A 69306-nucleotide genomic window follows, 5' to 3' on the forward strand; every position below is an offset into this window, starting at 1 on the left:
ATATTTATTATTACCAGCCTATTTATAGGTCTGTTAATAATAACTGTGTTATTAAATAGGATATAACTGCACCACGTATTCAGGTTAAATAACAATTACGTGAGCCACGTGTGTTACGAAAGCAGGTGTGCGGGTTAAGCACAGCAGATTGGCTCCTAAAAGCACCACAACAAACCATGAATATTAAATTTGGGCATGCGCGCTAAGACGCGGATGCGTTGACCCTGCCTACAACTCCGCTCCACGGCGGGCTGTCCGCACTCACCTGCCCCTGCTTCCACCAAGCAGCCGCACCTTTTTTTTCTTTCTTTCTTTCTGAAGGAATCCCATAATCTTTTTGCAAAGCCCCCCGACCCCCCCGGTCCCCCACACCGACTTCCTCCCATCCGCTTCCTCTCTCTCACACAGATCCTCATATAGCTCCATACACTCTAAAGGAGGCGGGGTACAGCCTCGCCTTGACATTGAGGGGAACACATCCAGGCACCAAAACAAACTGTAAACGCGGCGACCAGCTGCTCAGAGGAAAAAAGGAACTCAAGAATGTGTGTGTATATATATATATATATAAATATATATATATATATATATATATATATATATATATATATATATATATATATATATATATATATATGTTCTGATCCACACACACATACATGTATTGGGCATGTATGCACCGTGCCGCAGTCAATAACAACAACTTACCTTTTTGCTTTAAAAGCGACAGGATCCACACACAGTCCGGCTCCTGCCCAACAGTCCGCTTTGCTCTCTCCCTTACAATAACTCCCTCTCTCTGTCACACACACACGCCGTTTGCCACTTTGAAAACACCAGCTCTCCCGATTAGTGCAGGTATATGCGAGAGTGAGAACACAGTGCCTTGTTTTGAGCGCGCTCCTCATGTCATGTTTGCTCCAATTCCTCCCTCCCTCCAACTCTCTCTCTCTCTCTCTCTTTCGCTCTCTCGCTCTCCCTCCGTGTGTGTCTCTAAATGTATGTTAGTAGGTCAGTTGTTGCATAACAGGACGCTTTGGGTGCCTAGTCACGTTTTTTGTTTCTCTCTCGGATGTGGCCCCCTCCCTGTCTCTTTCTTCTTGCCCTCAAATCCTGTTTGGGGTGGGTGGGTGGGGGAGTGGGGGGGGGGTTAGGGGGAGGAGACAGGTCCAGTAGGGGAGGGACTATGCTCAAAGGCAATTTCAGCTAGATGAGGGCATATGATACCCATAATGAGATTACTAGATATTGAAAAAGCACACACACAGACAGGCTGGTCCGGGGAAATCAGAGTCGCATCCTCTGTGCAGATACCAAACTTGACATGCCTGCCACGCAGCTTTGACATTTCAGCTGAGCCCGACAACACTGACAACACCAAAGCTTCAGCAGCTGGGCAGTTTGGCTTTAATGTAATTTGCACTGTTGCCCCATTTTAACCATACGCCACAACCTTCTATGTAACCTGATGTGCACCTCCTGAGAAACGTAACTACATGTGTACCGCATAACACAGGTGTGGGCAACTCTAGGCCTCGAGGGCCAGTGTCCTGCAGGTTTTAGATAGCACCCAGGGCCAACACATCTGAATCAAATGATGAGTTCCTTACCAGGCCACTGGAGAACTTCAATACATGCTGAAGAGGTCATTTAGCCATTTAAATCAGCTGTGTCGGATCAAGGACACATCTAAACCTGAAGGACACCGACCCTTGAGGCCTGGAATTTCCCACCCCTGGCATAACGCAACAACTTGAATAGTGTGGGAGGTTGGATAAAAGGAGTTTCCAGTTACTATGTAAGTTAGGACGACTGGAAATAAAGGGAAAGCACCCATCCTACATGGGATCTGCAAAAGTACCCTACATGGCTTCTTACTGAGCACCGGGAAGCACAAGAACTGTGAGAAGTACAGTTTTTGGATATTCTTGAACATTTTAATTTTTCCTCTTTGTATTATTTTATATTAACTTTTCACTCCATTTCCAAGTAGGATGCGTTAGAGCAGGGATGTCAAACTCATTTTATATTGAAGACTACATAAATTTGATCTTAAGTGAATCCTCCGATCCTGTCTGCATAAAGACATTTACCTACGCATGTAATCCCAAAGCTAGAAGTGCAGTTCCAACAGTGTGTCCTAGATTTCCCACATGATATAGAAATAGTGCTGTAGTGAGTGAAAAAAATCTGAAAATCTAAATTATAAGAAATTGATGTGTAAAATTATAGAAAAAAAATTGTGGTAGCTCACATTTTTTGTTTGTGTACCCAGTGTAGAAAAACTGAAATTTCTTCAATCACTGGTGAAAAAACAGGAACTTCTCTGGTATTTAATGTTTAGTTATTACTTAATTACTGTGGTGGGGCATGAATAGCCCAAAAAAGCTGTCAAATTTACATTTAAAATACATTTAAAAGTACATAAAGTTATGTCTTCTCTCACATTTTCCAACGCCATCCAGTGGGCTGAGTTTTTGGCGGGCTCATTTTGACCCCCAGGCCTTTTGTTTGATACCAGTGTTTTAGAGGCTACGAATACATGATATAAGTCAGCTTTAGAAATATCTAATTATTTAATCTTGTGTAAATCTTGGCAGTTCTTGCTGACATTAACATAAAAAACAGATATGTGAGAGGTAAAGCAGCATGACATTAAAAAAATCTCTTAAAAAAAGTACCAGTTTCTCCCACAGGAACTTACTTAAGTACTTTGAGGTCATGCTCGTGTATTTCTACCTCGGTGCACATTTGAATATAGCGTTTTAAATGTAATCCAACACAAAATAAGTCAAAGTTGACTTTCAGTAAAAAAGGCAGAGGTATTTCCAGTCTGCTGGTGCAAACTCAAACTGGAAATATGATTTAATTGAGGAAAAAACAATGATAAAAATAATGTCTTTCATTTTTCAAGTTCAGGCAACACGTGACGTGTGCGCTATTGGCACGTGCTGCCTCTTTGGCCTCCAGCTACCTCACCGATTGGGCAGTTTTGACTTCTTTTGTTGTCACTCAGGGAAGAACTTTTGGGCAAACCTGTGCGTGACCTTTAGAGGAAACCACGGACAGTTTAGTGCAAGTGGACGAACGCAAGTGAAAATCTTTAGTTTTGTTATGTTGGAGGTGTTTCCTGGCAGTCACGGTTCTTGCATTCGCAGAACTGTATGTTTCCAAACGACTGTGCTCAATAATCCAGTCAAACCAGCTCACCTGGACTCATTGTAAGCATGTTGTGTAATTCTGATTAGTCCTCACCGCAAGCAGGAACGTGTGTCATGCTCAGAGGTGTAAAGTCTGGAGGAGGCTCAAACAAAGAGGAGAACAGTTAAGCTATTTGGTTCATCTTACTTCTCCACTTTAAACAACGCCCATTTGGTTTGGCTTATGAGTGGGCTGAATGGATACCTGTCAGTGTGGCATGCAGGTGGACTGGATCAGAGACAGACTCACACCAGGAAGTGTGACTAACGTGCTGGACGGGACTAATCAGCAATGTAACTGAGTTGTGATTTACAAAGACAATATATCAAACACTGCAACACCTTAAAACAAACAAACAAACCACCAGCTAGAACTACAAATACACTCACTAGCCTCTTTATTAGGTACACCTGTTCATCCGATTGTTATGCTACAAAAAATTAAGGCCATTCTGAAAACACCTAACTATTACATCCCAGTACTAGCAAGGTGTACCTGAAAAAGTAGTATTAGTTGAAAGTTGAAACCCACCCAAAACAAAACGCAGGAACAGAAGCACATTTCCCATTGTGGTGCATCACCCCTACTTTTAGGAAACACAGCAGCTGCATGTTTCTCTACATCGTTCTGCAGATGTTTTCACTGGGTGACAGGTGAGGAGTGCAGATGGGCCGCACTCTTTTTCTGCAGAAATATATTACCAGCGTCCATCTTTGTTTTGTCCATTTAAAAAAAACAAAACAAAACATGTTACAAATTGAAAATAAGCATGTATGTGGTAATCTGGGCGTTAAAGCGTGGTGATGTACCCTTTGAATGCAGTTTGGATCATCACCGGAGCGCCTCTGTGTGAGATAGCCCTGCTGCAGACACAGTGATGCTTCAGGCTCTCGGTAAAATGTGCATTATCCACAGAGTGATTTAAATTGGCAAAAGATTGCCTGAACGGCTGCCTTGAAGGCTGACTTCTGCTGCGGATGTGTTCATTATCTCCTTTTATCTTCAAGACTGCGCTCTTCTTTTTTATGTCAGTGTCAAAAAAAGAAAAAGAAAGAAAAAGAATGGTGTGTGTGAGTGTTCACAATGAGAAATTGATCCTCTTTCACTAAAACATGAGGAAATTCCAGCGTATTACTTTAAGAATTGCAAGTTAAATTTTACGTGTCAGTAATCGCTCTACAATTAGGTCATCTCTTTTTTCCTCCCCCGGCTTGAAGCATGTGTACGACTTTTCACCTTTTAAATGAGGAATTCCTTTTTCCCCTCTGAGCTCTAGTTTGATAAAAACACACAACCTAAATTGCTGCAACTTTTTGCATTAGATGCTGAGATCCTTTTTCTTTTACCCACATGTTTTCAGATTTGTGAAGCTGCCACACCGCCTTGTCTTTGTTCCAACGCATCATCAGAGGGTAACCCCCTAATGAGAAGCATCATTTTCAACATGTATGAATCACCATTCTTTCGCTTTATCTCCTTCTTCAGCCGGAGGAGACAAACATCACGACGCGAGCAGAAGCACCGGCCGTGAACTTGGGTCCCCCTCCCCCATTCAAACCACACACAGACTCACTCTCTCTCTCTCTCTCTGTCTGCGCATCACTCCCTCTTTTCCCCCCTTGCACCCCATCCTTATCCCCACCCCAACCCGACCCCTTCTAGCTATGTCTGCAAGCGTTCCCATGGCAACTGTCGCACTGTCTGCCTAGCAACAGGCTTTATCCTTTCACTAGGAAAAAAGAGGGGAGCAGAAAGAGGGGGTTGTGTGTGTGGGGAGGGGAGGGGGATGTATGGGTGCATGGATGTGGGTGAGGATGATCGTGGAACGGCAGCATGTTGCAGTGGATCCATTAAAGCAGACTCCCTTTCTCCCCTCACCACACCTGCAGCGACTGCCTACCTTGTTCCCTTTCAGTTTCACCGCAGGCTTTCTTCACTTCACTCTCAGCCTGTTTTACTAATCAAATCTATTCTAATCCAGTGTTTGTATTTCGACATTTCAGAGGCTTATAGACAGCTCATCTTATTGCAGGGCGGATCTTTGTGTGTGTGTGTGTGTGTGTGTGTGTGTGTCTCTCAGCTGCTTTCTAGTGTATTTAAAAGCTTTCATAAGTCTTTGTTTTGCAATAAGAAAAAACAGTTACGCTGATTTGATGTCATTTGATTTCATGTCACTTTTCATGTAATTTGGTTACATAATTACAATGTAAAACATCCAGTTATTGGAATCCAGTTAAATGAAATGTACTTTATTGGTGTTCATTCAGTTTACACCTTAATGATCAAATATTCAACCAAATAAACATTTGATGTTTATATACTTTAGCTGCATTTTACTCGAAATTGTTGCCTCATGATTGTGAGTGCAAATAATCACAATGACACACGGCAAGCTGAATAAGCTTTTACAGTTTACTACTCATAACAAAATAATAATAAGACACTAATTGAAGCCTCAGTTTTCTGCACGTTTCTTCTGATACATTAGTTGGCTTTAACTCTTGTGCATCACCATGTGAACTAGCTTCCAACATGTACAGGAACAATGAAAACTGCAGCCATCCACAGTAGGATTAACAAGATTTGGGTTGACGGTGAGGGCACACAGTGAAGAGATTGTCTTTGCTGCCCTCTGCTGACGCCAACGCGGCATGATTCGTTGATTCGATGATTTTTCCAGACGGAGCACAAGGTGACACAGTCTGGGGTAGCTACTGAGCGACAGGCATTTTTGTTGACTGCTAGCAAATGTATGATAACACACATATACTTCTACATAATGCTTGTGTGGGCTGGTGATTTATTATTTATTATTATAACCATCAGTGAGGTCGTGTTTCTCCTTGTGGCTCAAGGAAGCAGAGCAGGTCATTTACAGCGTGTGAATCTTAGACAGGAAGTACTGACAGAAAAAAGTGCTCATAAAAATGTGTGTGAATAGGTGAATGAAGCATGTAGAGTACAAAAGCCCTTTATGAGAAGTAGTCCATTTACCATTTACATGCATTTGAGCAGGAAAGCTAAGATGTTCTTAACTGCTGTTTCATAGTATTACATGAAGTGGATGAAGGAAATGAACGGCAGTGAATTCCTTCCTTGTTGACAACTGTGCAAAAGGTTGTCATGGTCTTCTGGTGGCCTTTGGGGTGCACATGACCTCACTATATTAATGTTAACCCTTCTTCATAACATGAATTCTCTCCTGTCACTTGTAATTCCAGCTGTTATCTTTGAGCGCTTGTGTTTTCCAAGGTCTGTAACAGAACTGTTGAGTAACAGCGGGCTCGCCCACCGTCTCTGTCTGCCTGGCTGTCAGCCCATCTTGCCGCCTGCAGGGACTGTGGGAGAGAAACTCCTCTTCTCTTCAGTCGACCCTTCTCTCATTCCCGTTCACATTCTTCCTTTTTTTTCTGCAATTCACTGTCTGGGAAAGAATTTCCAGCCCCAAAAGAGGCCGTTTTAAGTTTTTTAAGTTTGATAACCATTTATAAAAGCAATGAGCAATGATTGACTCGCCACCAATATGCTGGATCCATCAAACGTTTCTTTTATTTTTGAATATGAAAACGCACAGAGAGACATTATTATTTCATCATTACCTCGGCACAGAAAACAGGGAGGTAACACAAATATGTTGAAACCCAGGCATGGACAAAGATCAGTAGTGGGTGTGAAACACTAAAACAGAGCAGAAGTTACAGTGTGGTTCCTAAAAGACACACAACAACACCAGAGTAACAAGTAACACCCCGCCCTCCCCGAGACCCGTGGAGGTTTTGATGGCTATTAACCTCACCTCTGTGTGTGTTTACTGTCTGTCTCTGACTGTGTTTGCGGGTTTTTTGCAGACCCATCTCAGCGGTGGGAAACTGTTTGTGCAGTAAGTCATACCGCTCTAATTACCGGACTGCAACTTCCCGCATCTCAGTGTGGCAACGACCTGCTGGCCGACTTCCAGCCGCATTTTAATCTGGCATCGCCGAGTGGTGTGAAGTTTGTGCTGTGATGATGTGATGTAAACAGCGTTTGCTGCATGTTTTTAGTTGTCACAGTGTATGTAATAAAGAAGCTATTATCCACTTAACACCAATACAGTTAAGACTCCCTGTCTGGGGGAACATAGATTGCTCAGACTGAGTGTTTGTTATAGACAGCAGGTTTATGAGATGAGCTTTAAAGACATTTATTATAATACAATACAATACTTGAGATAAAAACAACACATGATGAGCTAGACTTGAAAGTCCTTTTTGGCTTTCTTAAAGTAAACTTTGCCCTTAAAAGTCTAGACGCTGGCAAATGCTGACTGGCTCACAGCATCTGTCCTCAGTTGGTTTTGGCCATGAGCTGCTCTGTGAAAAGCTTTTTCAGCTGAGCCACCTCCTCGCTGAGGGAGTTTAGCTGACACTTCAGGTAAGTGTTCTCATGCTGGTACTGGACCTCAGGTTGCACTTGAGCAGGAGGGGGCTGGAGGCTGTTGTTGGATGTCGAAGCACTGTATTGAGGGGAGTGTCGCCCCCTCCTGCTTTCCTCCCCCTCAATGTGCTGGATCCAGGAGCTGGCACATGCTGGGCCTGCCCCTGCCTCGCTGCCTCCGCTCAGTCCTTTCTCTCTTGGAGCTTCCCGGCCCGCAGTAGATAGCGTGGGGCTGCGTCTGGCGACGCCACCGTCTCCCTGGGCATCGGTTCCGTCGTTGCTTCCGGGGATCTTGAAACGCAATTTGTGAGGAAGGTTTTTCATCGCCTCTGCGTGATCCATCTTCCCCCCAGTTAGTCCTGCAGCGTGGTGGGGATCTGTAGGCGAATGGTGGAGGTCATACCCCAGCTCCTCACCCCGGTGTGGGGATAATTTCCCATGGTCGCTAAGGCGGTCTTCAAAGAAAATCGGACTGCCCACACTGGACCCACCTGGCGTAGAGAAGCCCGAGTCTTCTGACATGTTCCCAGCATCCCGGGAGCCCCTGCTGCTCATCTGGCCTGCTTGGTTATTGGGATGTGGTACTGAGGAGCCTTGGAGGCCTCTGTCCCCCCTTTGGAGGTAATATTGAGGAGTCAAGGGTTGAGGGGTGTGCTGGGGAGCTGTAGTGAGGGGCAGTATTGGGGCATTGGAGGGGTCTTTAACCAGGCCAAAGCGGAACTTGAGCGCCAACAGCTCTGCTCGGAGTCGCGCGTTTTCCTCCAGCAGAGCCAGCACACGGCTCTCCAGGACCATGTCGTTCACGCGCCGCTTCTCTCGTGAGCGCTTAGCCGCCTCGTTGTTCTTCCTCCTCTTGTCCCAGTAGCTGTCGTCCTTCTTCTCGTGAGGTATGAACTCGCGTTTGCGCCGGGCACTGGAGGAAGGGCTCTCTTTACGTTTGACGGCTGAGGTGCGGCCCAGCAGCGAGCGTGCCAGCAGGCTGCTGGAAGTCAGGATGGACACAGCTTCATCTGTGAAAGACAAAGCTCCTCCCGCTCCCCCTCCAGCAGAAGCCACTGCTGTGGGTGATTCCACGGCACGGAGCACTCCGACGTCTTCTTGGCCCCTCATCTCCTGGGAGTCCTCCTCAAACATCTGGGTAGTTGGATGATTAAATCCCGGCTGGCGATGAACGTCAAGTGCCACTGTGTGGTGCTGAGGGCTCACTGAACTTTGTTGGACGTCTGACGGGAATGTAGCAACAGCGCCTCCTGGTGATCAATTTGATAGAGAGGACAAGGGAAGAGGGATTTAGTGGTTACGCAAGAGCTATTACAACACAATATTATGTAACTCCATTACGGCTCTCCAATAAAACTGGAGCAACTTCCATATAACCTTGCAAGCCCTCACTCACTCAGTGTGAGACAGGAGAGTGCTGGAAACTCCAAACTGTCAGTCACACCACACATTTTTTGGCAGTACTCCGAGTATAAGGCAGTAAATAAGAAGTACATGTAAAAATGTACATGTAAAAATACATCTAGATAACAAGGTGACCCAATCACAGTCTAACCTACATTTACATTTAGTACTTCAAGTTTGTCCTTCTTCAGCAAATTCTGTCGGAAACCCTAATCAACGGATTCACGACCGGTTTCCGGTGTGTCCGTCTCCACTCGCTCCATCAGCTGACCCACATGTCTGACACCGACATGCTGATCCCTGACCGGCTGCTTTTCTTTTTTTTAAATCATCTGCCATGACCCTACTCCTCTTCTTCTTTTTTCTTCATCATGAGCGCAGTTTGAGGCAGCCGTAGGTGCTTTTGAAAAAGTCAAAAGTACGACGATTTTTATGAAATACATAAAACATAAAGTAAACATTTTATGGGAGTAAAAATCACAGTCCCGCAGAAAAGGACACTCAGGTGTTTAAACACAAAACGACAGTTTTAATTTATTGGTGTTATAGTAGGCTGATCAGATCACTGTAAGGAAACTCTGTTTACAAAATGATAATAATTGTACCTCAGTGGAATGAGGAGTTTCCTCCGCGGGTGCGCATGGCCGCTCTCGGCGTTTCCAAACGTGTTTTTGGTCCTGTTCAGGAAGAACGCGCTTTTCCTTCCTCCGTGGTGTCCACAAACCGCGGCTTCACTCGCCTCTGTTATCCAATATTATCATCGGTGTAGCGCACCTCCACTCTGCTCCACTTGGAATGCCGCAGCTCCTATTTGTAACGTCGAGTTCAGCTCAGGACGGTCCCTATCCTCACTTGAACCAGATGGGCCCCTGTTTGTGTGTGTGTTCTTGAGTGAGACCGCCCTCCTCCCCCTTCACCCCTCCCACCATCCAAAGGAGCGCTCTCATCGACCGTTCGCATAACACGGCGGTTCAGACACCATCATCATCACCACCATCATCATCTGACCTCTCTCGCCCCGCCTTCTCTGAGAGGATAATCTTCCCATAACAATTAGGTAATATTGCGCCTTTCCCTCTCTCTCTCGTTCTGCCTTTCTCTGGAGCATAATGAGCCACCGGCTGTGAGTCAGTCTTACAAGAAAAGCATATATATCATATATATATGATATATCAATCACAGGCTATGGAGCATTTTTTTTAGAAGTGTGATTACAGTCTTTATATAACACCCTGCTGGAGCACTCTTGAACCCCGGGTCCTCTTTAGTAGCTCTAATACTGCATGTAACGTTCTTGATCAGCTTCGAGAGTTTTATTAATTGTCAGGAGAACTGCAGATTCTCCCGTGCTCCAGCTTAGCACATAGCACAATATAGAAATATCTTTCCTTATGTAACTATACTTTAATACACTTGATTGTAATGAGGTGGCTCCACTGTCATGGAGGTTTCTTCCTGGTAAAAGGGACTTTTTCCTTCCCACTGTCACCAAGTGCTTGCCTGTGGGGAGTGAGGGTGTCATGTGATTGTTGGGGCTTTCTATATATTATTGTAGGGTCTTTACCTTACAATATAAAGTGCCTTGAGGCGACTTTTGTTGTGATTTGACGCTTTATAAATAAAGCTGAATTGAATAGAGCAACAAATAAATAATCTGCAATACTAGATAATGGCAAAAACATAATGTATAATAATAAAAACCAAACAGGTTTTGCAACAATGGGGAAGTAAAAAGAACCTGGTATTATGTTCTTAAATAACTCTAAGCTGTCCTAACCCTTCCTGGTGTTTCACTGTGTTTCAGCATCAGTAACTGCAAATTATTTTGGCAAGGCTACACCCTACAAGCTTAATATCAGGACGTGTCATGCAGGAGGAGTGCAGTGTTGAAGTTCAATTACATGACCTGCAGCCTTTTAGTTTATCTTTGTATGTTTCGAATGCAGTTTTTAATGCAGTTGGCACAAAGTCATTGGCAGTTATCACAGTGTAGGGATTCTGTATGCAGAGAACATGGAGGTGAACTGTGCACACCTTCTACATAGTTAGCGTTTCTGGGGAAGTAAGCAGGAGTTTAACAGCATAATTTTGCATTGCATGTAACTTCTTTTTGCATCGCAGTTGTTTGCAACATTTATATGAACCCTTGAGTTTTGTGAACATTTTTGTTATTTCCTCTTTTTTTTCTTTGCAAACCCACTGCTGAATGTTTGATAGTCATTATTACAAAATCATCCATTTTCCTTTTAAAGAAAAAGCAGAAGTCATCCATAACTTTTTTTTTTGTCTTTGCGACAAATAAGCAAATGCTACAAGTTTCGAATGTCGTACGAGTAACCCGTGAACAAATTCACACAACGTCTTTTTGTCTTTGTTCCCCATTATGTGTCAAAGGCATGTGTACAGGTTTAGCAGGTTCCTCTAGTAATGTATGTCACAAGCAGATTTCAGTATAGTTAGAGCAACATTGCACAATACTACCGGGAACTTTAGTTAGAATGTAGTCCGAGTTTCTTTCTAAGAAATGATTGGGAAACTACAGGATCTGTAAATAATGTTTTCAAAATAATTTATAGAATAAAACATTTGGTGTGTACGGCCAAAATGTCATCGTCTGGTATACAAAATGATATTTAGTGCCTCATTTTGAAATAAAGAACATTTTTAGAACTGGGAAGTTTAAATGTTGTCTGTTGGTTTTAACAATGCTTTAACTGTTGCTGAAGTTGAGGGTGTTAGATCTTAGAGTAGCATCTTGGACACTGTACATCATATTACATATTGTTAACCCAGAGTGTGATTAGTCCATTTGAAGTGCCTTTGATTCAGACTGTACGTTTGTTGATACAGGTACTTATTCCTGTATGTTTGTGGCAGGGAACATGTGGCTTTGTGTGCTGAGTGTGACAGCTGGGGCACAAAACCTCAGCTGACCCCAGTTTTCACAGTGAACACGACAATGAACTGCATGCACACCATCATATCATAAATGTAAACCCTCTGTGCAAACATGCTCATTTTGACAGTGCGATACACTTTGAGCCGCTTGCTCTTTACTGTTTGACCACCTTCGGTTCCCGATAGAGGCCAGCTACAGCATAGATGCTCAAAACAAGACTTTGTTCATGTGGACTTTTCCACCTACAGTAAAAGCTGCATTTTAGAAAATGCACTTTTTAAATTTTCTACGTTTTGCAGCAATACTTAGCAAATTAAATAGGTATTCGTGATGCTAATAATAGTTCTGTTTTAGAATACATTTGTGAGGATTCAGTGAAAAGATTTTTATCATAGGAAGTGCACATATTGCAGCTATTCTGCTTTCCCGCTGAGAGATACAAGCTTATCTCCAAAAAGGCTATATTTAATTGAAGGTGATATAGCAAACTTTGTTCTGTGTGAACTGAATGCCAAGAATGCATTTCACAAAATTTGGGACAAAGGCAATAAACAACCAGAAAAGGCCACATCTGAGGGAGACAAAGTCCAAAGAGGTTGCTGTCTTCTCTTGGGCTAAACGTAAGATGGAGTGAGATAAAATGCAAAACAAAAAGAACAAAGACATGGTTACCATGTCCTAAAGAGTAGAGGAACTGTTCAGCTTGTTATCAGCACACAGTTCAAAAGTCAGCATGAGGGTTAGTGGGGGGGGCGTTAAGTGATATATTCAGGGTTTGTACATATGTGTTTTTCGTGGAAAGAGCAAGGAAATGCTAAGCCTCCCTTTGTGCACATGATAAAACCATGGCTAACTTGAAAAAGTGTTCAGGTGCTAATCTGGCCTCCATGCATTGCAGTGAAAATGGTTGGTGCATTCAACTTTTGGAAGTGGGTTTGCATGCAGGTGTTTAGCTTAGCACAGAGCTAAAAAGACAGGAAGGAGGAGAGCAGGCCTTTAAAAGTGACGGGCCCTTGAAAGCGGTCAAGTGAACTGAATAACCTTAAAAGTTACAGTGTCTAAAATCTCACCTGTAGACGTCAATAATTTGCATTCAGTTAAGTTTTGTTTTCTTACCCCTCTAAATGTATAATCGTAGCTACAGTGGCTCCCGTAGGACAAACAACTCTGACCGCTGTTCCCCAGTAGTGAGTGTTGGCTGTAGATCTGCTGTTTATCTCAGCTGCCAATATGTGTCCATGTCTATTTACTCTACAGGAGGCTGTAAAACTTTGTGAATGGAGTCTTATGTGAGTCAATAAATCAGTGAAGTTCACTTCTGTCTGATGCCAGCGATACTGAGGCGAGTTGCTGAGGATATCCTAAAGTTTTCTGTCAGTAAGTACTGTTATTAGCTGCTGTTAGCCGCTTTGAAGTGGATCTAACACTGTTTGGATCTTTAGAACCTTTAGTGAACTCTCATATGATGTGAGAATTTAAACTGTTGATCAGCGAGAAAGTGTAATTTTTAGGAAACTCAAGCCCAACATTAGCTGGCATAATGTTAGCTTGTAGTGGGCCTGTTGTCAGCTGTCTGGTGTATCTAACCTGCTGACAATAAGTAATTGCGACAGTACTGGGAATGAAAAAAGCATGTTTATGCATTTTTTCTCGTGTTAGAGCCTTAACTTCAGTTCAGGAGATGAGACTTGAGGTGAGGAGGAAGAAGATGAGGTGGTAGAGGAGGAGGGAGACACAATGAAGAATAGATGATGAGAATATACATGTTTATAAGACTTACTATGTATCCCTTACAAACATGTGGTCATTAGATAAAGAAAACACCATCAGGTGGAATGTCGATGTCCATCTTGGCCTCTGTATTTAAGACACCACAGTAACATGGTGGCTTCCATAAAGGCTTCTATATATTTGTAATGGTTTCATTCTGACCATAATATCCTATTAGAGCGATTAGAACATGCTGTAGGTATTACAGGTATTGCACTGCAGTGGTTTGTATCATATCTATCTAATAGACTCCAATTTGTGCATGTAAATGGAGAGTCCTCTTCACACACTGAGGTTAATTATGAAGTTCCACAGGGTTCAGTGCTAGGACCAATTCTGTTTACATTATACATGCTTCCCCTAGGCAGCATCATTAGAAGACATAGCATACATTTTCACTGCTATGCAGATGACACCCAGCTCTATCTGTCCATGAAGCCAGATAACACACACCAATTAGTTAAACTGCAGGAATGTCTTAAAGACATAAAGACTTGGATGGCCACTAACTTTCTGCTTCTTAACTCAGATAAAACTGAGGTTATTGTACTCGGCACTGAAAAGCTTAGAAATATGGTATCTAACCAGATTCTTACTCTGGATGGCATTACCTTGGCCTCCAGTAACACTGTGAGGAACCTTGGAGTCATTTTTGACCAGGATATGTCCTTCAACGCACATATTAAACAAATATGTAAGACTGCGTTCTTCCATTTGCGCAACATCTCTAAAATTAGAAATATCCTGTTCCTATTCAGAGTGACGCTGAAAAACTAGTTCATGCATTTATTACTTCCAGGCTGGACTACTGCAATTCATTATTATCAGGATGTCCAAAAAACTCATTGAAAAGCCTTCAGCTAATCCAAAATGCTGCAGCAAGAGTGCTGACAGGGACTAGAAAGAGAGAGCATATTTCTCCTGTTTTGGCTTCCCTTCATTGGCTTCCTGTTAAATCCAGAATTGAATTCAAAATCCTGCTCCTCACATACAAGGTCTTAAATAATCAGGCCCCATCTTATCTTAATGACCTTGTGGTACCATATCACCCTATTAGAGCACTTCGCTCCCGCTCTGCAGGCCTACTTGTTGTTCCTAGAGTATTTAAAAGTAGAATGGGAGGGAGAGCCTTCAGTTTTCAGGCCCCTCTTCTGTGGAACCAGCTTCCAGTTTGGATTCGGGAGACAGACACTATCTCTACTTTTAAGATTAGGCTTAAAACTTTCCTTTTTGCTAAAGCATATAGTTAGGGCTGGACCAGGTGACCCTGAATCCTCCCTTAGTTATGCTGCAATAGATGTAGGCTGCCGGGGGATTCCCATGATGCATTGAGTTTTTCCTTTCCAGTCACCTTTCTCGCTCACTATGTATTAACAGACCTCTCTGTATTGAATCATATCTGTTATTAACCTCTGTCTCTCTTCCACAGCATGTCTTTTATCCTGTCTTCCTTCTCTCACCCCAACCGGTCGCAGCAGATGGCCGCCCCTCCCTGAGCCTGGTTCTGCCGGAGGTTTCTTCCTGTTAAAAGGGAGTTTTTCCTTCCCACTGTCGCCAAAGTGCTTGCTCATAGGGGGTCATATGATTGTTGGGCTTTTCTCTGTATCTTTGAAGCGCCTTGAGGCGACTTTTGTTGTGATTTGGCGCTATATAAATAAAATTGAATTGAATTGAATTCTAAGTTTATGAGAACGCATCAGTTTGTTGGAAGATGTAATTACACGCTATTCGGTGTATGTTTATGAGTAGAACATTTTTGGATTCTGATAAATAACCTAAAAAAAATTACCTACTGTACCTTTAAGGAACAATGACTGAGCAAGATAACAAAGACAACATAGTGAACTAAGTGCTCAAACAAAACAAAACCATCCAAACAAACAGAGAACAAAGAGGAACCAGAGCCACATACAGGAAATCAAGTATCAGTAAATAACTATGCAAAAACAAGAGCAACAATGAGTCAAATCAAGTAAACATATATTCAACTATTAATTGAAGTGACAGCTATAATATGTCAGACACATAACACACTCTGGTTGGAACTATGATTACGTGGCCATCACACAGGAATGCAAAGATCGGTGGTACACTGGTATCAGCCTTTCAGCAAACACCAGTGTTGTGTCAGCACTGGTTTAACATGATGAAGAGTTAAAAGGCGTTACAGCAGTTTATGTGTTTATTTTTCGATATAATGAAACTTTCTAATGAAAAATGCAAAATAAGTATCCACATGAACCAACAGCATTACTGTGAGTTTAAACATCACATCAGTAACAGCATTGCTCGGTAGTAGGGGTTCAGTGTTGGCTCATCGTAGTGTTTTTTTTAATTTTTTTTAACTAAAACAAACAGCAAAGATACATTAAGTTCCTTAGATGTGTGATCTTACATTAAAGACTTGAGCAAGTAGCCCTGCTTAAGCATTAACCGGTCAGTTTGATCTCAGTTCAGTCAGAGTAAAGCTTTTTTTTGTTCTGTTTTTTCGTGTGACATCAGTTTGGGTAAATAACATAGATCATCACCACTTATGGTTAACAATAGTGCGTTCATGCAATGGCAGCTTAGAAACATGACTGAGTGTAACACTAGCCTGATTCTGCTTTTATGATATGCATTGTGGATACTTTGCAACAGTGTGTGCATCCTATCTGCACACCTTACTCCTTAAACTTTATAAAATTGCACAATACTTGGCACAAGCAAGAAAAAAACACCGTGTTCATGGCTGTGTTTATTGGAGCACGCCATTTAGGTACATTTGGAAATAATTAACAGGGGAAATTACGGCAGACAGCGAGCAGACATTATGAGCTGCTAACACCCGTGGGTCTCATAATTCAGAGTGTCGGGAAAGTTCTTAGGTAGAAAAAGTCAATTATAAAGGCAGGTGAGAGGAAGAATATTATGATTATTATTCAACTTGAATGACAAAAAAGTCTGTAAGTGCATAAATGGAGCCTTTGGTCAGAAGGCCGTCCTTCATTTAACGTATAAACTGGAAATGATCTTTCACCACTGACTTTGTCGTAGCCATTCTTTTAAAAGATCATTATTTTAAATGATCAGTTTGCGCACAGTTTGAAATATTTAGAATCGTTGGAGAGATTTAATTCAGAAAGTTTTATTTTTTATTTAAAAATAGCACTAATTCAATAAAAAGTCATTCTCACATTCGTGTTTGATCTGTGCAACAGGAAGTGAGTTGTGCCATGCGCAGTTCACAGTTAAGCTTTTGAAATATGTCAACACATTTTCTCGAGAAGGTTGTCTGCTTTAGGTTTCTGTGGAAGCGAACAAAAAAAAAGAAACAAAAAAACACGTAACCACAGTGTGACCCCTAGCAACAGCAAATTTGACAAAAATATGTTACAAAATGACTTCCCCATGATAATTTGTTTGGTAAGCTGTTCGCACAAGATGCAAGACATCTTATACAAACAGTTGACTGTTTTAATTATCTTTCATTTCCTCAAAATGATCCGACTGGCAAGTCAGAACCCTTGCAGTCGGTGTTGAAGGAAAACAATGTTAAGAGAGGTGGAGGCACATGAGTTCAACCAGTTCGTGCTGAATTCTTAACATGCTATTAAAGGCTCTTATGGAACGGCTCACCTTGTAGCTTTGACCTGCAGGGGGAAAGAGGGCAGATAACTCTGCAAACAGAGCATGCTGTCTCAACTGGAAAACATCTCATGTCTCGGGGGGAACGTGAATATTTCCAGGGCTTTCATTTAACGGAGTGAAAATTATGTGCCGTATTATAAGAATAGAAGAAAAATAACGAGAGCTTAATTCTAATCCCAGAGTGCACAGAGGAAGGACAAGAATAATAAATGTGACGTTTAGAAATGACTAAAGTTTCTCCAGGTTGTGTTTTTATATATACTCAGTGGCCACTCTGTTAGGTGCACCTTGATAATAGTGGTTTGGACCCCGTTTTTCCTTCATTATTGCTTTATTTATTTGTAGCATGGACTCAACAAAATGCTGGAAACATTCCTCAGAGACAAAATAGCATCAAATAGTTGCTGCAGATGATCTTTCTTCTCCATGTTGATGGATGCTTGGTTTGAATTTCATACCTAAGCTCACTAGCATGCTGCTCCTGACTGATTAGATAACAAGCAGCTGAACTTTACAAAGTGACTGGTGAGTGTAAATATCATATGGTGATGAGATGCGTAGCAGCTGGCACTGATAACTGACAGCTTCTGAAAAATCCCAGTCAAAACGTTCTTTCTCGTTTTTAATTAGCATGCTTCTCATTTAACAGTCACACTTTTCAAACTTACAGTGAAGCATCTAAGTGACTGATGAGTAATGCAGTCGGCGTATTGTATTAATGTAGCTTCTTTGTTTATAATAAGACCTTTCTGGAAAACCAACAGTAACTAAGCTGTGCGATGTTGCCAGATGTAAGACATTTTTACAATAATTATTGCATTCGTATGATTATTTTTGTCTTAATTTTATCTTAATTTTGCATTCTTAGATATTTATCATCATTAGCATCAAATAATAAAACTCCATATTGCACAGCAATTTGAGCATTTTGTAACCTTTAGCATCACTTATCTCCCAATGCTATCTGCTGCGTTTTAAGATTGTAATATGTGCATATGTGATTACGTGTTTCACTTTTAGTGTGACATCTTTACAGCCCTCAGAGCAGGAGGCTGAAGTGCTTTGTTATTCCTCCATTACAATGCTTCGTTAGCTTGTCAACATGTGGAAACATGCTGAGAAGCTAACATGTGTGCTCAACATCTGTTCCTGTGTGTACCTGTGGTTTTAAGAAGAGCAAAACAAATTAAATTCTCATTGTTTCAAAGTTACAAAGAATCTCTAATTATAGTTATTGTTTATACTGCATGGACAAAATGTGGAAAAACAATTGCACTATATGGACAAGAGTACTGGGTCACCTACACATTACACCAAGAGGAGTTGCTCTGGAAACCCATACCATCTGAACAGTCTTTTTACTGGTACAGCAGGTCGGTTGAACGTGCATAAATGTGAACTTTTTCTACAGACCAGTAAGTTTGCATTAATAAATCTTTATAGTGCAATTTCTTGATTGCATTTGGCAGTCAGTTTCCATTTTTCCACACATAAACACTTGTTATGATTGTCAGTTGTTATTGGATATCTTTGAGTTTTAAACAATGTGTTTGACAAAAACAAGACACTTTTCTGAGTAGAATTCACACTTTTATGACTTTTTTACTTAGTGGCTCAATAGATACACGAAAAAAGTAGCATCTAGTTGAACTTTTTTTGTGTGATTTTCTGCCTCTTTGGAGCTAAAAGAGGCCACCCAGGCACATGAGATATCATTGGGAAGGCCAGGACGTCCTCTATTTAGCACATCAGGACTTAGTAGGGTAGCTCAAATAATTCAAAAGATATAGACCAAAACCAAATGTCCATTACAGAGGATGAGGTCTCAGGAGAATATTGTAAATACAGATTATTTGCAACTCTTCTTGAAAATGTACTTCAGTTTAAATTTATCTCCGATATTCAAGTCAAGTCATCCATGAGTTTATTTCACAGAAATCTTTCTTGAATAAAGGAACTGCTTTCACCCTCTGTTTCCCCTGTGTTTAGTGTGACAAAAAGCCCCTCACAGTGTGTAATTATTAAGAAATTACGCAACACGTACAGTAGCAGAACATTGCTAAGTGTTAACAGTAGAACAAAAGTTTGAAGAAGAAGCTGGTAGACAAAACATAAACTCTGAAACTGCGTTTGAGTCATATTTCACTGGATTTCCTCATAATTCGCTTGCTCTGGGTTGGAATCTATCTGCAGCGGTGGGAAGTAGGAAGGACATAAATATCTGTTCCCTGTTCTTTCAAAGTGGGTGGCACAGATGAGACTCACAGCAAGGTTGTTTACACCAGCTGACCGGCTTCACAAAAACAGCCACTGGGAGTCAGACAGATGAGCCGGCAGGCGTTAGTCGAAGATGACGGCTGAAGGCTGAGGGTTATGTAAGGTGCACTGCTGGGAGTGCTCGGGACGAGCTTTAAATACACTCTGCATGTAACCTTAGGGATAGTCCAGCGAGGAGGACAGGAATGGGAGGAGGCCGTCACTCCGCTGACACACTTAGCTGTTACAGCGAGAAGGTCATTTTGAAAGCCATCTCGCCGCTGACCACGTTCAGCGAGCGTCACCTGTCAGAGGCCCTTTATCTGATCCCTTCTCCTGTTTAGCATGCTCATTTTGTCCCCTTACACATCTTCTGTTTCCGTGTCCTCTCTGATCTTTAAGAACAACCTTTGTTCATGTTTACTTTATTATGGCTTTGCACAACATCGCTTTGCAGCGCCACAGTATCGCCTGATGACACGAACTTGGCCTCATTTCACCTGCCGTATAATGTTATCTAATGTGACACACAGTGTGCTAGTCACTTGGTATTATGAAAGATAAAAACAGCCTACATTGCTGTAAAATTGAATATTAACAAATATGCCTGCTGCTTAATGGAGTTTTATAATTGACTTCCAGCTTTGCTGATTCCCCTCTCTCGTTTTCTCACTAACTTTAGGCTCTTCCTAGAATTGCACATACACTGTTATATACTTTCTCCTCTTCTGACACATCCTGTGGCTCTTTTTACGATGACTGCCAAACCGAAAGTGTCTGGAACACTGCCCTCAGAGAAATTACTCTTTGAGAAAAATGTGACGCAGAATAAGATTGCAAGCAGCAGCCAGTTATCTTAGACTGGAGGAATTCTGAGCAAATTAAACAAACATGAATATTTGTGGATACTTGTACTAGCAAACAGTACAAGAAGTCTGCACTCCAGTGTTTTTGGCAAGTGAAATTCTCATGATATATGTATTATAATACAAACAAATGCGGGCCATGGACTGGGCCACGAGAGTTGAGGCTTGGGTGTGAAATGTATGGTTTTCAGGGGTTTTATTGTTATTTTTTTTAATCGTTTTTATCATTAACTCGGTTTCTCTGGGTCTTTTCCCGTGTGTTATGAATAAATCTTCTTCTTTTTGGTACCATTACTGGTTTTATTTTGTTGTATTTATCCGCGACACCTTAAAGGCCAGTCCGTGAAAATATTGTCAGACATAAACCGGTCCGTGGCGCCAAAAATGTTGGGGACCGCTGTAATAAGTAATTATTTATTTATATGTTTCCACATCTGTGTCTGCAGATGCACCTTGTTAAGACCTTAGTGATACAGGTCTAGAGACCAGTCAGAAACCCCTGGCAACCTCTGGTTGTTAATTAGAGATGTATATTTCCTGTCTAGCAAACTGGTTGCTGGAGATTGCTGCATATAGTTTGCTGGCAAGTTGTGTCTATTGTGCAAACCACTGGCAGCCATGGGAGCCTACTAATGATCAAATCAATGCAGGGAGGCTTTTGGCACACTCATGTATACTTCCTTTGGACCAATTTCATGCTAGTGATTGCCAGGAAACACTCGAGTGTGATGCACTCCACTCTCTTCCAAATGTGGTCACTTGCTGATAAAAACAGAAAGAAAACAAAAACAAAAAACCCTGAGATGTCAGTAGTAGTCCACAAACAAAAGAGTGAAGTCACAGAGCCCACACCCATCTTTTATATACAGTTTGTGCTTCATTAATATCAGTATGAATATGTTAGTTTGGTTCTCAAAATGTTCAGTTTTTGCTGAAAGAACATTTTCTTCAGGTTTATATAAAGACGAGTGAGTAAAACAATTCCTACATTCTACCTCCAAATTTAGCCTTGCTGGTAATTATTTATGGTTCGGCTGATGACTAAGAAAAATGCAGTTAAAACGAGAGCCATGCTCATGTTGTGAATCATCAATCCCTCGAGACATGTATGCAGAAACATGTTTATGTAACAGCTTGTCTATACCACGACACGTAGCCTCCATCCAAGGCTCATACACATGAGAGATGTATCGCAACGGCTATAAATAGGCTGTGACTCATTTTGTTTGACTTGGGGGGCTGTTTCATAACAAGCAGAGCGTGTGCCCATGCGGGTATATGTTTATTGATAAGTTGTTGTCAGTGCCTCTGTTTGTATGCTGCCCATCCAAATGCTTCAGTCGGATTACTGCATCAATCGATGACCTTAGTGTACTCAACCAGCCAGGTGGGGTGTTTATTTGTTTTTTTCTCACCAGGGAAACCACGAGCAGGTAACCTCACCAACGACGGTGTCGGCACAGAACTTCCTGCCGGCTCCGTAATCACACAAAAATGTCAGCATCATTTAAATGTTGGCCTTTGACACAAATTAGAGGGAAACATTTGGAATGGCATTCAGACTTATTGTGAGGCTGGAGCCAAGAGCCTCAGACCCGCTTTCCTCCTCATGCTTCTATTCTTGGGCTCTTAAATACGTCACGCTGTTACCAAAGCAACCACTTCTGACCGTTTGGGGATGGGTAGGGGAGTGGGGAGTTAGGACTTGGGGAGAAGTGGGGGTGGAGACTTATGAAATGCTCATAAAACAAATTACATTTATTAGCGGGGACATGTCTCGGGAGAATGTGAGGGGATTAATCAAAAAGGCAGCTGCAGAAGGAATGACAAACCGAGCCAGCGTTTATTTTTAAAAAGATGTTTCGAAATGTAATCAAGCAAACAGAACAGTTACCAGAAGGCCTCTTTCCTATGACCTGCCATCGACCAAAGCAATGCAGGGAGAGTGCAAAAATGTCCTCCCAGATCTGTCTGAGTGTTGAGCCGTAGTGCCAAAGAGGTGTGAAGAGTCAGACTCCATGTGATAGAATAATGACAAATGACTGGTTTCCTTGGTTGACCCACCATTCAGAGGAGCCACAGCACTGTATAAACCAGTGCTCTCCCATTTTCACTGAAATACAAACAAGCAACAGGACCAGAGTCTTTTCCCAGATAGCATCCTCCCCCAACATCCTCCACCAAGTCATTCTGAAATAAAAAGGGAGGTAAGTAAACAGCAATTAATGACAGTCACGGTGTTTAGCTGCCGATGGACTGCTGTGAGATCTGTTAGCAGGCAAATCAATAACACGATGCTTATTTGGAGACATTTAGACACAGCTTTCAAAGAGAGTTGTTGGGTCTGTGTTTCCACAAGCCCCGCTAGTTTAGAAACTTATTCTCGTTAACAACATAAACAAGACAAACATCTTTTACTTGCTAGCAAGAGAAGTCTTTGGTCAAGAACCAACTCTTGGAGCTCACGCTCCTAACCTGTCTCCAACCCAAAGTCATAAAAGCACGAAGCAACATCACAAGAAACAGATCTTTCAGATAGGATGTTTCTGCAATAAAACCTCCCCCAGCACAGAGTGGCTGGAGAGGTGCTCAGGATCAAAGGAATGTCTTGATCCTACTGCTTGAACCAAGACTGTGCAAATTTAAGAACATAATCACAACATTCAACAATTCGACTTAACAAGAGTTGTTAGCTGAATAGCTAGCTTTGTGATGCAACTGCATGACCTTTAAGCACATTTTTTTAAACATTAAACCTTAAATGGCAGAAATGAATCTGGCAAGAGAAAAAGAGAAGGACGTAAATGTTCAGCAATATGAATCATCCAAAACTTTCATCCCCTCCCCTTGTTTGATCCTCTTTTGTTCCCCTGGAGTGTGGACAGAGCTGTAAAACTTTTTTAAAACGTTTGCACACAGTATTACGGAGAGATTTGGAGAGTCACATGGTGTTTTTACCAGACATTTGCTTTTCCATGTAATTGTAAATGAATTGCAAGTGTCCTTTGCTCTCAGCTACCCATCTGCATCACAGTCGCAACGTGGCTGAAAGTTAATGTGGTTGAAGGAAATAGGTGTTAGAAGTGAATGACATATTTGTTTAGATGTCACGGGGGCAGGTGACTTGGGTGAATAATTATTCCTTTTCAGGAGCAAACACTATATGGGTGCTATAACCAGTTATGTAAAGCATGCTGTGCGGTTGCATAATCTCTTCATAATCAGAGGGTAGTCCAGATATAGATGGCCCAGTTTCCACCTAGCTCATTGCAGAATGACAGTGGCACAGTGTCCTTAGTGCTCAGGTTCACTCAAGGCTGCCTTGGCAAAGCTTTGGTATTCTTGAACTTCAGTCATCAAAACAACCCTCGATAGCCCCATCCAAATGAATGCTGCCTGTATTAACCACATGTATATGAGCAGATGGCAGATAAAGCTGTTTGTGGTGAGTCACTATTTGTTAATTTGCTAACATTTCCACCCTCCAAAAACTCTTCTCAATGACATTACACGCTAGAAATAATAGAATCTAAACCCTTTAAGCCACATGACAAATGGGTGTTGATTTCACAGATTAGAAGCCAAGTAGACATGCAACACAGTGTTGCAACATCTGTTTATATTGGCCATGCTCTCATGTATCTGCCCAGTGTTTGTTTTTAATCACTCCTTATGATTGGAATTAGATTACGAAATATTTAAAGCTGTACCTTCATATTATTAAATGATAATTTTGTGCTTTGATTGGAACCATTAAAGTGGCATTTTTACTTTTTACCTTTTATTTGCATTTGCATTTGTTCTAAGTCTTAATTCATCAATAGTAGTCCCACACAGTGTGCCAGTCACTTACCTCTGTGTAATCTGGAAATGTAGAGTCAGTGATGGGGTTATTAAAAAGAACAAAAAAAAATAGTGTGTAATTACATCTTCAAACAAACGGATCCATTCTTGTAAACTTATAATTAGTGCATTAAATTCACACAGGAGTAGGTTTTCAGTTTGTGGAAGCCGCCATGTTGCCCCACCATATTTAAATATAGTGGCTGGGATGGAGCTCTCCCTTCCAAGTAATGGCGTTTTACATATGTATCTATGGAATGCCAGGACTGCCAAAATGAATTAATTAAATACACCATTATATAATGAATTAAATGTGTCAATAATTAATTAATTAAATATGTATTTAATTAATTAATTCCAATTGTAATTGTAATTGTATTTAATTAAATTATTTTGGCAGTCCTGGCATTCCATACTTAGCCACTATCTTGCCACAAAACGTCAAAGGTGGAGGAGAAGAGAAATCATAGGTGTTCTGGGACATTTTAAACTCAAGATATGGAGGATCATACTTATGTTTTATCGTCTGAGAAGAGGTCCACTTCACCAATGAAGTGAAAACATGAAGGAAAGAGACAACGTGATCGGCATTTGGATAAAATGTCATCGTGTTCCTTCTCACCATATTACCATAATACATAACATCAGCTAACAGTGGCAAAAAGAGCAGCGCTACTGACAGTTCTGATTATCTTCAACAACTTACCTCTGTGTGGCTGTAGCATTAGAGCTTTAATTTAGCAGAGAGGTGAGCTTCTCTGACTCATTGACTCGTATCAAACTCCCTTCACAGAGTTTTGCAGTCTCTTCAGGAGTAAGTAAAGCTGGACACTTCTCACCCAGCATTGGCAGCAGAGGTAAACAGTAGACTGACAGCCTGCCACATATAGGACAAAAACTCTGGGGTAGATCCTGATCAAACAGTAGTAGAAACATGCCGGCCGGCCGGAGTTATTATGGGATAACTGTTTGTCGTACAGTAGCCACTATAGCTAGGATTATGGAGTTGAATTGGGAGCGGTAATAAAACAAAACTCAATTAACTGCAGTGGGCAGTTAATTGACTTTTCACCACTAGTGACACTTAGTGGTGAAAAGTTTTTAGGTTAACCCTCTGAGGTCTAAGTCATCACTGGTGATGACCCAAACCCTGGCTCCTGTTGCTAACCTGAACTCTGGTTTGGAAAGAAGAACATTTAGATTTAGGTTTAAATCATTTTATTTTCCAAGAATTTGGAGAATCATCTAAATAATTAGAGAAATTACACATTCTCACAGTGTTAGGATTAAGGTCATCACAGATGAGGGTTAGGGTTGACTTAGATCTCTTCTCTGGTTCTCATATTTTGACTTTTTAAAAAACTTATTTATAGGACAAGGCTCATTCAAAGTCTGATGTAAAAACATACTTTTAGAATGGTGTCATTTTTTAAGGACCTTTGAAAAGGAGCTGTTGTCTGTCTCCCAAGAGTTTGCAAGAGTCCGTGTTCATAGATTTGTGTACAAATGAAGGGAAGAGACTGTTACTCTCCCCAGATGTGGTTGACCAACAAAAATCCAATAGCAAGAGTTGTTACAGTCATACAAAGATCCCACGGTAACTTCTAAGCAGCTAAGGCCTCTCCAAACCGGTTCCAGCTGATGAGCCAAGGACTTGAGGTGAGTAGTTCATGTAAGAAAACCTAAACATCCAAACCTCCATATCAAGTCATACTTAGCATGATAAATCAGGGCCAATGATAGTCAGTTTTATTGCAGTAGATCACATTTAATGCAGGAGATCAAATCAGTAATGACTTTTATTGATTCTTTACCTCACAAATGTGTATTATTCAGTCTTTTTCCTGGATAAAACAACAACCAAAGATAATTTTTTTCTTTTATTACATAACTAATTATTTAATTGGACTTTTAAGAAATCCCCCCCAATAGATGAGTATAGAGAAAGACCAGAGAAAAGGCAGTAAACAGCCTCAGGGTAGATTTGAACCTCTGCTCTGTGTTAGTTGTGTGGGTTGCCTGCTCAACCCAGTGAACTAAACCAGCTCCACAACAAGTTTTTAGATATTTTTTATGCAGAAATATAAACACAGACTTTTCCAGTAACTCTAGGTGAACTGATTGTTCAGTGCATCATTATGCCATCAGTAACCTCAAGCACTGCTGTCAAAAAAACTCTTTCACATCAAATAAACAGCTCATCTACATCAAACCTTATACTGAGCTGGATGTTGGGTGCTTTATTTAATCAAATGATTACATCAGGCAGACTGTACCATATCTAGACTGAAAGTGTACATTAAACGGTTACTTATTACATGGAAAAGGATTGTAGGACTAACTGATATGTTCTGCAAACAAATTGCTATCTAGGGTAGCTTTGAAATTGCTGGAGTGCAAACTTTGTTAGCCCAGCGTAACCTGATAGTTTCACAAAGTAGAAAAAAAAAAGAAAAAAGGTTCGGCACATTCAGAAATGAATGATTTTTAATGTCAAACATGACAACTGGTCATTGTTTACTCTTTTCAGGTAAGCACGCTATGATACGGAAGCTTTGACCACATTAAGACAAGAGGAGTTTTCGAGCCTTCATCCTGATTGCTTTAACCTCTGATATTGTTTTAAAGAAGAAACAGAATACATTACATGAGAAAATCATTACCTTTAACAACAAGAAGTGGATCTTGCACAGTCACATCCTCCTGTAACCAACCAAGGTTATGTTTTGTGAAATCCCTTTTGCACCACTCTTATATCTCATTTTCAGTGCTTGTAAATATTACAGTGTGACACACAAAAAAGAAGCCGTGGTTTTCAGCTGAAAACAGGTGCCCAGCTCAGGGAGGGTGTTGGTGACAAGTGATGGGAACTGGGCAGCAGAAAGACAGGTGAATTGGCACAGTGTCTGCAGCGCTATACAGAACAGGAAAAAGGTCTGGGAAGTTCCTACTTCCACAACTTCCACAACCTGGACCTTGACAAGCAGTAGAAAATGGATGGATCCTTATACTTGAAATATGCTTGATACACTTTATAAATTAATATCATTTAACAGGTTATTAATTTGTTTATCAAATAATGAGGTTTATGTATGTGAAAGTAATCAACAGATGTCATTAAAACAAACTAAATACAGGCACTCACTAACTATCTATGTCTACATCTATCTATAGATCTATTTATATATGTATATATATGTATATGTATGTTTATATATGTACTGAAACACATCCATCCTTTCCAACTATAACTACTGTGACATACACTTATCAGTGAGCGCCCCTATTTTGTTTGTTTTCTAATTTGTCAAGACTAAACCTGATACATGTTTAACATTTGGAGTTGAGTGCACTGCTGCTTTCTATTACACTTGCTGTAAATGCTCAGAGTAAATAGTTTTACTTGGATCTGTTTGAAGTGAGACGAGATCATTAATTTGGGCATCTCCAGCACACAGCGCTGGCTGGGAGCACAGCCGCCCCTTCCGCCTGCTCTTCAAACCTTCTGTTTACGAGCAGCTTGGCTTGTTTTAGACAGAGGGGGGAACTGAGGGGTTGTTTTGTTTGGTTGTTTTTTTTTTTTTTTGGGGGGGGGGGGGGGGGGGGGCTGTGAATCGTGTAAATCTACTCAATCCAAAAACAATTTAATTGCAGCTGGAACTGATCACAGTAGGTCTACTTTTCAGCTCATTTGATGTTTTTTTTTTCATTCATTTTTAAGAGGCAAAGGAGGGAATTTGTTAAAAATCTTTTTGCAGGCCGCATGTTTCTGACTTCTATTCAGTTTACAAATCCTGTTGAACTCGGAAAGTATTTTTGTTATGATCCTAGTATCCACAACGGCCTGTTCCACAGTGCTATTGTTGTCTCACGGGAGGACCCCTTTTTGGGTTTAACATTGACCAAGGATGTAATCTTCACTTTTATGTAATACAGACCATATCCTAATCCCATACAGGGGGTGGATTTTCTTGATAGTCGAACGAGAGGATCGGGATTCCTATAAATCCTAAAATGGAATAGGAGGCAGTTCAGAAGGAGAAGCGGCTAGTCAGGCAAACCGTGCAAAAAGGGCTTTGAACAGTTGGCTGAAAAGGCTTAACCCAGACTGAACTGCTCCCTTGATGCTCAAAGCCAACAAACCCAGGCAGCGGCTCAGAGATGGAAGGAATAGTTCAAAGATGAAAACCTAGCTGTGTGAAAGGATTTGCTTCCCAGTTATTGTTGAAATCTCTGCAGCCTTAGGTCACCCTGTCCATTTACTTATGAACACTCACAGTAAAGAATGTGTGTCACACTAAGCCCCGCTCATTGCACAAGCAGCCATATAATTACATGTAATAATTGTCCTTGTCACTGGTCGAACACTTTCTGAAACCATCAATTATGCTTTCATCTAAAATGATAAGTGCTGTGTGCAAAGGCTACCTTCAAATGGAAAGTTACAGAGCAGCTATTGTAAAATGTTGCCTAATGTTACTTATCTAGTTCATGATGCTTTAAGAAGGAATTGGCATTATTTTATGGCAGCTGAATGGGACAAAGATTAACCGATAGTTACTTCAAATACTGTTTTCCTAATGATAACAATGATAAATTGCACAATGCACTTGTAGAATTCAGAATAAAGTCTCTGTAACTGTTTGTTTCTAAAAAAGGAAATGTTCATTCACTTTAAAATATATTAAACTGATTTATTTTTACTGTTTTGCAGTTAACCCACAACTAAACAAACAGAACAGATAAGTGCAAATTATACACACAAACACTTGATTTGCTTACTTAAATATGCCAAAGAGTGGCATATTTATGCTTTTAAAAAAAGCAAATGTTTCTCCAAGCAGACAGACGAGTACAATGCAATGCAAGAGTAACTGACGACTTTAACAAACACACTCATCGTCTCATGGTGCATCGCTTTGTTATATTATTGTTGACTGTTGTAATGTGGGATAATGGAATTAGACAGTTGAGTTGTTATTGTGCAAACAGAAAGAGCGAGGGCGAGGAGGAGGGGGAAAGTGAAACCAAATAGAGGGGTTTGTTGAGGACAATGGCTCCACTGAGCAGGGCCATCTGAGGTCTGTTTATTCTGTCCTTACCTCATGATCCCTGCCACCCAGTGTTTATTCATTCATTTCACGTCAGTAATTCAAGAAGACGTCAAATAGCCCGAACATGTTTCTTAGTGGAAAGAGAAGACGTGATGAAATATGCATACTTTACATAAGCGCACAATGGGCAGTTGCTTCTATACATCACTCTCATACATAATCCCACAGATGAAGTCAAGCAGTCTTCATCCCCTGAATTCATGTTCCACATGTATTGTATTTGATGTGCCATTTCAAATGGGTTTGGTAGACATGTAACGTCATCATGTGTTTAAGTCTCACTAGGAAAGAAGCTGTGAACACTACAGGTCTTTAAAATTTTGGCATTGGCTTGTGAGTTATGCAATATGGCTCCAAGTAGTAAGGACTTGCCATTACTTGAAAAAGAAACCAGTGGGACTTCATATGAGAGGAAGCACTAACACAGCCATACTACCAACAGAAGGAACGTCCTGAAAAATAACACCCACACGGCTTGCTGTTTATGTAACCTTGCAACAAAGCAGTAAGTGCTTCTGACTTGGCCCAAGGATTGCATGTGGAAACTGACTGCTCAGACAGTCACTTTACATGAAGTCAACCTCAGCAGATGCTCTCCAAGAAGAAAACCAGTGCTCACAAAACTGCTGAGAGGATCTGGTCACGACTAATTAAGTGACTACATATAGCGCCGACCATGTAGCATGGAGGGGGCAGTGTGCTGATATGGAGCTACACGAGCGCAGAAGCTGTGGGGGAGATGACATTTATAGATGGCACCATGAAAACAAGTTTGTGTACCCATGTACTGAATGAAAAGATGACTAAGAAGTTTGGCAGGAGAGAATTGATCCAAAATAGACTTTTTAAAGAAGGAAAAAGTTTAAAGTGTGACCATGCTAACTATATGCCATCGGCTTGATGAACAAATGTGTCATAGAAACTAAGTCTGGTGCACATATAGTTAAAAATATCAGCACATTTATGAAAGGTGTGCTCAGTTGTTGCATCACTTGTTGGTTCATACAATACAGTACAGTGCAAGTCCTGAGCCACACCTTATTTCTTCATATTTTTCTAGGAAAATGGGAAATAGGTGTAGTAATTTATTGAAACATGTACAAACAAACATGGAAATACAATATGTAAGGCAAAATATTTTAGCCTGAACTCTCTTAGGCAGCTTTCTTGTTAAGTAGATGGCCTGTATTTGTATAGCGTTTTACTAGTCCCTAAGGACCCCAAAGTGCTTTACACATTCAGTCATCCACACACTGGTGATGGCAAGCTACATTGTAGCCACAGCCACCCTGGGGCACACTGACAGAGGCAAGGCTGCTGGACACTGGTGCCACCGGGCCCTCTGACCACCACCAGAAGGCAACAGGTGAAGTGTCTTGTTCAAGAACACAACTTCCGATTACAAGGCGAACACCCAACTCTTGAGCCATGATCGCCCTGTAAGTAGTCTTCAGGAATAGTTCTCTAGGCTTTTTCAAAGCTCGTCTTTGGATATTTTCATCCTTTTGTTAAGTTCTCTGTAAAAAGAAGACCATTTAGATGCTTTCCAGATGGTACTGTATGGTGAATCTAAATTTTCTGCGTTCATAATTCCATCAATTTTGACAAGATCTCCAACACCACTGGCTAAAATGCCGCCCCAAATCATGACAGAGCCTCCACCGCGTTTTAAAGATGACTGTACGCACTCTCTGCTGTAGCTCTCTCCTGACCTCCTTGCTCTATTCACAATAATTTGAAGCCAAAATTTCAACTTTGGATTCACAACTTCATATGACCTGTCATACTGATTTTCAGTCCAGTTCTTATATAATCTGAAATACTCCATCCTTTTCATCCTGTTTCCTTCCTTCCTTACAAATGATGTCTTGGCAGCCTTGCTTCCACTGAGAGCATTTCTGATGAGGCTTCAGTAAACAGCCAGATTCATCTCTCAGGTCCTGTGTCAGGTCTTTACTGGATTTCTTCCTGTTTCTTAAGAACACAACTTTCAGATACCGTTCATCTGCTGTAGATGTTCTGTTTTTGTTAAGCCTGTCACTTCTTCTTTTGTCCTCCACTTGTTTTTTGATGTACACTGCAGACCATGCAGATATGCCAAGGTTTTGACTAATAGCTCTTTGGGAATCAAAGAGCTTTTAGTCAAATAGCTCTTTGATTTATACTAAACTGTGTTATCTTTGCCATTTTTCATAGATTCAGCTAATGAAACAGGTACACTTATGTGTTTTTGCAAGTCTTTTTTGCAACAAAGCGTTTAAAGATGCAAATTCAAAACTGGTTCTTTGCTAATGTATCTGTTATATGTAGTCATAACACTAAGTTGGGAGGGTTTTTTTTTTGCTTGAATGATTCATAGGTCAGTGTAAAGTGGCTTAACTAACAAAAAACACTGCTTAAACCAATGTTTAGGTGCAAGGACAGGACTAAGAATCAGTGTAAATTCAGCAAATAAGTGTAAATGCCTGGAGACCTATTGCTGAAGACCAATTAAAAATTACAATAATGTCTGGCTAATTGGATGAAAATATAAAGAAATAAGATTTTTTTTTGTCTAAAAACAAATTAAATGTCAGAGCCTTTCTACATCTAATGAAAACTTGAAAAAATAAACAAAAGCAATCCCAATATTAGTCACCATCATCTATGACTGTGTTCGTTTTTTGTTAAATTCATCGAATACAAAAGGGTATGAAGGTCGTGAGAGAGACTGTAATCATAACTGTACAATAAGAACGGTTTTACTCATTCACCTGTTATTTCTAGTTTTCTTTTCCACTAATTATCCATTACATTTAAACATCATATTCAAGAAACAAATTCAATACCTTTAACAGACTGTTTATTGCCCTTTTACAGAGCACTTTTTATGTATACTCACTTTCAAATGTGTTATGATGTCTTAAGAGCTGACTCATTGCGTGCATTTGTTTTTTAAAAAACCTTATTTATATCTCCATCATCTGGGGAATAAAATGCGGTAACTTTCTTTCTTACTTGAACATCACAACTACTTGTCTATCCTTCCCCTCGGGGCGACCAGATCACCGTGTGGGGCCCGGTGAGAGTTTCTTGACGACTGGAAGTGGTGTGGGTGGCGGAGAATGAGTCATCCATCATCTGTCCATCGCCTTAGGTTGCTGCTGCTGGTGCAGAGCCGAGTCGAGCCCCGTCTCACAGCGCTGAAGGAGCAGTGATGTCACAGTCGTCACTGTTCTCCTCTATCAGAGCTCTTGGCGTTCGTGCACTCCAGCTAGAGTGGGATACAATAATAGAATCGAGTGTGTTCATTTAGGCCCCACTGTCTCTCTGTATGGCATTTCTTCTTAAACTGCCAACTTTTTTTTTCTTTTTTTTAAATCTGCTTCCTGGCAGAGGTTTGTGGAGTTACACAGATACACTGAAAGAAGCAATCAAAATTCTGTTGTGGTTCCCAAGAGATGTGGGAACGTCATGTGTCAACCTCAACAGATTAGTTTCCCTCTTAAATCTTCCTTTTCAGGGACAGTTTATTCCGCTGCCGCAGTATTTCTTAGAACAGAAAGATTTAGGTGTTCTTCAGAAACAGATAACATTACAGGGAGATTAATCGTCTGACGTGTTGTTTTTCACGGGGTGCAGAGTTTGTTTCTTTTTTAGAACAACGTGGCCCGACTGCGTTCTGAACATGACAGCCCTCATGAATGACTCACAGTGTTAGCCAAACATCTGAAGAAATTACCACCCACATGCTTTTGCAAAAGAAAAAAAAATGACGCAGATGTTCCATTAAGCAACTTTTTATTCAACGTACTGTAGATAAATTTGATACTGCATTAAAGCTGGTGGCTCTAGTTCTGTCAAGCAAGTGACTCATCATTGGATAAATTACCGAGGTTACATAACAACTGTATTTTCTCAGCATATGCCTTCCATTGAAGTGACTTCATCCCCTGTATAAGAAACGAACTGAAACAACCCAGAGACTTCAGCCTGGAGGCATCTTACTGGTTTTGGGTCAGGGATGAGGGTCTTACTGTGTCACTGGAGACAAGTCAAAGTTGTTGTTGTTTCATTGTTATTTTAAGTACAGGGAAATAACCATGTTTACACTTGATTTGAGTCATTACTTACACTGTAGGCTAAAGTTCTGACATATAAGGTTATTTCAGTTAGATGGCTTGAAATACAGCCTAATATTATTAAGGTTTTACTGCCCTCTTCAGGTTTTTGTAATAATGCATATTTACGTCCACATTGGGTGTAAATTAATTCATGTTCAGTGTGAGCATGTGACTGCCTTTTAATATAAAACAATAAAATAATAAGTGTATTTTTACATCTCCACACGAAAAACTCACCCAAATACTAAAGAAAATACTCATATATTCACTCTCCGGCCACTTTATAAGGTACACCTTGCCTTAATTCTTCATGGCATAGATTCAACAAGGTGCTGGAAACATTCCTCAGAGAGTCTGGTCCACATTGACATGACAGCATCATAAAGTTGCTGCAGATTTGTCAGCAGCGCATCCATGATGCGCATCACCACATCCCAAAGATGCTCTGCTGGATTGAGATGTGACTGAACACCATTTAAGTATCGTGAACTCACTGTCTTGTAAAAGAAACCAGTTTGAGGTGTTATCCTGCTGGAAGCAGCGACCAACATATGGATACACGGTGATCATGAAGCAATGGACATAGTCAGCAACAGTACTTGTGTAGGCTGTGGTTCAGTTGGTACTTAAGGGCTGATAAGCTGATAAGAAAATATACCCACCAGCAGCTGTGGAACTGTTGATACGAGACAGGATGGATCCATGCTCTCATGTTGTCTACACCAAATTCTGACCCTACCGTCTGAATGTTACGCAGAAATGGAGCCTCATGAGATCAGGCAATGTTTTTTGAATCTTATATTTTCTAATTTTGGTAAGCTCGTATGAATTGTAGCCTCAGTTTCATGTTCTTACCTGACAGGACTTCGTTTGGTCTTTTGCTGCTGTAGCCCATCTGCTTCAAGGTTTGATGTGTCGTGCGTTCAGTGATGTTCTTTTCCATATCTTTGTTGCAGTGCATGGTTATTTGAGATACTGTTGCCTTCCAGCTTCTCCTCTGTTTCTCCTCTGATCTCTGGTATCTACAAGGTATTTTCACCCAGAAATCTGTTTTTTAACCATCCTCTGTAAAAACTGATTGTGTGGGAAAATCTAAATAAATCAGAAGTTTCTAAACACTCACATCAGCCCATCTGGCACCAACAGCCATGCTGTTTAAAGTTACTTAAATCACTTTTTTTCTTCCCCATTTAGATGATCATATTGAAATTTATCTTCACTATCCTTAAGTGCATGGAGTTTCTGTCATGTGTTTGGCTGATTATATATTTGTGTTAACCAGCTGTAAAATAGGTACCTAATGGATTGGCAGATGAGTGTATTTTTTTTAGACATCACGTCTAACATAAGATCAAAAACAGACTAACAATTCAAAATGTCCCCATATTTCCATACATCACACCCAAACATTGTAATTTATTCCCAGGACATGCACTACATGTGAGCACACCCAGAGGTCTTGGAAAAGGAAAATGTGTAATTACTAATAAGTACATTTAAATACTGCATAAAGCAAAAGGTTTCAGTTTGAGAAGTGTCCTAAATATTTGTGTCAAATGGTGCCATTGACAGACAAGTACAGCCACTCGCTCTTACACATCCAGACCCAACCAGATAAAGCCGGGCTTCATGCATGTGTAAAGACTTTCAAAGGCCAACATTTTTGGATGTTATAGATGTTTAGTGCATCTATGTTAAAATGCAAACCACTGATACCTTGGCCTTGGTACCGCTTACTGCTCATAGGATGATCACAGTGGTAGCCAATTAACACTGGGATATCCAAGCCAGGAAGGGCAGAGTGAAAGTCTTTCCTCTTTTGGCAGACTCAGTGGGGGTGGCAGATGGTACTTAGACAGGCTAAGCTGTGTACTTCTGTCTGTGTCGAGATTAGAAACCAGGTGCTCCCTTGTAAACGTGACTGCAGGCCAATCAATAAAGCCTTTGTTAAGTTTATCTTCTTTGATTCTATTCTCTTTAATTCTATTTAACCAGCTTGAATTTGGAATCAACTCCAAGATGAAACAACCTCTAGAGGGCATCAAAACATTCCAGTTCAATGGATTAAGTGGTGTAAATTTATTTTGAATAATCATTATTATTATCATTCTCCATTTAGGATTTTCTGGTCTTTGGATGATCTTTAGGTTTGTTAGAAAATATGCAACAAAACCCACAAATGATACATCAAGCTATACAGAAAAAAGCAGCTGTGATCAGTGTAATCTCCTCTTTGTGGCCTCAGAGTAAATTCAAGAGTAAAAGTGGTTTAGTAAACAGTCCCTTCAGACATTGCACAGTGACGGGAGCAGCCAGAACCAGTGCATCCAACCTATGAAACCTATTGCTTAGGGGCATTTTGGAAATAGACTTTCATAAACCAAGACACTCACCAAAGCTAAAAAAGTGTGAAGCAGCTTGTTCCTTTATTAGTATTGTGCTCAAGAATATATCCCATACATCCCATAATTTAATTCTTATTCGTATTGCTTGTTCTTGCTAAGTTAACCCTTGAAGATTTAGGCATGCTACATTCACAAAGGATATTTTGTGAGTTTTTTTTCCATACAAGTAGGCTAGCTTAAATAGTTTTATAGTGTTGTCTACATAACTGACAGTTGTGTTTATGGTACAATATTTATTTTTGAAAAAAAGTATAAACCATGTTGTTCCATAAGATTGGACTTCTCTTTTGTTGAACTGTCAACTGAAAGTGTAAACTTTTCTAAATCTGACAGAGCAGGAAGTTGCTGCTAATGCTAGCCAGCGTTCTCAGGAAGTTGCTGCTAATGCTAGCCAGCATTCTAGCAAAGTCATTTCCTGGACCAGCTGGAACAGTGGCTGTTTTGGTCCAAGAGCTTTTCCTAACATAATCTATGGACTGGTATTGTTATTTTTTTAAAATAATAATAAAGATACAAAAAAGCATATTTGTCACAGATACAAAGCGAGGAAGTATTGAAGCTGGGACTAGCATAACAATTTGGGTTATTTTGACTATAAGTCTAGCGCTGCTGATATTCTGTTTGTAGTGTTGAAGAACCAGGACATATAACATCACTTCTTTTCTTTTGACGGCTTCCCGTTGATCAGGCCTGACTCCCAGCGTTGCCAGAGAGAAGCTTTCTGTCCTCCTGCTCGGTGAACTTTTGGCTCCTGCTGTGAGATAAGATGAAGAAAAACAAAAACAACCTGGATTTAGAGTGAGAGATTAGCTCCTGCTTTCTCAATTCACAATCAATTATACTTATCCAAGCATTTGTACAACAAAGAGGATACTTTTTCTTTTATTTGTTTTAGTATTTGTTTAGTATTACACAATTTGAAAATCTGAGCTCTGTAGCAACACTTTTCAATGCTTCTGTATGGAACTCAGTGCAATACACAAAACATAACCCTTTTATAATCCTCTGTTCTTGCCAGTGTTTAGCAATACAACCTATAGTTTTACAGAACAATGAAGAAAACAGTAAATGTAGAATTAAGGCTTGTTGCAGGTGAATCACCTCTATCTGCTCCAGTTTTATCTGGTCCTTTTTAGAAGGAGGTGGCCAAACCCGCTCCAGTTTCCCCCGTGACTGTTTCCTGATGTCTGTAGGACAGAAAGAGAAAAAGAACAACTAAGTAGCTAAGTAGCTAAGCTACTGTATTTGGTAAGATTAGCAGCTCTCTACTGCTTTGACTGATTTTAGAAGTTTTAGGGTAGTTCTGAGAATCTACACAGTTCCATTGTAATGAAAGTAGGTAATTGAGCTTCTTTATTTCCATGCCTTCTAAATGGCTCAGCAAATAGTAAAGATGCCAATGCTTTCCCAGACACACGCAACTTCGGTGTCATTCATTTAGCATACTATATGTGTAGCAATCACAAAGTCAGCTGGACGCTTGTACATTGCAATGATACCACTTACATATCTAGAACGACCAATTCTTTCAAAAATGTTTCACAAACCTTTGTTTTTGATATGCACGTAAAGGATTCTAGGCTTATTTTGTATTATTTTTCATATCATGTTAATATTTTCAGGGTGAAATTTTTTGTCTTGTCGGGCTTTATCAGTGTATCTGGGTTAAACAAGTACAAAGTTTCCTGTTGTAAATGTTTAGGATAACACAAAACAGCTTATTTGACCTTAGGAATGACTCTTTCTTGCTTGTGAATGTGTGTGTGAATGGGTGGATGACTGGATATGTAAAGCGCTTTGGAGTCCTTAGGGACTAGTAAAGCGCTATATAAATACAGGCCATTTACCATTTTACCATTCCACATATTACTGTCATTTGTAGCTTTTTCAGCATGACTTGGAATCAACTCAATCTTCAACAACAGCTGCTGATGATTAAATTCTAACATGGTGATACTTATTGACACACTCCCTTGATTTCTGAGTTCTCATGCAACAGGAGAAAAAAATGCACACAAGCTACATTTCATATAGTTCTTTCAAATAGGTATTTCAGCGGGCTGAACTGATTTTTATTTGCACCAGGCTATAACCAAACTAGAATTTTCCAGGTAGTGCCATTCATGTTCTCCCTCAGCCAACGTTTAGATCAGACAGCTGACAGCATGATGTGCCCTTAACCATCAGTGACAGGGGTGACAGTGAGTTGTTGATAACATGTCTGGGATGAAACTATGTGATGCTAATGTTGAGAAGCATTCATTAAAGTGTTCAGACTAAGTGTCAAAAAGCATGTGGGATGAATAAAGACCTAAATGGCTCTTGTTTTCTCTTGATGAGGTTTTAGAGATTTTATGCTTCACATTGTCAGCAATGTTTAGCTAAATGAGCAAATTAGGTTAGAGCTCATGCAATTGCTTATCACTGATGGAAGGCACTCACATGTCAAATAGTTGTAGTCGAGTAAAAAGTATATTTTTCTGTGAAAACTTTGGAGTACTCTTTAGTCGAGTAAAAGTCAAATCATGCCAAAATTATATTATATAGTAATGTTCCTTAGTAAATAGTATAAAAAGCTGTCCTTAACCTCCTAGGACCTAGCGTCCACATATGTAGACATCACATTTTGGGCTGTCTAGACTAAAATACAAAATTTTGCTCTACAAGGGCCTGATATCCACTTACGAGGACATTATACTGCCACTGTTCTATCGAAATTTAAAACAAATGTCCTCATATGTGAATGTAATTTTTCTCAGAAACAAAAATCAGGTAAAAGAAAATATGGCAATTCTTTGTTTTTACAATTATCAGGTCCCAATCAGCCCAAATAGCAAAGAGAAATTAAAAATGCATGCCATGAAAGTTCAGGTCTTAGGAGGTTAAGGACTTTGCTAAGTAGTATAAAACTGATGTTAAACAGGTGCATACTAACCTGTTGGGAGTGTTTGTGACTTTTGTTCATCTTCACTATTCTGTCTCTTCTCTCCATACAGAGTGCATCTCTGCTTGCGCAGCTCCTCTTCTCTTTCTTTGGCTTCTCGGATGTCCTTCTCTACCTCTGGTTGCAGAGCCAGGGCTGGACGCAATTTGAAGAATGGGTTCTGCTTGAGGATCGAAGACTCTTTGTTTGCATTTGCTGCCTTTGCTTTACCCTCGACAGCTAACGTAGAGACGTTATTGCTTATAGAGTCCATGCTTCTGTACAGGCGAATGTGTTTGTCTTGTTTTGGGTAAGGGGATAAGCGAGTTTTGTCTCGTGAACCTCCAGTTGGGCTCTTTGATCTGATGCTGTCAGGACTTTTTTCCTTCTCAAGATTTGCAGATTGGTACAGCCTGAGGGAATGTGCTCTAGAAACAGGACAAGTTTTGAGGGAAAGCATCTCAAGGCTACGTGTGCGCTCTAGCACTGAAGGGTAAATGTGATCTTTCCTCAGAGTTGTGGGGGATTTACGGTGTCTTGTTGGACCCTCCGGATTGTCCTGCTGGAAGGCTTCAAACAGCAGTTTTGTCTCTTTTAACTGGCGGATCTCTCCTTTGCTGTACCCCCCTGGGATTTTACCTTGATTGACCAGCACTAGTTCTCTTTGAATATCCTGACTTATCTCTTTGAGCATCTTCTGTTCAGAGAATTGCCACTCGTTGCATTGGCTTGTACCTACCTTGGTAGTGAGTGACTCAAGAGAGATATCTGTTTTAAAGGGAATCTCCAGCACATCTGGATTTTCTGCAAGATTGAAAACACCTCCAGCTCTCTGCAGCATCTGCTTCCCCTGGGCTGCCTCATGGAGCTGCCTCTCCATGTAGGTTTCAGCAGCTGAAAATCGGTGTCCAGTGGAAAGAAATGGAATTTCATTAGAAGTTTCATGAGGATTACTGGGAGACAAATCTGTAGGCTCCCAGCTATCACTCTGATTGTCATTAGAGCCACTCGGATCTATTCTGACAATCCTCTGGTCTTCTTCTGACTCTCCTGGAATTGTGGATGAAGATGTCCTTGCTCTTGTTTGAATGTCTTTGTCCTCATTATTTTCCTTTTCCATCAGGCTCACCTTTTCTTCATCTTCCTTATGAGTTTCAAATCTGCCTTCTTCCCTCTCTTCTTCACTAGGTATATTCTCTTTTTCAGTCCCAAACATGCCCTTTTTTTCATCCATCATGACAGCCTGCTGTTGGGTATCAGCATTCTCTGACATTTTCACATCATGTCGTAGCTGTACCAGCTGCAGACGATGAAGCAGTTGCTCACCTTGTTGGATATCAGTAGATATTTTCCTGCTTCCATCCTCTTGCTCCCCCATTGTCTCTCTTTCTTCAGAACCTTTGGAGCTGGATAGCACTTGCATTTCTGTGCTGCCGCTTTCTTTCCCCACACAGTCATACTTTATGAGGTTATAGTCCAAAGATGTACGGTCATCATGCTCTTCATTGTCTTTGTCCGTATCTGCTTGGAAGTCAGCAGCCTGTGCCTGACTGGTTGCTGTATCGGTACTGTTTTGGTTGCATTTACAGAGCTTGAAATCATCATCGGAATTTGCCTCCACACTCTCGATAGTTATACTTTCTCTTAATAGTTTTGAGTCTGTTTCATCAAAATCACCAATGTCCTTGTGTTTTATTTTGTCTCCGCCTTTGTCTAAATGGATCTGATTCTCAGAGTCTTCTCTGTGGTTTGAATGTGTTTGTTTTGGGTAATTGTCTTCCTCCTTTTTGGCTTCCCAGCAGTTTCCCTGTTCTTCACTTATAATTACAATGTCCTCAGGTTTGTCATTCTCTGTTGCATTATTCCCGTAAGGTCTTTGATCTGTATCATAACCAGTTTCCATCAGACAACCAGTCACATCCATGGATTGTTGTTCTTGATAAGTTGGTGGAGTGGAGTCTTGTTCATTGGATATGTTGGCCATAGACAACTGCACTGCACTTGCAGTCACCTCTTCATCCAGCTCGTTTCGTGCTACCATTAACTGCTCCTCACTATGAGACAAGTCTAAGCCTCTTGGATTAGCTTCAGCCTCTGTTGCGTCAACTGAAAGGGTCACACCAGACTTACTTGCTGTTGCACCTGTGCTTTTCTCTGCTTGCAGCGATGTAGCCGTGCGAGGTGGAGGAGGAGGAGGTGGTTGAGGGATGAAGACATCATCTGCACCTTCATCATCCATCACACTGTAGTACCTCATTATAGCAGTCGGAGCAGCAGAGATCATTGTGATTTCGTCTTCAGAGGTCGCTGAAAAATTCTCCGTGTGGTTGCTCACATGGTTTGAATCCATCTTCATCCACAGACCACTGTCATCATCAGAACGTAGAATTTGAGGGCTGCGTCTAGGACCTCTTGCTTCCATGTTGAAACGTCTTTGAAGCAGTTTGTGGTGTTCTGTCTCCGTTGCCTTTTAATAAAATTTAAATAAGAGACATGAGTGTCATTGAGGCATATAAGTGTCAGTGCTAGTAATTGTTATTATTATTATTACTGCTGTTAGAAACTATAAGAAAGAAAGAAACTAAGAAAAGGCTAAGAAAATGCCTTTTTAGTTAACATTATATCTGCGACATTTGGCAACGATACGGTATTATCGTACAATGCATTGTCTAATTTTACTATTTACAGAAACCTCTAGTGCATTATCTGTTAAAAACAGTGTACTAGCAGAAAATTACCAGTGTGCGATGTGATTTTTGTGCAGTTTTTCTTTCTTTTTTTTTACAGTGCAGTATAGCATTTATTTTTGTCTAGTAACAGTACAGTAACTGAACCTTAAAGTTCTTAAATTAGATTTTGATGCAAGGAACCCGATAATACAGACTTCAGTATCAAGCTATACATTAGGACTCATCCACACAAGTGCCCTGTGTTGCCATCTTGTCTGCTGTTGTGCACCAATAATTGCAAAAAGCAAAAGAAAAGAAAAGAAAAAACACAAAAATTTTAAAATGTGTAGCAACAAAGGCAGTGAAAAGTGCAAGTTTGGCTTTGACAATAATGAGTAAAGAATGACTGACAGAGTTTCACACACTGAAAATGAAACCCTTTTTATTTTATATAAAAGGACTATGGGGTACTATTAAAGGCCTTTTCAAGTAAGCACTACTTAGGTGGTGGATGTTCATAACAAATTTCTGGTGAAATTAACTAAACTGTGTCTTCTTAGTTTTGATATATGACCAAAAATCTCAAAATGTAGGATTTGTTTAGCTGCTGATCTGGTCGGGATCACAACAACAGCAGGCTTAAAATGGACCAAAAATAGAAATACGTTTATCCGTCCATCCATTAATTTATACGTCCTGTTTTTTTCTGTTTTTGTTTTTAAATTACTTTGTGTTTTGGTAGCTTTTCTCTCCTATTCAGGTCAAGTACAGACGTTTCTTCTGACAAAGGAAAAAAAGTAATGTCATCATAATGCAAGTCTGCCTTAAATTCTGATTTATCTTCATTCTGCCTGAACTCATCAAACTAATTTCTGACAAGGACTGTGAGATGTTTGCAAATTCCTCAACAGCTATTTAAACACGTATTGTACATTTACTATGAACATCACAAAATAATTTGTATAATTATTTAATAATTCTTTCAAGACATGCTTAGATATGGAATTGTATGTCCTGGCACAATCTAGTTTATTGAGCTGCAGGTTTTAAATCTAAGAGTCTATATTTACACCTGTATTCAGGGGCTTAATGCCAGCCACACTGCAGTTAAGGATTATCAACAGCAGTAACACCACGCTGTTTATAAAGCTCAAGCAACAGGACATATTAATGCACCTTAATGAGCTTAACCTATTTATTCCACCGTGCTTTAAAGGAACACTTTCCTTTCTATCGTTGCTGTGAAGAGTTTTGGAGATCTTTTAAATATTATAATAGTCTGAATATTGTAGTTTTTTTGTATTTCTTTAAAATACCTCCTTCTCCTTAAGTGACTGTGTAACATTATATGGAATTTTGTAATTCCATTATCCACTATATGATTGGTAGTTATTCCTGTTGTATGGATACACTCACACACAGTCAGCTGTTCTTACTCATATTTGTGCTGTGATAATATGACTTCAGCTTTACCTATCTATCTATCTATCTATCATTGAAACCTGTCACTTTATCAAAGAAAGAAATTGAGACAGATAATCAAACCGAACAAGTACAAAGATTTTTGCATCACACAGGCATTTTAAAAGAAGAGACTCACCTGATTGCAGTGCTGTTGTCTTCCCCTGTGCGTGATAGCACTAACCTCAATGGAAATATGAATGATCCAGCTCATCTTCTTAGCTCATGTGCCCTTCTCTACTCTATGTCATGTGAACAAACAAAATCCGCATCTTTAAGCAGCAGTACACAGTTCAAATGACCTGCAGTGAGTGAGCCCAAAGAGGGGAATGACCCACTGCAAAGTGAAAATATGGAGTCTGACTCTTGGTAAATAGTGTCATTGGTCCTACACAGTAACCCCCCCAATGTATGTAATCTAACAAAATGCAGTGTTTATTTAGTTGATAAAACTGCTAAAGTCTACTTTAATGCTGTAAATACGAGAATTAGATGAAAGCAGTGCTTTCCCCAAATGTCATTATGTAGTGAATGTAGCTTGGCAACAGCATTTTTCTTTTTTTTTTGTTTAACACATTTTTATATGAAGACTGCTATAACATGAACCAGCGCTAGCAAGATGTGGCTGATAGATGGAGGATGATAGTAAAAGTTTGAACTAATATTTGATCAAAGCTACCCAAACTATAACCCAACAGAATTATTCAAGCTGGGGAGTTGATTAAAGAACCCGACACATTGCCAACCCAACTCAAACTTTTTGATCTCCATTTCTTTGTGCTCAGTTTCCAGTTGCATCTTTTCTTTGAATATTTCAGCATTTCCTCCAGTTTTCCAGATTTTGCTTGCAATCATCCTCTATTTCAATGATGTGTGCATCTTTTAACTTTGTTTCCAGTTCTGATACTTCCAGATGGATCTTTTTCTCCATTATTTGGTGTTTGAGCTCCAGCTGTTTATTTTTTTTCTCCAGCTGTGCATACTGACTTTTTATGTTCTCCAGCTCTTAAGGCTGCATACAGGAAAGTTTATCCTTCTCCTCCAGATCTTTGTATTTCTGCTCCAGTTCTTATCTCCTCCAGATGTTTCTTACTCTGAAATTCCTTCTGCTCCTTGAGTACTTCAGCTTGGATGTGTGCATCGTTAACTTTATTCACACCTGCCTTCTGTTGCTTCAATATTTTCGTTTTCGTACTCCAGCTCTTTTTTTTTTCCTCAGGTAGCTTGCATTTGCCCTCCATTTCTTTAATAAAATCAGAAAAGGTGTCTACGTGAATGAAATTTCTTCTTTCATTCAGGAACCCATTAAGGTCACCCCATATTATTTATGATTATTTACGGTTGTTACTTCATGGCTGAACACATGAAGGAATTTCTCCCATTCCAGTACAAATTGCTGGTAAAGCTAAGCTAACACAGCCATTTTTGGTTCTCTGAGTTGAAGCACATGCATCAGATTAAAGGGGGCCTCATAATCTTTGTAATGTCAGACTTGGAGTCCCAGTTTTTCCTGATTGAGCTGTTTACAGGTTGCTTTTTTTTTTAAAAGATAACCATTCATTTACAGACCACTTCTACTAGATAACTTGATGTTAAAGAAAATGTAAAATTCTGATGATTCTCCAGCAAGTTCTGTATTGGCCTTTTCCCTCTGATTTCCTAGCGCATTATGGGACAGGAATGAGGACTTTCTATCAGCAGTGTCATATTTACCTCAATTTGAGTTCATGCATGATACAGTTTTTGGTTTCTTGTTGTTGAACAAGCAGGGATATCAAGGTCCACAGGGGATATGAAGGTCGGGATTCAACATTGAAATACAGTCAGACCCACTGACCCTACAGTCTGTGGCTAACAGTTAATGATTTCCTGTCTTACTTATGTGTAGTGAAGTTCTTCTTTGGCAGCAAAGTATTTCATATTATCTGTGGGTCAGACCATTGGGCCACATCACAATCTTCTGGTGGTGTTGTGTTGATGTTTGCGTCCTATACTGACAGTCAAAGGAGCTTGCAAAAAAAAGCGTCTGGACTTCTTTAAGTTGCCTAAGTTGCTGACTGAACATCTGCCAGTTTTGGAGGATGTAGTTTATACATTGTCGTACAAAGAAAGGATGGGTCCTTGCATGAAATTTATGCACTCTTTCACATGTGCTTACAGCCTGTAGGTTGGTTGATTATGTAGACATTTGCAAAAGGGTTTTTATCACCATTCAAACTGTCATTCACTAAAAAACAGGGCTACTAGGTTATTGACATCTAAGCATACCAATGACTATGGATTCATACAAATTTATGTGGTTTTTTTTTAAACGATTCAGTCCCATGAATTCGGATTCATGGGACTGAAACATTCATCTGATTCATCACGATAGTTTATGAGTGTACAAGTAGGTCTTTTTTGTATGTGTGTGATTTTTGCACCAGGTTCTTAAAGCATTCAGCTGGTTCTGTTTGAATATGGCACTGCTGTATATTGTACCTGGACTGAAACACAGTTTCAGTGTATGAGGGGACTTTTTTGCTGTTTTTGTGATGTGCCTGTGTAGCCGGTCTGGCTTTAAACTCTGATTGCCGTTAATTCTCTGCGTTGTGTTGTGCGAATGACCAGAGGAGTCAGCTCTCACTTTGCCAGCTGGATGGATTTATTCTCCCAGAACTGTTTAAAATAAAAACAAAACAGTACAGCGACTTCACTTTACTGGACTTCTGCATGAACACCTCTCCTCAGCGGGGCCTCTAGGCGACTGAGGTGCAACATCACAATAAATCCAATTAACAAACAATACTACTAAAATGTATTTATAATCATATATAACAAACGAAAATGCACTGCATCGTGAACATATAGTGACAATTACCTCATCAACAAAATTATACTTTAGGGAGACTTCATTTACCAGTGGCAATTTTACATATTTTTTTAGTTACATGCATCTAACAGCAAGTTGAAACAGTGAACATGAATCACAAACAAAAGATATAACCAGTTCACATGACACAAAAATAAAAGAGGGAGCTCACATACCTGTTTAAAATAAAAACAAAACAGTACAGCGACTTCACTTTACTGGACTTCTGCATGAACACCTTCAAGGGAGAGAGAAGGATAGCGGACCACATGAGAAGCCACGTGCATGCTCCTATGCTCTCATCTGAGATTAGCTAACTAGCATGTTACAATAAAGTGCTGTACTCGACAGAAAAACTAATTCACACTAAAATATCAAACAAAACTGTGAGACAAAATGCACAAAGGGAACGAGCAGTGTTTGAATTACTTTTAGTTACTTTAACTATGTTTATTCGCTCTGTAACTGAGAACACTAGCGTACGCTCACCTCTCCTCAGCGGGGCCTCTAGGCGACTGAGGAAAATAGCGCGCAGCTACAGGAAGTGACTTCGCGGGAAGTCAAAGGTCACACAAACAAAATAAAAGCTCCCAAAATATAAATACAGAAAATAAACATATATAAATAAACACATATACATAACCAATACTGACAAAGCAAGATAACACTGCAGGATGGATCTTTGGTGAAATATAAATTATTTTTTAATACACCCGTTACACCTGCAGCACAAGGTCTGCAATTTCTCTTTTGTGTGTGTTTTTTGGTGGTGTCTGAGGTACCAGGAGAAGATGGTGTGGTATGAGTCACCTTTGTGTAAAAGTGTTCAGTTTCTTGTATGATGATTAAATGTTGCACACAAAAAGTGTGTTCTAATGGTTTGATGATGGCATTGTAAAGCAAACTCATTTCACAATTCGTCATTTGACCACAATGCTGCAGGCAAAATACTGTTACTCTGATAACCTTATTAAAATAAAGGTTTAACGCGTTTTTTATGTAAAAAAAAATGTGATCTTTAATTAACAGCATATTTTTAAAATGTCCATCCATTAATTTCATGTGGTAAAAAACATTACATGTTTTTGTTTTAAGTATAATAATAATGTCATAATCAAGGGTAACCATTTTAAAATAGATTTTTCCAAGTTAAATCCAGCAATGTAATTAGTGCGCACTTTATTTTTTACAGTAAACTTCTGTGAAATATTTCATATTTGAATGTGAAGTTATTTATAAAGAATCATATTAAACTTACTATGATCATAAATTAACAGTATATTACAATGGGGAATTATATTTAATGGTGTTAAATAAAGATAAATCCAATCATTTCATATGTGGGCTTACCTTCTTTAAATGTGAAGATCTGTTGTTTATTCAAGATTTTGATGTAAAGTTACATTTAACAGCTTATGTAACATAATAGTCTCAAATTAACTGGATATTTTCATAATGATAAACCCATTTGCTAGTTTATAAACTGGATTTTGACATTTTTTGAACGTATAAATGAAAGTATGCTGCCATATTTTATCCTTTTAAATATGCATCAGATGTACGAGATTTTTACATTCAATTACACAATAATCGAACTAATTAAAGTATTTTTCTGCTACTTTACACCTGGTTAATTGTACTACAGCAGTGGTCAGTATTTTTTGTTGGTGTAATTACTGTTTTTACACACGTAAACACCTTAAATAAAGGAAATTTTAGAAATACAAAGATGTCACGTGAATTTAAATTCACAATTTAAAGTCATGATTTTAAAAGTCACAAAACTGTGCTGGAAAATCTCCATTTTAAAAAAATGCATTTCGGTGTATGATAGAGAAGCAAATATGGGAGGTCTGCATGTTTACTGCTTTAGTGTGAAATTGTGAGTACATCTCAAATCTAATTGTAAAACTCAATCACACAATACACAAACTGGAATCTGTCATATTACAACATATTCTGTTTAACATCCACTGCCATAAATCAGTGTTATAGCTAAATTCAGTGAGAAAAAAATCACACAAAGGTCAGAAAAAGACAGCGATTTCCAGATTTTCTACAGTGAATATACAAAAAGAACATATTGTTCTTCTTGTATTGCCAATGTGGTTTTAAAGTGTTTCAAACAATTCTAGAAGTATTTTTAATGTATATATCCGTTCTAAAATAGTGAAGGCATAGTTCAAGACGGTGGGCGGTATACTATTTACTTTCTTTCCCCAAGAATTAGATGAGACGATCAGTGCCTCAGAAAAATATTAAACAAATTCTACAAACCAATTTTCTTAACTTGGCATGAACGTGAAACCAACAAGCCCAACTGCCAGGAAGTTTTAAAAAAAATCTGCCAGCCAGAACTTCTAATTAACACCTAATCAGTGTTTGCCTAATCAGTACAGAAACTGAGAGATAAAAATGTCTTGTTGCCATGTCAGCGAGGTTATCTACAGCCCGAGCGCAGCAGTAACCAGATGCTGGTTTTAGCTTCACAGTAACTGCACAGACATTAAAAAAGTGTAATGTTTCTCATGTAACTCTTAGCAGGAATGAGATTTCTCAAAATGTTAATGTTTGGATTTTTACACAGAAATGGTGAATCTGAATCCGTCTTAAGAAACTCAACGTGTAAAGGTGATGCATCAAAACACAGAAACACTCAAAATCTCAGCCCTCAGTTGCAGAGTATTTTTCATACCAGAAACAGTGAGGGACACCATAAGCATTAAGATGTGCATGCTAAAGGATGGCGTATTTTTTTTCCCCCATTTCTACAGGAACCCTGGCTAAACATCTAGTGTGGAATTTTTCTCTTGGATAAGCTTGCTTGAAGTTCTTATTTCTGTGCAGTAGGGGGTGGAAGTGGACTTTAGTTCTCAGCTTTGTAGAAGCTGCACAAATATATAAATGCCACTTTTATTATCAAGGGGAGGTGAAATGGTGGGTGATGGTGTAGTATGCTATTAAACCCACTCATATAAAGCAACATATAAAGGAAGCAGTGTATACATGGTATACAGGGAGTCTTTCTTCAACCATTTCTTACATGACAGAGCAACACCGGCAGCTCCTGTGCTTAGAACTGCCTTTTCCCTCTGTTATGCCTGGTGGAGATGCATTATGTGACTCTTTAGCACCTTCCTCTGCCTGCACATTGATTCCAGCTCCGTTTCCACCCGAGGGAATATCCTGAACTGCTTCATCTTTGGACTCTTTCCCGGTGCCTTGCTCTGCTACCTGGTCTAATGGTGAATAAAGTGGAGGAGGCATTTCAGGTCCTAAGACATGCTCTTCTCCATCCTCCGTGATTATCACTCGTTCCACAGTGATCATGCCTTCCTGCTCCTCTTGGCTCTGACTCTGGTCTGTTGTAGCATCAGCGTATCCCAAGAACACAAGCGTGACAGGACTTTCCTCCAACATCTGATTCTCCACAATATCTACTTTTTCCAACGTGTCTCTCACTGCCCTCGTGTTTTTATCATCTGTGTTTCCCACACTTACAACACACTTCTCACTGCTCAAATCATCGCTTCTAGAGCCGCCAAATGGCCTGTAGTCTTCCTTTGATGTGCTGGGATGGGTATAAAGTGACAGGCCTTTTTTCTCTGAGCCTCTGCTAGCTTCTACTGTCTCTGTCTTGGTTGGTGTGACTGTGACTTCATTCAGCAGCACTTTCATCCCGACCCCATCGATGACACTCAAGATCTGCCCGAGCTCTTTAGACGAGGGTTGATCTGCTGACCCACTGATAGTGTGGATGCTCCTCCTGCCGTCATCAAAGACGGTGGTAGCCTTTGGAGCACCAGCTGGTGTGGACAGAGGAGCCACTGACCTAACAATGGTGGCACCTGTCTTGGGGTCCCGCTCTACCTGCACCTCCAACATTCCCAGGACTGCAGTCACAAAAGACAAAGTAAAATGCTTACAGTGAGGCAAATCAAAAGGCCCAGTTATAATTAAATATTCATATAGATCTAATTTCAAGTCATTCACAAACCATGTGAGACCTTTAGTTTTCCTAACAAAACTGCTTTTAAATGTTTCATAGGCCTGAGTATTAACAAAAAGTGAGAAAGTACTAAGGTCAATGCCAGGTCAGGAGCAGAGCTTTTGTGTTACTAATGTGAGCCAGCACAACAGAAATTATAGGGGCACAATGAGCAAAATGTAGCACGCTTATTCTCTACATACAGCCCTCCAGTGGGCATTAAAAATTAACCAACAGAAATAACAAGAAGGCTAAATATAACATTGTTCCCAGGCCTTTCACTGCAGTCCCTTCATTAAGTCGTATCCTGGGGGCTGAACTTGGACGGAGCAACATTAAATAAAGAGGTCATCATTTCAGAGGGAAGGATGAAGAGGCAAATATAAATAACTGAGGATAGCCTCTTGCCAAAATTTAGGTTTATCAACTTGTACAGTTGGCATTTTCACTGGTAAACATTTTTGTCATGCACACTTCATTAGCATTCACAAAATTCCATCATCAATAGTCCATTCCTAGGGCAGCACGGTGGCACGATGGTTAGCACTGTTGCCGCACAGCAAGAAGGTCCTGAGTTCAATTCCAACATCAGGCCGGGGTCTTTCTGTGTGGAGTTTGTTGGCCCCGCGACAGACTGGCGACCTGTCCAGGGTGTACCCTGCCTCTCGCCCTATGACAGCTGGGATAGGCTCCAGCGCCCCCCACGACCCTGAAAAGGATAAGCGGAAGCGAATGGATGGATGGATGGATAGTCCATTCCTGTGTCTCACCTGATCGGCCATCTTGCCCACCTTCATTCAACATCCTTTGCGCCATTAGTACAGAAAAGGGACCCACAGGCAGTTTGTTCCCTGAGAAAGAAAACGTAGACATGGAAATAACTGTATTTTCAGTGCAGTGTACGCTCAGAGTGTTTTTACTTGTGATTCTATTTGATGTTAATGAACACAAACCACCTACAATACTGAATTGACTGACAATGTCTTCATTAAGGATGTCATTTGTGCACTATCTATATTAATAGGCACAGTTATTACTGAGACAAAGTGATATAATGAACATGTGCCCAACACTGCTAACAGTTTTCCATTTAATTCAATTCAATTCAATTTTATTTATATAGCGCCAAATCACAACAAATGTCGCCTCAAGGCGCTTTATCATTACACTGCTCACTCACAAGATTAGATGCGCACAAAAAGAGTGTGGAGGTTTCAGGATGACGTGCGCAGACGAGTTTTGACAGTTCACAAATTTGCTCTCACCACAACTGAAGGAGCGATAGCTAATGTGACCTAACAACACCCCTTTTCATAATATAGTAATAATAATAAGAAGAAGAACAAGGAGAAGAAATACTTTATTTATTCCAATGGTTGGGATAAATAAAGTATTGTTACATGAAAAACAACTTAGCTCAAACATAGTATCTTGTAGTTCTTAAATAAGTTTACTAAGGGATGAGCTCAGTTAAATAGAGAATTGAGGTACTTTGACTGCGCCCTTCCCAAGGGGTCATCACAGCAGATGGATCTGCACAGATTTTCCTTCCTCCTACTCTGGAACAGAACTTCCCGTTCATCTAAGCCAGGGATGTCAAATTATTTTTACACTGTTCAGCCCAGTGAAAGTCCGCTTTCAGTCAGTGTAAAGAACAACTACACATTTATTATTTTAGATTTTTTTTTAATAAAAAAGAACAACATTTCAAAAATACAGCTCAGTTTCTGCACACGATAAAGATGGGCTTAAATTATAAGAAATAAATGTTTAAAATTATAGGAATATTTCTCTGCCCTGTAATTATAACCCCATAATCCACAGATAAATCATACATTTCTTCAGTAGATAGTGTAGATTTTAGATAGTGAAAAAACAGGAACTTTCTGTTTTTTTTTGTTTTTGTTTTTTTTTTGGTGTACTTGCTTATTTATACCTATTTAGTGTCCTATGAATAGCCATAGAAGAGGAGTTTATCAGTGGGAAAAGTTGTAAAACTTAAGAAAAGCCGTCCAATGGGCCTGATTGGAGCCAAAGATTCTGGCCCCTGGCCCTTATGTTTGACACCACTGGTCTAGGCATACATTAGCTTGTAATACTGTAAGGGTATTGTGTCTCCTCCCAGTGATGGTGCAAGACCTCTGCATAGTGCTGAGTATAAATACAGGCTATATCTTATCTAGAAAATATACAAGAAACAAAAACAGAGATTAAAAAAAGCCTTTAAAATCGTTGATTTCTTTTCTCTTTTCTCTTTATGATTTATTTATTTCCCTGGAAACAACATGGGAGTAAATAACAGGAAGTTCCAATTTTATCCTTTAACATTATTAGGGTTGATTTTTTGTATGCGTCTGTCTGTTTATCTATATCTCAAACACTAACATCACTCACATATTTCACTTAGTGTCAGATGTTCACTGCTTCATATCAAGGCTGGATGTGCTTTTATAATGGATACACTCTTTTTACTTCTGTGTCCCTCCCAACTCCTCAGAAGCTTTGTTCACAATGTGGAGATTGGCCAAAAAGTGCTGTGATAATGGTCTACTTGTAGCACACAGAGTCAGAAGGAATTTAAGTAATGTTGTTACGCTCAAAGTAGAGCTCTTTCTCAGCCACGGCTCCATTCTGTCACACAGACTTAGATTATTATTCTTCAGGCAAAGACTTAGTTATGGCAAATTATCATCTGCCAAGAAAGAATGGTTTCTAGGCAGGCATAGTGATAAAAAGTGACAAAATATGATAGCAGCTGATGGTAAGCTAATGGAGGCTACGTGCAGCTGACTTCTTACCTTGCACGTCCTTGTCAGTGCCAGCCTGTGGGTAAAGGGAAGAGACAATTTTAAGTACTCCCCATGGTCAGACACTCAAAAGCAGATACTGAGTCTGCAACTTTAAACTCATGCCCCTGCCCCTCGCTTTCCTGAGCCCTCCCCAGTTCGTGCCCTGCCGTAAATATTTCACAGCCATCATCAGAGAAGTGTTGAATCAAGTTTAGTTCCGTCAAGTTAAAAGAAGCTGAGACTGTCTTGCCCAACAACCATTTCATGCCTGATACTGGCTGTCAGCATGAGACAGAGCTAAATGTGGGCTGGACCGCACAGTGGAACATTTGGCGGAGGCCAGAGGTCAATAAATACGACACATTTTTGGAAAAAATATACATGCTAAAATGTATACATGATGCTAAGGCATTACATTAGTACAGCTTAGCTTTGAAAAACAAGCAGGATGTTGTCAGTATTTACCTAATTTCAGGTGAAGTTCTTGTTGCTCCTGTAAATATATTTAATTACTAGCAAAAACCTATCCTATGGATATTTTATTGCTAGGCCTACAGCGCTTGTCCACTTTGCTCATGTATGAAAACTCAGACATGTATGTTAATGTTGTCATGTTATTATTTTTATGTTCATTAAATCCCAAAGTGCCACTGCACTAAAAACTGTTTTATTTACAAAAAAACAGCATATACATAATGTGAACAATATACACATACATGTAACGTATACGTATTGTGAGTACACGAGGAGTTAGGTAAGAGATATAGATATAGATGTACAGACCATTTAATATTTTGTATCAGGAAAAGAAAAATGTCAAATTAAAATTAGTGGTGTCAGCATTAATCTCGTGGAGATTTGCCACTTTAATGTAGTCATGGTGTTAACGTCATTTTAACGAGATTAACGCTGACAGCACAAATTAAAATATGAAGTTACTGTTGTTGTTGTATATATGTAAATGCTTACTCAACCTAAGGCACATCTTCCTATTATACTTGAGAGCAGCTCGGTCATCTGGCTGAAGCCGTGCAGTCACTAGAGTCTGTGTTTTTTTCTGGCAACCGCTGCCCCCTCTGTCTCATCCTCAGGCTTCTTTTGACTTTTAGTTTGTTCCCTGACACACATGCACACACGCACACATTGTCGTAGACATCATGTGTGTCAACACAAAACGACACACATTAGAGCTCATAATATAAATGATTCAGAGCAGTGGACACTGTGTCTGTGTTTATGTCGTACGCTCCAGGCTTTAATCCATCACGTCAACTGTCACATGGCTGCCTTCTATTTGAATTCATCACGGCTAGCAGAGCAGTGGATCTGTGACAGAATACTGTATGCTTCATGGAAAACATTCACATCTTTAGAAAACGATGAGTGTGAGCCAGTAAAATGTAGATTATGTTGACTCGTTAACTTTGACACAGTCAAATCAGTGATTCGATCAACTGCATCTGAATGAAACTGTTTAAATGTGGCTGTGTGTTCAGCAGCTTAGCACAGGACTGAGCTGAAAGCTGTAAATTGAAGGACAGGAGGTGGAGTTGTTTCACTGAGCCGCTGGCCTCTTGTGAACTTCCTCTGAAGAAGGATGTCAAAAGAAGAGTCAAGGAAAGTTCAAACTCAGAAAATCAAGAAAACGAAGCAGAAGGACAGAGCTGGAGGAGAGGCGGCAGGGATGGGTCAGTGAGGAGACTAGAGTAAATGTTGGGTGATTGTATCTGCAATAATCATGAACGGATGTTTCAGCAGATAAAATTTTTTAAATAATAATAATAATAATAATAATAATAATAATAATAAATTTTAATTAAAAGGCACCTTTGAGGACACCCAAGGACACTAAACAATAAAATAATAGAGATGACAAAATGAAGAACAATAGAAACAAAATGCAAGATAAAATTAACAAACAGTGTTTTCACAGTAAATATGCAGATTTGAACAGATGGGTTTTGAGTTACATTTAAGCTGGAGGAGAGAACCAATGTTTCTTATATATGGGGGTAAAGAGTTCCACAGTCTGGGAGCAGAGCAACTGAAAGCAAGAATGGATGTAGACTGGGTGGAAAGAGAAGGACGTAATCTGTTAATGCTGCGTAGATGGAAATAGGCAGTGAGATTATTGATGTGCAATTTATAGGATAGTGAACTGTCTAGGTAGGATGACACCTAGGCTCTTAACCTGAAGTGAAGGGAAAACTGTGGAGTTATCAATAGTGAGTGAGAAAAGATTTGCCTTCAAAAGTTTGTATTTAGTGCCAAGCTCAATGAGGATAAAACTGAAATCTCCTTATTTCAGTTTTATCCTCATTGAGCTTAAGAAAATTAGAGCTGAACCAGGATTTGAATTCAGATAGGCAACTTCTTCCCTTCTGTAAGGGAAGAAGTTGGGAGGGAAAAATCAGGCCTGCAGGAGAGATATAACCGGGTGTCATCAGCAAAACAGTGAAAGTCCATCCATCCATCCGCTTATCCTTTTCAGGGTCGCGGGGGGCGCTGGAGCCTATCCCAGCTGTCATAGGGCGAGAGGCGGGGTACACCCTGGACAGGTCGCCAGTCTATCGCAGGGCCAACACACAGGGACAGACAACCATTCACACTCACATTCATTCGCACATTCACACCTAGTGACAATTTGGATTATCCAATTAACCTATCCCCACAAGCTGCATGTCTTTGGATGGTGGGAGGAAGCCGGAGTACCCGGAGGGAACCCACGCAAACACGGGGAGAACATGCAAACTCCACACAGAAAGACGCCGGCCTGATGGTGGAATTGAACTCAGGACCTTCTTGCTGTGCGGCAACAGTGCTAACCACCGTGCCACCGTGCTGCAGTGAAAGTGAAGATCCAATTTGCGGAACATGGTACCAAGAGGGAGGATGTAAATTATGAAGAGAAGAGGGCCTAAGACTGAATCTTGGGGTACACCAGAAGTGACTGAGAATAGACAAGAGCGAAATGATTTAAGTTGAATAAACTGGGAGCGGTCATGGAGATATGATTGGCACCAAGCTAGGGGTGTGTCAGAGATGCCAAGAGAGGAAAGTCTGCTTAGACACAGCTTATATATAAGCAGCTCAAAATAATTAAAGGAGCACTATGAGAAAAATCAGAGGTCAGTGAATAGAAAAAGTCCTGGTCAAGCAGGTTTTCTATCAATTGGAAGGTCAGTAGTTTGATCCCTGGATATTCCAGTCTTCAGTTTTAACGTATCCTTAGAGAGAATACTGAACCTGCTTCATCTATTAGCAGTGTTGGGAAGGTTACTTTTAAAATGTATTCCATTACAGATTACAGATTACATGCCCCAAAATGTATTCTGTAACGTATTCCGTTAAGTTACTCAATGACAGTAACGTATTCTGAATACTTTGGATTACTTAATATATTATCATTCTTTTTACAACTACGTGAATGTACTATTGCTGTGTGTTTTATTACTATCACTGAAGGTCCGCGGCTCCGAACCTTAGTAAAGGGACCTCTGACTAATACGGCGGGGTCTGTGTCGGCTTGTAGCAGAAAAATAGCTTTACTTTGTTGTGTGGAGACTTTTCTTGCGAGAGACAGAAAGAGGCGTTGAAAGGCTGCTCCAACGGAACTTATTGTTTTCGGAGGAAAACACGAACACAGTGTACAGTTGAGTCTTAATAGCTTACTTACAAATGGGCTCGTCAGGCACTCTTCTTGGCTGCAGTGGGTATTATTATATTTACATGCTTTCAGCTCCTGTTTTTGCTTGATGACAACTCGTACTTTTCCTTTTTCTCCCTCCTCTTGCTCACAGACACATAACATGTATGGCAGTCCATTCTCCCTGCAGCACGGACTACACTGCCCATGAGGCTACATTCTTTAGAGCTATGCTTGTAGCATTCTGCCTGTTAGCTTAGCACAACAACAACAACAACAAAAAGGCGCTCTCTCACCCAGGAAACACACAGTCGCAGAGAGAGAGAGAGAGCGTCGCCCTGTAACCATGGCAACTGTAACGCTGCCGCCTGGAACAACAGAACATAGCTGTCAAACAAAACCCAAACAGTCCTGACCCGCCACAATATGAAACAGGAAAGTACCGCAGTGTAATCCATTTATTTCAACAAAGTAACTGTATTCTAAATACTACCTTTTTAAACGGTAACTGTAACGGAATACAGTTACTCATATTTTGTATTTTAAATACGTAACGGCAGTACATGTATTCCGTTACTCCCCAACACTGTCTATTAGATATATTTGAAATAAATCCTTAAATATTAAAATAACACATTTAAACCACTTAAATGTTTAGTCTAGATTAGAGTTGTCCTGATCAGTGATGGTAAAGTTGATTGTTGAGATTTGTAGCTCAGTTCCCCATTCACAAATTAAATTAATATCATTATGTGATTCCCTTTAATCAACTGAATCTGCCTTGCTATGTTTTACATTTACATACAATCTCCACATATAGGGACAAAGTCCCCAGTCTGCAACCCACAGAACCTCTTATTGCTAGACACCACAGGACAGCCCCAGAGGTGCCATGTCCATGGCCTAACAGGTCAGAGCTGATTTGGTGAGCTGATGGGCACCTGCGCAATGTTAATGTGTGGCAGTCTGAACATAATGTGTAGCCTATATATGACCAAAACCATCTGCCAGTGTTAACAGACCAGAAGGGCCCATTCAAGGGATCAAGACAAACAGCCAGCTGCCTGGCAGTGGTCCTCTTACTCGTTCTGCAGTCCTGGCAGAAAGACTGAGGATTGTATTGCTGCCATTTTGGATCTTACTGAGTATGAGTCAGGCCAGCAGCCTGCTGTTGTCTGAGAGTGACAGAGAAAAGATGTCACAGCTCAGCACCACAGCCCAGAGACCCAGACATCTTGCTCAATGTGATCTGTCACTCATTGTTGGGAGTGACATCCTGAAACCTGACAATTGGATGTCTTAACACTTTAGGCCAAAAACTAGCAGTCCTACCTGCTGTAAGTTACCTGCTTTGGTAGTAGAGCATCTTTCCAAATACATGATCTTTTTTATTTACAATGAGTTTGATGTGAAACATCATTGAAAGACATAATGTTATTGGTCAAAAGTGGTTGCTTATATACACATTAAATGAGAATTTTCCAGTTTTTCCTTGTTTATCAGAACACAGTATCCATGATGGAGGAACACTAAAAATATACTGGAGAATATCATCATGTATGTCTTCCCAGAGCAGGGGAAAACAAATACTACTTCACATTTACTGCCACAAAAAAGAAAGGAGGTATTGTTGCATCTTTAGGCTCGACTGCAGTGTGGATGGTCTGCTCCTGCCGTTAGCAGTGCACATGCCTGAGGCTGCGGGTGTTTGGAGAACGCAGAAATGTGCTGCACAGTGTGTGGGAGGCTTTTGCAGCATGCATGATGCAGCACACGGCTACTGGCTGCATAGACAATTTAGGCTGTTATGTCTTGTTTACTTTCAAAAGCTTATATCCTTCCTTCAGGGAGCAGTTTAGCAGTCAATGGTATGCAGAGTGGCTTGCAGCAAACAGTGCCCATCCAATATCAAATAAAGGTCCTTTTCTGACGTCATCATTGCAGGAGGAGACGCTTGCATTTTCTCTCAGTTTTCAACACAAAAACAACCAGAGTTTTATGTAAATGCATTTTCTTCTGTGCACTACTTGGTTGTGGTGAGAGGTGTCTGTAAGATTTCTGCCATTGAAACACAACATGTAACTGAAAACAGCTTGCACATGTGTGGATTGGAGCAAATCAGACATAGTAAAGTCCAAGTGACCCAACCCAAAACATCTGACTACACGTCAGCTAGCAAATATCTTATTCTGGCAGCCACAAGATATGGCCTGATATAAGGGTGGGGCCTACCAGCGGTCAGTTTTTAACACAGCTAAAAAGAGAGCAACAACTCCAGATCCCTGCCTCAGTTTACACTGCAGTCACAGTTTAGCTGAAGGCCCAGTGAGACCATCCTGTGTCTGAATGGCAAGTATGAGGCCACTGAAAGCTTTATGAAATCATAGGTGCAAATAATAAATAAAGAGAAATGAAGCGGCAAAAAGGAAACTGGGGAGAGCAAATTGGGCGTGTGTTGTGAAAGTCTCTTGAGTATGATATAATTTTCCATTTCAGCGTCCCATTTTCCATAAAGGAAAAAAGGCACAATTCACTGTCAAAAACACTACATTTTTTTCAGTGTAGACATTCTCTCAGGTGTTAACAGCGTAGCATAAACAGACTGGCTGTTATTTAGCACTTTTCTACTGTATTTGAGCAGTCAAAGAAACTCAGGGTTCAGTATCTCACCCAAGACTTTTTTTGACATGTAGACTGTAGCAGCCTGGGATCAAACAACCAATCTTTCAATGAGCAGTGGATCTGCTCCACCTTCTGAGATACTAATGTCTCCTCTGTGGTTACCCAAACACTGTACAGGCTTCCATGAAACAAGGATTTAGGACTAGTTAGCTAGCCTGTTGGCATGTAAAGATAGTATGGTGAGGTAGTTCTTAAAAAGTAACAAATAAACAGCACTTAAAGACTAAATTCTGAATACCAGGAAAACTTTGGACCTAGCAGCTATTGCAGGTTACTAACAAAGCTAGTAGCTAGGTATTTTCAGGGTAATATGAACACAACAGGACAGAAAATGTATTTTGAAAATGCTAAAGGTGAAGTGTGAAGATCCTATAAATAAAAACTGGATTCAGGCAGGCCTACAGATCACTCAGTGACCACCAATCTCGGTGGAAATTGTGTATTCCGCGACCAGACGGAAAGTGTTTGTGGGCCATTGCTAGCACAGTGCTGCACAAAAAAACTCCTTGTGTTAACTTTGGCCACTAGCATACTCCTGCCATCGCCAGTAGCTTGTGCTGACTTGTGTTCCGACTCATCTGCAGACATTTCAGACACTTCAGATATTATTTAAATTACACTTTTGGGTTGACTTTCAGACTATCAGCTATCAGCACAAGAAAGATGCAAACCTTTTTTTTACCCCAGTCTCACTCCTGAGTTTCTCTTCTTTTTACAGTATGGATACCTCTCCTGTTGATGCAAGGAGAACTCAGGTCAGTGACAGGAAAAAAGTTTGAAATAAAGCATTTGAAGTTGCTTTTCTGTTTCTGATGTTGCCTTGTCACCAAAGGGAGGATAATAATACATTTAAAACATGTTTAGTGGCCAAAACTCTGGATGTCGATGTGTGGATACAGTAAGATAAAGAAAGCTTGTACAGTTTCACACTCCTTCACATTGTTCAGGATTTATACAAACTTTGACCACATACTTCTTCTAATTATTTTCTAACACTGAATGTTTTTGAAAGCATTGAACTGTCTGTACTGACTTCAGAAACATATTATTTGCTTTCAAGTAAGTTTCTCATTTTTTAAGTCAGTACTTACCCCTCGTCCACCCTTTGTAAGTTACCTCCTAAAAGCCAAATGGCCTAAAAAAAAAAAGCAGGTTACTGCAAGATGAAGCAGCAGAGACGGCTGTTTTTCCTCCTGCTTAAACCAGAGAGAACTGAGAACACGGTTCATATCGCTGTGGGTTACACCCGCTTCTAATAGAATTCTTTGGTAACACCCCTTTACTGCCGTGTTCCCTAAAGACAAGGACTTGTTCTGTGTAAAAGGAGTCTGCTGAGAAACACAGACAGTGAGAAAGAGTAGAGGGGGGATATTTTTAGGAGATGTGACCGACATATTAAAGCATCGGCAGAGTTCAGGGATACCGAAAGAAATACTTCAGTGACACAGCACATTGCATACATGCTGATGCTGTATGCGTCCTGTTAATGTAAGCTATAAATATGCTGAGGTCTGCTTCAGGCCTTCTCTACATCCAGCGAAGTGGGTCACTCATGTTTGGGCTGATGGCACGTCTGAGTGCGGGCAGGCAGGCTCAACTCAGGCCCCTCGAGCCATTCATTTCACATACCAATAGTTAGTGGCCAGAAAGTTAACTGTGGAATGGTTTCTGGACAGGCAGTGCATATCAAGTGAGACCATTCCACTGAAATAACAGGAGACAATGGCGGTGCAGTAAGATTATGTTGACGTGAGGTGAAAGTTCAAGATGGTAAAAGGCTGACCAAAGTGGACAGTAAAAGGGAAAAACTACCGAGTGAATGACTTTCAACTCAGTAGCTCGAAGCCTATGTTGGGGTTTTTCTTGGAATTATTTTAAAAAAGTGTTTAAAGGATTCTGCTGAAGGAAATATGCAGTAGCAGTTTTGTGGCTTCTGTCTGATGGATAAAGCTTACAGTATGAATTATGATACAGTATTTAATAAGAGTGCAGGATGTACTCAACTATTTATTTTATTATTATATTAAGATTTGATTTTATGATTCTTGAATGACTTGGACCTTATTAAAGCTGCATGTACGGTACGCTGTGGAATTGCAGGCTGTCCCACATGAAAAATGACCGTTGTGAAAGAGAGATACAAAGCCGACTGCTGTAATGGTCTTACGACCAGTGATAGCCTGGAATAAAACTCTCACAGACTCCTGAGTGGCAGCGGCACAGCTGGGATCTGAAACCCATTATTTTCAATGGCTTGAGCTTTGCACGAACAGTTTGCCAATATGTTGAAGAAGCAGGGTGTGTGGGAAGCGGACTGTGCCATACATTTGTGCGGCCAATAAAAACAAAGAATGGGCACGAGCTGGTGCACATAGTACATGTAACATGCAAAAAATGCTAGCGCAGCACATATCTTGTTCTAACATGTGTAAGGCAACCAGATCACAAGTGAACAAACTTTAACCACACATGTAAACAAGCATCAGTATACAGGGTGTATCAAAAAGAATAGTCCAGTTTTCAACATGCTTTAATTCCACAGCTGTTCACCGTTAACAATCGAAACACGTACTGTTAGAAATTTGTGATTTTTTACATGTTTCCAGAAGGTAGCATAACAACAGCAGTGGGTACAGTGGCTCTAGACATCCATCCACTGACTATCATATCTTGTTAACATTGTAAGTTTTGTTTGCAAAGCTTTATATTTAACAATGTATTTTAAAATAAACCTCAAGTTTCAATGTCTATTGCTTTAAAACATATAGCCTTTTGAAATCAGATAATTTTTTTAATGGAAGCTATGCACAGTTATTGGGTCACTCTAAATGGAAAGAGTGCTAAACACACTCTGCTGATTCAATGATGACACCTATTAGACCTCAGTGGAAGGAAAACAAACAGCAAGCACAAACTTTGCATTCCATGTTAATGAGAAGGCAGATTCAAAGAATTATTGATTGCTAAAGAGCAGACTTGCTCTGAAAGAAACTAAGGTGAAGGGAAGTGATAAAGAGACTGTGCTGTACTACATAGATATTGATTAGCTCGCACCCCGACTCATAAATCAAACATTTAAGCCCTTGCCAGGACCAGGCTCAGCTAAGACAGGTGGAGTGGGAGCAGGTCCACATGCGTTGTGAAGCTGTATAAAAAATTGGTGCTTCTTGGTTTGTAATTCAATGACAGACTTCAGATTTAGTGCTGTCAGGTTAGATCAAACCTTTGCACTGAAAAGGACCTTTGAAGTCAGTGTGCTTAAAAATCCTTGGAAACGTAACATAATTTACCGTCACTGTACTCACTGCTTGTTGAACTGAGAGATCGTCCCCAGAGAGCTGCTTCATGAGTCAACGAACCACTTATCTGAAGAGGAATGACTTCAGATCGCCATTACAGTGCAATATGTCCTGAGGTCCTGAGGGAAATTTCTTGAAATTTGGAAATTATTAAAAGGTTGAACTATTCAGAATTTGGCAATTAAAGGTCCCTGTTAAAGCAGCAGGTTTTGCCTGTCCTTTACACTGAGATGTTCAGTGGAAAAGGCCACGAATCAGGTGTAGAAGTCTTGCTCAACAGGGGTTCATGATGCAACACAGTCCACTAGGATATAGATTAAGTCACAGTACTGTGTTGTCTCAATGTTTGACTGTGTCATATTGCAGAGTTTTCAAGCTAATGGAATAAATATATATATGAGAGTTTTTCTGTAGTAGTTACTGTTGTACATGTCAGGGTCCTGGGTCTGAGCGACCCAGGGTCCCTGAGCAGTTATGGACTTATCTTTTATTTTATGTATTTTTTGGTAGTGCTGTCCCTCTTCTCCTATTTGCAGATATGTGTGTGTGTGGGTGTGTGTGTGTGAATGCAGGTGTTTCTGCGAACACCTGTTTACAGGCGCCTTCAGGCCTGGTGGCTAGGGGACTGGCCGCAGATCGTGTGTGCCCGCGGGGGTCAGTGTTTAATGGCTGCTTCTATTGTTTTCCTGTAGGAGAAACGTGGAGAGGAAGGACAGCACGCACAGGGTGTGCAGAAACACGACAGCGGGGAGCACGAACACGGACGTCTGAGTGGGAAAAACACACGGGAGATTGTTAACCACACTGTAAATAAACGCACTGTTTGAATTGCAGAGTCCTACATCTTGGGTCCTCATTCCCACATCCCCACGGTTTGCCCTGGCATACCCTGACAGTACATGTGTGTTACTTTACAGACTCGCTATCAGAACTTTGTCACTCTGAGTCAAACGATTTGATACAAAGAACAAAGCGCAGCAGAGATCACAGCAATTGCTAAGATCAAGACAAATTAGATCTGTGACACAGAACAATATCCGTCTAGGCCACCGGTGGAAGAGTGCTGTCTTTGTGACATGTGAAGCACGAGTAATGAAGAGTTGTGCCCGTTCGTGAATGAGATGGCACCGCTGGGAGATATTGCTCTGTTTCAATATGACAAAGCAGCTCACTGAGAGGCACAAGGTCACTGACAACCCCTGGGGGAACTGCTATCTCCTCATGATGGAAGCTGCAGTGCTATGCATGCACAAACACAACACACAAACACACTGCGTTGGAGTGAGGGAGTATGAATATGATACCTTATGTGTTATGCTTGAAGGTTAATGAGATGAGAAATGGTTGACAAAGGGTGGATGACTTTTTGTTGGCAGTCTAGCTAATGTTTCACAAGCAGGAAGCAGGCTTACGTGATGGTTGTTAAAAATTTGAGAGCACACATGCTACTTCCTGTGGACACAGAGAAACGGTGAGACGATGCAGTAACATGTAACAGTTAAACATCCCAAAGACATAAAGATCAGGTACTAAAGTACAAGGATGAAGAGGTTTCAAGCATAAAAATGAAGAAGGGGCGAACAGATGTGGATTGAATTCCATGGAGGTTTATGACCCAGGAGAAATCCCTACAGTGAAAGGAACAGAACAGAAAGTCTCTTTGAATCATGCACATGACTCATATTTAGAGCTGCAGCCACTCGGTGGGCTGACACAATATTTCTATGCAATAATATCACTTGAGTATTATAAGAAAAAGACTAGATTAATTACAGTATTTCATTGAGGAACTGTGTGGTTTAAAAAAAATAAAACAAAGCTGACTATTGTCAGTATATATCTTTTGTGTTTGTTGAGCAAGCATTACCAACTTGAATATATTTTGTCCACAGTGACAAGACCTCCTACTCCTCTCTGCAATAATATTCTCCCAAGGACGTAACGTTTTTTGGGGGCTCCAGCTGCCAGTGTTAGTACTGCGGTACTATACTTAATGACAGACCACACTGTTATTAAGTATAGTCCCTGAATCATTTTACTTTTAACAGCTATGCAGGTAGTGGTGTATAAGACTGTGTCAAAGGGGATGCAGTGGCAGACCTTATATTTCTTTTAACAGACCCACATGCAGACACACAAGACAGGGCAGGGCTTAAACAAAAATCGAGCTGTTTATTAGGCTGGAGTAAATAACAAGCAGTGCAAAGGCAAAACTTAACTAGAGCTACACTGGGAAAAACTAACACAGAACGTGGACATGAGACAGTCAAAATAAAACAGGAAACACCGTGAGACGTGGACTTGTACATGAAATTGACACAGGAGGAAAGGCAGACGAGAGAGGGAACACAAGAGAGCATACATGAAAGCACAACACACAGCACAACACTACAACGACGCGACGGGAAGCTATGAAATGTGTGTTTCTGTTTTATTCTGTTAGTATATTGTCTGTCTTGTGCTTTTATTTGTTTCCCTTTTTGTTTCCAAATTATTATTCCTAGTTTCTGGTCCCTTAGTACCCAGTTATATGAATTTCAGTTTACTCAGCTCCCACTGTTGAGACAAGATTGTGGTTATCAGGAAAATTTACTTTGATAATTAAGTGGGAACCAATGAAATGGTAATAACATGATACTTGTTTAACATGATAACCCAATATTACAACATTATAAGCTGTAATAGCAAACGTGAATACTGTTGCACACAGATAAGTATGAATTCAATCTCAATGTGTTTGCTCAAGCAATCTTTAATGGTAAAATTAAAAAGTAAAATAAAAAATTCTATTATTCGCGTTGCTGATTTGAGTTTCTATAACTGCTTTTAGAAGTTAATGTGAATTGCAAGGGAAGGAAAATAAATAATGGATTTTTTTGTTGTTGTAGAATTTAAAATCCCTCGCTAGATATTCAACTGTCCACCCATAATGCATCGGACTTTCTGTTGCATATGAAAGCCATTTTTTTTTAGTAGGGGATAGAAAAGAAGGAAAGAAAGGCGGGCACAATAATTTCACATCTGTATCGCTTACAGGAGGGTTGGCGTTTTATGTTTTTCTGCCTTATCTTCTCCTCGGGGGCTCAAAATGGCCTTTTACTGCTGTCACTTTCTTTTCTCACAGTTGAGGTCTGGCGTGAAGTGACAGCACAGTTGTGCAAGTGGTGGGAAGGAGTGGGTGTGAAGACTTTGCACATCAGTGGTACACAAGAGATGAGACACAGTATGCTCCTGATTTTCAAAGTAACAAAATAGCAAAACTGCTTTCTGATTTTTATCATGATCATTAGAGGGGCGCGCACACACACACACACACACACACACACACACACACACACACACACACACAGTTTAGGAGGCAGAAATAAATCTCGTTTTTCAGCAGGATCACTCATATCACACACTTTTTTTCAGTCTACCTTTAGTACTCCTTCTTGACAAAGTGAGAACAAATTTGTTCGCCCAGCTGAGCCAGGTCAGTTAGGAAATCAGGGGCAACGCCCCCATCTTATTGTGGCTTTAATTACCATCTGTGACAGCAAGACTGGTGTTGTTTTTTACTGTGTCTATTTTATTCTCAGTTTGTGGGAAACACAGATTTCTTGAGTGTCATCTTAACTGAACAACACAGTTACAAAACCCTATGGGGGTGTAGTTGGGAACAAACTGATGTTTTAATCCAAAGTTAAGACCCTTTGTTTATTTAAAAGGACCTAAACACAGACACTTGTGGCAGGAATCAGATTTAACAAAAAACAAGCCGTTTATTGAAGTCTGAAAAAACATGAGAAACAAAAGCAAAATAACACGGAGATAAACAAACTAAAATCCTGGGAAAAAACTCAACAAAGAGAGGGAGCATGGGAAAACTACAGACCAGGAATGAGGACAGGTGAGCAGACACAGATACACAAACAGACAACCTGACAATGAACAAAGGAAGACAGAGGACTCAATTTAAATTAAAGGCAATGAGGGAAGTGGAAACACATGGGAAACACAGCTGACACAAATGAACATGACGCAAAACTAAACACACCGAACATGAAACACAAAACTATCAAAATAAAGCAGGAAGCACTGAGATGTAGACTGACACATGAGCTGGACACAGGAAGAAAGACAAATGAGAGAGTGGAGGAGATAGAGACATGACGGTCTGTTGAAACATGGAATTACACACAGGAAAGGGAGTTGAGACTTCTCGACAAGACAACATGGAACTGGAAATGTTTCCTCATAGCTGGCTATTTTTAGAGGAATGTATTATTTTGTTTGTTTGTACCACTTAACACTGAACTATGAATCTAAAAAATCTATTTTAAATCATATATTTAGGCACTTTATACTAGAAGCCTGTCTCAAATATGTAATTTGTTCCCATTTCTTCTGTTGAAACTATTTAAAATGTCAAACATAACACATTTAGACAAGGATAAAATGATTTTTTACACCAGTAAAATCGTGGCATATCTCAGTATGATGTGCAGTGTGTCCTTAAAAATTTCACGTGTTTGGACAAGTGGAGAACAAAAGAAGAAGTGTCAGGTCTAAAAAAACCCCCATCTAAAGCAGGTGAATAATATCTGAAAGTAATAAATGCCCTTAAACACTAGCAAGGATCTGACACAAAACTTTAGAGATGCATCTCGCTCTTCAGTTGATGCATTTACTGTTCACTGAAGCCTCATCAGAGATGGTCTCAGTGGAAGGATGGCTGTGAAGAAGCAGTTCTTAAGGAAGTGAAACAGGAAAAAAGGGCTAAGGTATACCAAATTTAAACAAGAAGAGGACTGAAAATTCAGTGGCAACATGTCTTATAGATAGATCCAAATTTGGTTCTGTTTTTAATATGGTCAGCAAAGAAGTATTACAGTGAGTATCTATAAAACATAAAGCGTTACTATCAGCAAACATACTCTCAAAAGCGCCAATTTGTTGCAATCCGGTTTTGAGTGCGCATCCCAGTAGATTACTTTTTTTTTTTTTTTTTGTGGTGGAAATGGGGTTCCATAATGGTTTAGAGCTGCATTTCAGCCAGTGATTGAGATATTATTAAAACTGATGAAACTATGAACACAGAAAAATATCCTCCGAGTTTGAGCTACCATGCACCTCCATCTGGAAAGTATCTGATTGGCAGCAGCTTCATTTTTCAGCATGACAATGATCCCAAACACACTGTCAATGCAGTGAAAGCATACCTAGATTGGAAAACATGCAATGACCTCCCCAGAGCTCAGGCCTCAGTATTACTAAAGCAGTATGGGATCATTTGACAGAGAACAGACGAAAAGGCAGCCAACATCTAAAGAAGAGAAAAACGTCCTTCAAGAAGTCTGGAGAAGTATTCCTGAAGACTACTTAAAGAAATGATAAGAAAGCTGTGCTTCCTTTGTCAGGCTGTGCTTCTTCAGCACAGCCTGACCTTTGGTCATACCAAATACTGACAGTGAAGCTTGTTATTGTACAAACACAGTTTTTACCTCATACACTGCATTTCCATGTGTGTTTGCACTTGTTTCAATAAATTGCTGGACCTATTTCCTATTTTCTAACAAAGCATAAGAGGATAGGCTCAAGATGTTTGCACATTCCTCTGTGTGCTTTGCAAATTAAACCATGCTTGTGGCTTGTGCTATGACACCAAAAAGAAGACATCATAGTGGATCTGTCAGAGCGCAAAGATTAACTTTGAAAAGTAACAAAAGAGCAACAGATCTCTTCCTGTATGACACGGATTGTTATGTTTGGCACAAAAATCAACACAACTGTTTTTTTGTAGAGAAAGTAGTGATTGAGTGTTTACAAGTAATGGCAGATCATCGTGTCCACAGTGGATGGAATTTGTCAGACACAGGGGGAGACTGCATAACTGGAAGCCTCCTGCCAGCTGACACCAGAGACCCTTGGGGTGAGGGGCCTGATTCAGATCAATATGCTCTATGTTACAAACTTGCCTGAGGCAGACTCATGTATGACACATCGCGGTACATTTAGGTATTTGCGCTCACACAGCTTTTCAAGTGATCGCTCTGTTTTTATCTCAGCCTTCGAGTCTCTTCTGCAGCGTCAGATGGGTTTTTTATTTCTGTGGAGTCGTCATCTTGCAGCACAGATTGTTAGCCATCGTGCGCGGCTCCCTTCAAAGGCCTGCGTGCAGCCTGATGTCAGCGTGACTTACTTCATCATTGGCTCAAATCAGCATCAAAGCCCCATCAAACACGAGGCTGTTGCAGATGGCGGCTGTGTGCTCCGTTGCCTTGTTTGTTTGAGTGGCTCTGTCAAGTATTTGTTAATTAGGAAGAAGGGAAACCCGTGCTTCCCAGCAGGCTGAATGCTGCCCTCAACAGCTTTCAATGATTAACCCCTTCCATCTCTCCAAATAACAGATCAGTAAAAGATGATGTTGCTCACTGTTGAACACTATGTGCTGAGCACATTTCTCTCTGTGTGTTTTCATTTGATCCCCTGTGCGCACTCAGACTTTCTCAAAGTACTCCTCAGTGCACATGCTGCCATGCTCGGATGCACTCTCTGTTTGGCTAGAAAGGAAAATGATGTACTGTCTAGAGTTGTCTCAGTTCCTACTATAGCCCGTGCTGAGCTGGGGAGAATCTGTGGGACTAGTAAAGAATGAAAGATATCCGAACAAACATGAACACAATAGTATCAGCATGGCAAACAAAGAGTTAGTTACTTAGCCCTTAACGATTTTAAGCGAGCAGTCGCTGAGTTAAACTGATGTTAACTTTGAGCCAAATGGTTACGGCGATAACCACTGGGAATGAAAAATACTGACATATGACAAAGACGGTTACGTACACAAACGGTGCCATTGGTAACTTTATTCCTTGCATCGTCGTCTGAATCTTGTAGATGTCAAGTTACCCACGTTACACACACTCTGTGAAAAACTTTACAATCTACTGACCCAACGTAATCCCTAAACAAACAAGCCCTGTTTTCTTTTGGGGTTTTTTGGGACAATCAATGAAGGGTCTTGAGTGACCAAAGGCTGTCGTGTGAGATTTTGTTCCACCCAAGATCTATCCTAACTAAAACTGCTGAAAATGCAGTGCCTTGCAGCT

At 40.2% G+C, this 69306-nt stretch overlaps 4 protein-coding genes across 8 annotated transcripts in view; all 4 read right to left on the reverse strand.

Annotated features, from left to right (window-relative positions):
* Window positions 1–972, reverse strand: part of LOC146520640 (uncharacterized) — an 11273-nt gene extending 10301 nt beyond the window's left edge. Inside the window, exon 1 of one of the 2 annotated variants that reach the window (XM_085157184.1) lies at window positions 709–972. The gene's annotated coding sequence lies outside the window, so the exon portion shown is untranslated. Of the gene's footprint in view, window positions 552–708 lie in introns of those variants that run through there. The other variant, XM_085157185.1, reaches the window with a different exon arrangement.
* A 5755-nt stretch (window positions 973–6727) lies between these two features.
* nfil3-6 (nuclear factor, interleukin 3 regulated, member 6) lies at window positions 6728–9858 on the reverse strand. The gene is made up of 2 exons (XM_085157635.1): window positions 9627–9858; window positions 6728–8867 (listed from the first exon to the last, which is right to left on the reverse strand). Exon 2 carries the CDS (start codon window positions 8749–8751, stop codon window positions 7528–7530), a length of 1224 nt encoding a protein of 407 aa, XP_085013761.1. The 5' UTR covers window positions 8752–8867; window positions 9627–9858; the 3' UTR covers window positions 6728–7527.
* An 18025-nt stretch (window positions 9859–27883) lies between these two features.
* LOC146520642 (uncharacterized) lies at window positions 27884–43340 on the reverse strand. Of its 3 annotated transcripts, XM_085157213.1 has the most exons (5): window positions 43100–43338; window positions 41715–41777; window positions 38843–41297; window positions 37009–37094; window positions 27884–36661 (listed from the first exon to the last, which is right to left on the reverse strand). In XM_085157213.1, exons 3-5 carry the CDS (start codon window positions 41250–41252, stop codon window positions 36560–36562), a joined length of 2598 nt encoding a protein of 865 aa, XP_085013339.1. In that variant the 5' UTR covers window positions 41253–41297; window positions 41715–41777; window positions 43100–43338; the 3' UTR covers window positions 27884–36559. The 3 variants fall into 3 exon arrangements, with proteins under 3 accessions (XP_085013339.1, XP_085013338.1, XP_085013337.1); XM_085157212.1 differs by lacking the exon at window positions 41715–41777 and having other exon boundaries at window positions 27884–36658; window positions 43100–43340; XM_085157211.1 differs by lacking the exon at window positions 41715–41777 and having other exon boundaries at window positions 43100–43339.
* Window positions 43341–45582: 2242 nt separating this feature from the next.
* Window positions 45583–60239, reverse strand: LOC146520643 (uncharacterized). Of its 2 annotated transcripts, XM_085157215.1 has the most exons (5): window positions 60008–60239; window positions 59588–59648; window positions 52598–52622; window positions 50570–50650; window positions 45583–49704 (listed from the first exon to the last, which is right to left on the reverse strand). In XM_085157215.1, the coding sequence occupies exons 4-5, from the start codon at window positions 50613–50615 to the stop codon at window positions 48851–48853; spliced, it is 900 nt and encodes a 299-aa protein (XP_085013341.1). In that variant the 5' UTR covers window positions 50616–50650; window positions 52598–52622; window positions 59588–59648; window positions 60008–60239; the 3' UTR covers window positions 45583–48850. The 2 variants fall into 2 exon arrangements, with proteins under 2 accessions (XP_085013341.1, XP_085013340.1); XM_085157214.1 differs by lacking the exons at window positions 52598–52622; window positions 59588–59648; window positions 60008–60239 and having other exon boundaries at window positions 50570–50910.
* Between the last annotated feature and the right edge of the window lie 9067 nt (window positions 60240–69306).

Source organism: Neolamprologus multifasciatus, chromosome 4 (genome assembly GCF_963576455.1).
Source record: "Neolamprologus multifasciatus chromosome 4, fNeoMul1.2, whole genome shotgun sequence".
Lineage (NCBI taxonomy): Eukaryota > Metazoa > Chordata > Actinopteri > Cichliformes > Cichlidae > Neolamprologus > Neolamprologus multifasciatus.

Excerpts from the sequence above, each read along its gene's own strand:
- LOC146520643 (XM_085157214.1), bottom strand. The coding sequence starts at position 50,672 with ATGTCTACGTTTTCTTTCTCAGGGAACAAACTGCCTGTGGGTCCCTTT. Across the intron at positions 49,705-50,569 it reads TGGGCAAGATGGCCGATCAG|TCCTGGGAATGTTGGAGGTG; the intron begins GTGAGACACAGG and ends TTGTGACTGCAG.
- LOC146520642 (XM_085157211.1), bottom strand. The coding sequence starts at position 43,174 with ATGAGCTGGATCATTCATATTTCCATTGAGGTTAGTGCTATCACGCAC. Across the intron at positions 37,095-38,842 it reads GTCACAAACACTCCCAACAG|ACATCAGGAAACAGTCACGG; the intron begins GTTAGTATGCAC and ends TCTGTCCTACAG. Across the intron at positions 36,662-37,008 it reads TAAAACTGGAGCAGATAGAG|CAGGAGCCAAAAGTTCACCG; the intron begins GTGATTCACCTG and ends CTTATCTCACAG.
- nfil3-6 (XM_085157635.1), bottom strand. The coding sequence starts at position 8,751 with ATGTTTGAGGAGGACTCCCAGGAGATGAGGGGCCAAGAAGACGTCGGA.